The sequence below is a fragment of the Triticum urartu genome, chromosome 5A (genome assembly GCF_056163025.1).
Source record: "Triticum urartu cultivar PI428250 chromosome 5A, HENAU_Tu73, whole genome shotgun sequence".
Lineage (NCBI taxonomy): Eukaryota > Viridiplantae > Streptophyta > Magnoliopsida > Poales > Poaceae > Triticum > Triticum urartu.
The window spans coordinates 607,050,232-607,122,320 of record NC_141877.1 but is presented as its reverse complement, the minus strand read 5'-3'; the positions used below and the strand labels follow the sequence as shown (position 1 = coordinate 607,122,320).

Below are 72,089 nucleotides of genomic sequence, written 5' to 3'. Positions count from 1 at the left end.
GCTCAGAGATCTACTGCAGTGCCTGTACCAGACACTATAGTCACTTCATCTGCACCAGCTACAGCTCCAGCACCTACCCCAGCAGCTCCATCTACTTCAACTGAAGCCTTCGTCCTTGGTGTTCTCCAGACACCACCACCTGAAGACCAAGCCTGAGAGACGTTTTAGTGCTATACATTTTCTATGAACTTTTTGGTAACTTGTTGCCAAAGGGGGAGAAAAATGTATAGATGATAGGCTTCGAGAGAGAGCGTTGCTTTTTATTCTCTCTTGCTTTGGTGGTTGAACTTTGTTTATCTTTTGATTGCTTGAGATGCTACGCTATTATCTGTGCGACATTGATGATCATGTGGTTGATCATAAGTTACACTTATGCTTGTTAGATGATATTATCTTACTTATCCTTATATGATCATTCACTTTGCTTGGTGATGAGTGCATGTATTTAATTCTTATCATTTTGAGCGCTCCACCAAGATGTATGTGACATGGAAGAGTAACCCATGATCCTAACTCATTGTGCATTTGCAGTCCAAAGCAAATCTTAAGATATGCACAAACTTAGGGGGAGCTCTTGCTTTTCACATACTTCTCAAAGTGACAATATCTTTCACTCTTATTATCATTTGTCAAAGCTTTGATCTATATGTTGTCATCAATTACCAAAAAGGGGGAGATTGGAAGTGCAACTATCCTTGGGTGGTTTTGGTAATTCCTAACAACATATAGCTCATTGAGCTAACATTATTCCAAGATTAATATTTCAGGAAAAGCTCAATGAATGGCATGGCATGGATGAGGAAAGTGGATCCCTCAAAATTCTAAGGACAAAAAGTTTGGCTCAAGCTTCAAGATCAAGACTCTACATTTTATATTTTAGTGATCCAAGATCACATTGAGTCTATAGGAAAAGCCAATACTATCAAGGAGGGATGAGGTGTTGCTTAATGGCTTGCTTGCTCAAAGTGCTTAGTGATATGCTCCAAAACCCTCAACTACCTTCCCACATCCACATTTGACCTAAACCAAAAGTCAAACTCGGCCCCACCGATTCTTTCTATCCGATGCCACCGAGTTTCAAATATCATAGTCACTGCCACAAACCCTAGGCAAATCGGTCTCACCGATAGGGATCTCGGTCTCACCGAGATGGGATTGTAATCTCTATGTTTCCCTTCATAACGTTTCGGTCTTACCGAGATGAGCGATCGGTCCCACCGAGATTGCAACGTAAACTCTCTGTTTCCCTTTTGTAACATTTCGGTCTCACCGAGATGAGCGAATCGGTCCCACCGAGTTTACATGACCAACTCTCTGGTTAGCTTATTACCAAAATCGGTCCCACCGAGTTTGTGTAATCGGTCACACCGAGATTACATTATGCCCTAACCCTAACCATATCGGTCCTACCAAGTTGCATCTCAGTCCCACCGAAAATCCTAACGGTCACTAGGTTTGCTGAATCGGTCCGACCGAGTTTAACCATTCGGTCCCAGCGAGTTTGGCAAATTGTGTGTAACGGTTAGATTCTGTGTGGAGGCTATATATACCCCTCCACCCACTCTTCATTCGTGGAGAGAGCCATCAGAACATACCTACACTTCCAATACACATTTTCTGAGGGAGCCATCAGAACCACCTACACTTGTGTTGAGGTCAAGATATTCCATTCCAACCATATGAATCTTGATCTCTAGCCTTCCCCAAGTTGCTTTCCACTCAAATCTTCTTTCCATCAAATCCAAATCCTGTGTGAGAGAGAGTTGAGTGTTGGGGAGACTATCATTTGAAGCACAAGAGCAAGGAGTTCATCATCAACACACCATTTGTTACTTCTTGGAGAGTGGTGTCTCCTAGATTGGCTAGGTGTCACTTGGGAGCCTCCGACAAGATTGTGGAGTTTAACCAAGGAGTTTGTAAGGGCAAGGAGATCGCCTACTTCGTGAAGATCTACCGCTAGTGAGGCAAGTCCTTCGTGGGCGACGGCCATGATGGAATAGACAAGGTTGTTTCTTCGTGGACCCTTCATGGGTGGAGCCCTCCATGGACTCCCGCAACCGTTACCCTCCGTGGGTTGAAGTCTCCATCAACGTGGATGTACGATAGCACCACCTATCGGAACCACGACAAAAACATCCGGGTCTCCAATTGCGTTTGAGTCCTCCAAACCCTTCCCTTTACATTCTTGCAAGTTGCATGCTTTACTTTCCGCTGCTCATATACTCTTTTGCATGCTTGCTTGAATTGTGTGGTGATTGCTTGACTTGTGCTAAGATAGCTAAAATCTGCCAAGAACTAAAATTGGGAAAAAGCTAGATTTTTATTTGGTCAAGTAGTCTGATCACCCCCCCTCTAGACATACTCTTGATTCTACATAAACGAGTCTGGTCTACCCCGTAGAATGACAGTCTGGCTCATCTAGAGTTGGATTAGCAATTCGGCCTCTGCCAAAACCCTAGCCTGACAACGGCATACGTACCGCGCGTACATAACTATGCGTTAAAAATACCATGGGCAAGGACGGAGGCATGCTAAACATAGTTTTTGGCTAAGGTAGTAAAGGGAGAACTACTGCGATTGTGTTTCTGGCTGGCCCGATTAAGCACCTCAGTAGAGTAGGCCGAAAACTGACTGTCGTGATGCGGGGAGAGCTGGTCAGCAACTCGGTGACTTATTAAAATCTTTAGCGATTTCTTCTGTATTACACGAAGGGCTGACTTTTTATCAGTCACGCGTTTTAAGGCACCTAAGTTTGATAGCCACATACGCACCAAGGGCTATCTTACACCCCCATCTATCCAACTCCTATGGCTAAGTGAGAGTGGTAAAGCCACATAGTCCGATTGCCTCGTTCACAGCACCGACACCTCCTTTACGGACCAAGACGTTGGATCAAGTGTGCCTATGTGCTACCCCGAACACCCCCGTAGGATCTACGTGGGGGCTGAAGCTGATGACTGGAAAACTCTCAAAGATAAGAACAACCACACATGAGAAACAATAATTTAAATATATTACAAAGGCCTCCATTTATAATACAATGTCTGGGTAGCTCGGATATAGTTGCTCGGATATAGTTACTCGAACATAATATCCTTTGAGCATTAGCCCTCTATCAAACGGGCCCCCTCAAGGACATCGTCGAAGTAGCGCTCCGGCTTGCGGTGAGCCTTGTCTCCGGGCGGACCTTCAACGGCCACGCTGGTAGCCTTCATCTTGGTGCAGTGCATTTTGACACGGGAAAAGGCCATCAGCGCACCCTCAATGCATGCCGAGCGCTTCACTGCCTCTATTCGGGGTAAGGCGTCGCCGAGTCGCTTGACCAGGACAAAGTAGCTGCCCGGAATGGGTCCGGCTAGCCACAGCCGGACTATAATGTCCTTCATGACCAAGCCGGACATCTTGTGCAGCTCCGCCAGCTGCATCATCTGATTGTTGAGTAACGTTGGTCGCTCCGGCGCTAGATATTGCGACCAAAAGAGCTTCTCCGTCGCATTCTCGTTTTGGGCCCGGAAATATTGGGCGGCATCAGCAGCACTCCTCGGGAGATCCGTGAAAGCGTCTGGAGCACTCCACAGTCGATTTAGCAAAGCATATCTTCGACCGTCGAATATACTCTGTAAAAGAAAAGGCTTACCAGCCGCTATCTATCCGGCTTGCTTGATCCCCTCGCAAGCAGCCCGGAATTTGGACCGCGCCTCTTTCGCAGCTTGAAGAGTTGGTGAGATTGGTCGCTTGGGCCTTGTTACTCTCTTCCAAGGACTCACACTTGGTGGTGCCCTCCTGGAGTGCTTGCTCTACTTCGGTCACCCTCGCCTCATACTTAAGGCGGGCGGCCTTTTCGGCCTCCGCATCGGCAGCCGCCTTCTTTGCGGTTGCCTTGCTTACCCTCGCCTCCTCCTTGGCTTCGGCAAGGGCACTCTTGAGGGATTCGACCTCAGTCGTGTTGCCCATAATCTTAATAGTTGCACCAGAGATTAAAACTTTGAGTTTGTATTATAATTCAGGCTTTTAAGGGGTCTTTTAGAATCATACCTTGGGCCTCATCGAACCGCTTGTTAATACGGCCGATCTCATCATCGGCCAGCTTTAGTTTCTGCTGGAGTTCGGAAACTTTCGCGTTCTTGGCCGATGTTGCTAGCAGCGAAGCCTGTTCACCAAAATAGACAAGTATGTTACCTCTGGCATATTCGGTCCTCTATCCGGCCCTTTCTTCAAAAAGCCGAACAGAGTCTCGGGGCTACTATCTATACACATGTGTATGATTATACAGGCAAAAGCAGCCAAAGATATTACACAACATACCTCAAAGCTTGTAAGTAGGCTAGTGAACGCTTCATTCAGTCCGCTTTGGGCGGACTGGACCTTTTCAACCACCGTACCCATCAGGGCACGGTGTTCGTCCACGATGGAAGCACAGTGAAGTGTTTCCCTCAATATATCCGGCGCCTCCGGATTGATGGAGGTCGTCCGTGGAGTTGGCACTCCCCCCTCTTTCGTAGGGGGCTGCTCGCTCGGGTACGGAGCGGTATCTGGCTGGGGGCCGGACTGGTCAAGGCCCCCGCCGTCAGTTTCCATGGGGATTACGCCCGCCATGTTTCCAGCTGTCGAGGCGTTGCCCTCTGGCGCCGTTTTAGCGACCTTCCGCACCTCTCCCTGGCCCGGAGAGGTCCTTTGGGATAACACTTCGGTGTCATCTATGGCATGTGGCGGGAGGCTTGTGGAGGCGACTCGCTCTCCATCATCTCTGGTGCCAATGAATTCCTCGAAGACAATGATTGTTGGGGGAGGTTACGGGCTGGACTGACAACATAGATGATATGTCATCCTACAATTCATAAAAGCCAGATATATACATTATCTTTGAATACTTACGATTTGGCCAGGGGCTTTGACCTAGGGTTCCACTCAGGGATGGCTTCGGCGTCCGATTTCGAATCGTTTGGAAGGAAGGGTTTCCCCTTCTTGGACGCCTCTGCCTCTAAGTTTGCGGAGGCCCCCCTTTTCTTCTTTTCAACCTTAGGGGGAGAATTGTTCTCCTCCTCTTCCTCTTCGTCTTCGTCTCCCTCGTGGGAGGAGGGAGCTTCGTTATCTTCGGACTTTATGTCTGAAGTACCTTTATGGCAAAGGCCACTTTTGGCCTCCTTCCCCTTCTTCTTGGCCTTCTTCTTCGGCGCCTGGTATAGCGCCGAAACCAGCATCTTCGTCAGAAGAGGGATAGCTGGGTCTTCAGGCAGTGGAGCCGGACACTGGATCCACTCCGCCTTCTTGGTCCAGCCCTGAAGAATAAGGGGAAGGCTTAGTATGCTCTTTGGATCTACAAGTTGAGGATATATTTGAAAAATCTAAAAAAACTTACTGGAGTGGTCTGGTGAGCACGGTCGAGGCCGAGGTCTTCGGTCGTTTTCGGCTACAACTTCTGGGCCTTGAAAAGCAGCTTCCATATATCTTCATGCGTTGTGCCGAAGAACCGCTGCAGGGTTTGGGGACTGGCCGGATCGAAGTCCCACATATGGAGAGTCCGGCAATGGCAGGGGAGGATCCGGCGAAAAAGCATCACTTGGATCACATTGGCAAGGTTGGTGTTCTTCTCTGTCATGCTTTGGACCTGCTTCTGCAGTGTCATCACCTCGTCGGACGACGCCCAGTCCAGGTCCATGATGTAAGCCGCATTGGAGGACCAGATTTGAATTCAGGAGTGGCGGCCCATGTGGTGTCACGGGGTTCGGTGATGTAGAACCACTCCTGTTGCCATCCCTTCACGGTCTCTACGAAGGTCCCCTTGGGACAGGTGACGTTGGGGAGCTTTCTCACCATGGCGCCGCCACACTCCGCGTGTTGACCCTCGACCACTTTGGGCTTCATATTGAAGACCTTGAGCCACAAGCCGAAGTGGGGGGGGGATGCGGAGGAATGCCTCGCACACGACGATGAATGCCAAGATGTTGAGGAATGAATTCGGGGCTAGATCATGGAAATCTAGTCCGTAGTAGAACATGAGCCCACGGACGAAAGGGTGGAGTGGAAACCCTAGCCCGCGAAGAAAGTGGGGGATAAATACTACCCTCCCATTGGGCTCCGGGGTGGGGATGATCTGCTTCTTGGCAGGGAGCCGATGGGCGATTTCTTTGGCTAAGTACCCCACTTCCCGGAGTTCCTTGATGTTCTCCTCCGTGACGGAGGAGGCCATCCACTTGCCCTACGCTCCAGATCCGGACATGGCTAGAGTGTCAGATGGGGACGGAAGGGGTTGAAGTTGGGGCACTAGAGCTCGAGGACAGATGGGCTGAGGAGGAAGAAGGCATGGGGTAAAAAGGTGGATGCTTATCTCCTTATAAAGGCAGTGAATATCGAGCGTCCGCCTCACGAGCCTTAAAACTTGCCTATTCCCTAGGATTCGTGCGAACGGCATGGTTGGATTACCCAAACTCATATTGACGAGAATCCCGCAATAAGGGGACACGATCTCTGCTTTGACGAGACGTGTCAATGAAGACCGCGTCTCGAAACGCGAAGCGGGAGGCTAAAAAACGGTTCAAAATGATAATAAGGCTGGAACACGATGTCTCACCGAAAAAGCCGTAAGAAGACATGATCTGTTTTTGTATAAGTATTTACCCTTGTGGTTTAGGCTTGTAACTATTGTACAGAGCCGGATATAGTCCTTTTTATCAGCTACTTTGGATTATTCGAAGGAGGAACCCGCCTTGCAATGCCGAAGACAATCTGCGCGCTGGACACATCGTCATTGAAGCCTGGTTCAGGGGCTACTGAGGGAGTCCTAGATTAGGGGGTCCCGGGGCATCCGGGCTATGTGACATTGGCCGGACTGGTGGGCCGTGAAGATACAAGATAGAAGACTTCCCCCGTGTCCAGATGGGACTCTCCTTGGCGTGGAAGGCAAGCTTGGCGTTCGGATATGAAGATTTCTTTCTCTGTAAACCAACTATGTACAACCCTAGGCCCCTCCGGTGTCTATATAAACCAGAGGGTTTAGTCCGTAGAGGCGATCATGATCATACAGGCTAGACATCTAGGGTTTAACCATTACGATCTCGTGGTAGATCAACTCTTTTAACCCATATACTCATCAAAGTCAATCAAGCAAGAAGTAGGGTATTACCTCCATCAAGAGGGCCTGAACCTGGGTAAACATCGTGTCCCCTGCCTCCTGTTACCTTCGATCCTCAGACGCACAGTTCGGGGCCCCCTACTCGAGATCGGACGGTTTTGACACCGACAGCCATGGGCCTCCTTTTATAGATCAAGGGGTTACCACAATGGCAAATCGGTCATTATGCACCAATTAGATAGCAAACAGTGCTATCATACCTAACTCTGCAGACGGACAAAGCGCATTAAATGCGCCACCTAGTGTCACATCACAGCGTGCCTGATAAGCCTTGCCGGGCTATTTTGCCAGCTCCGCGCCTCCTTGCTTGACACGTCTCAGGACGGGTGTCATTTGGAGATGATTCCTGTAGTAAGTGACTGCCATGTGGCAAGAAACAACCACTTAGTCACTTGGGGGCTTGACACCGCACTGATTGGCGACCTGCATCGCTGTGAGGTGGAGCGGTGAAGCCTTGGCAGGGTAGTTCGCCTCCGCTGTGCCCGGCAGGCCTGTCGGGGCGGTCTGGTGGCTTGTCTTCAGGGCAACCTCGCCATTGCCAGGCTCGCCTGCCCGGCAAGGGAGTCTTTTCCCTTAGTGATATCTCGCTCCCCAGGCTTGACTTGGTCCTTTTGATCTGCACTCTGATTCTTCAAAGAACTAATCTCTTGTGCTTGGTCTGGTCTTGGATGTTGATCATAGGCATGTGCACGGTATGGGCAATGGACCCAGGTTTGTTGCACCGACAGGAGCCCCCGGGCCTGGCCCGAATGCGCTGTCGGGTGTCGTCGGGTGTGACGCCCGGATATTTAAGCTACAGTAATTCCCGGTTAATCATGCCGTGTCACCTTAGCTACCGTTGCTAATCTCGCGTTAGTTCAAAACCAATTCAAAATTCAAATTCAAAATCAAGTCAAACAATTAAAGTTTTTCAAAAGTCAAAACTAAAATGTTCTTATTGTGACAGATAATTCATAAGATATATTGGTGGAGGAACCAATCTTTATAAAATGTTTAAATGCACTGAACTAATTAAATCAGTAGCTAAAACTGTAAATAAAATGCCTTTTATATTTTGTATAATACTAAACTATATTGTTTTAGGATGAAACTTTTGTGGTTGTGACATAGTTTGTAACATCAATTTAGGAGCCACTTTGGTATTTTATTAAAACTAAAATAATTGGGAACTAAAAGAAAACAGAAAAGTAAAACAAAACAAAACAAACAAAAAAAGGAGGAAAGGAACCCCCCTGCTGGGCCGTGACCTAGCTGCCACCTGGCCAGGCCCAACCGGCCACCCACCTCCCATAACCCCCTCACTACCCCGTGACCTAACCCACGTCGCCCCACTCCCCTCCCCCGCACGATCCCCTCGCTCCTTCCCCCCAATCAGATCTAGATCGGGCAGTGGGCCCCCGACGCCATCGCCTCTCTTCTCCCCCCTCGATCCTCATCAGGACCGCCTAGGTGCAGCCCCGCCCGCCGCTCGCCACCGTCATTGTCACCGGACCGCCCCGCCGCCACATCGATGTCGCCACCCCCGAATCACCTCGCTGTCGTTCGCCGGGTCGCCCGCGACCTTGCTGGTGCCGCCTCCCCGCCGGACTGCGTCGTCCTCGCCCCCGCCGCGCCGGACTGCCTCGTCCCCCCTCTCCTTCGCCGGTCCTCCTCGCGCCCCGCCGCCCTCTTCTCTTCAACGGGGGTGAGCTCCCCATCGGGCCCCGTCCGTCTCCCCCCTCCGAATTCTGCGCCTCCACGCCGTCCCGTCGCCACGCCTGCCTCTGCGTGGCGGCGCCACGTCGCGGCTTCCGCACGCCCGCGCGTGCCCAGGGCGCGCCTCGCCCCTCTTCGCCCGCCGCATGGGCCGGCTCCCACCAGCTGCTGCTCCGCCGCTATGCTGCTACTGCTGCTTTCGCCGTCGCCGCACGACTCGTCTTGGCCATCGTCTCCGGGCCCCCACGACCCCCACGGGCTTCTCTAGATGCGAGCGAGCAAGGGCAACCATCTGGTGCCCCTGACTCATCCCACTGCTGCCTCCAGCACTGCTCCGGCGAGCCTCCACCGCACATGGTGGCCGTTGCCGTTTAGCCGCCGGCTAATCCACTGATTAGCCACAAATAGCACTGCTAATTACCCCCTGTGCCTATGACTAATGGAGCCCACGGTTAATTAATTTGGACGTTCATAGATAAATAAAACTGGTTTATAAACTACAGTCAATGCCGTGTGGGGCCGCCCCCTGAGAACGTTTAAAAAATATATAATAGAAAATTAATTAATTAATTAATTAAAATGCTAATTAACTTAAATAACCTGTGTTAGTTAATCTAATAACCTAATTAGTCTATTTAATCTATTAGGTTAGTAAAACAATGTATGACAAGGGGGCCCCAACCCTGTTGACCAGTCAAAGTTTGACTGGTCAACTGGGACCCCTTGGACCCACATGTCAGCCTCTCTGGTACATTTATGTGTACCTAGAGCTGGGTGCACCTAGCAATTCACATTTATTTCGAATTAAAATAATCTGATAATTCTAGTAAATGATTTAAAACTTTAAAAATTAATATAAAATAAACCGTAGCTCGGATGGAAAAACTTTGTACATGAAAGTTGCTCAGAACGATGAGACAAATCCGGATACGTAGCCCGTTCGTCCGCCACGCATCCCTAGCATAGCAAACATGCAACTTTCCCCCTCTGATTCATCTATCCGAAAATGCGAAACACCGGGGATATTTTCCCGGATGTCTCCCCCCTTCACCGGTATCACCTCATACCGTGTTAGGGCACACCTAGCACTGCTACTTGTCATGTCATGCATCGATATGCATCTGTTTGCATTGTATTCATTGTTGCTTCCTCCTCTTCTCTCCGGTAGACTACGAGACTGACGCCGCTGCTGGTGCCCCGATCGACTACGCTGTTGACGACCCCTACTTGCCAGAGCAACCAGGCAAGCCCCCCCTTGATCACCAGATATCGCCTATTCTTCTCTCTACTACTTGCATTAGAGTAGAGTAGCATGTTACTGTTTTCCGTTAATCCTATCCTGATGCATATCCTGTCATTGTTGCTACAGTTATTGATACCTTACCTGCAATCCTAAATGCTTAGTATAGGATGCTAGTTTATCATCAGTGGCCCTACATTCTTGTGTGTCTGCCATGCTATACTATCAGGCCGTGATTACTCGGGGGGTGATCACGGGCATATACTTATATACATATTATATGATACTTGTGGTGACTAAAGTTGGGTCGGCTCGTAGAGTACCCGCAAGTGATTCACGGATTGGGTCCGAAAGGACGTTTGTCCCGACGGCCCTCTGAGTGAATCTTTGTGGCGGAGCGACATGGCAGGTTGAGACCACCTAGGAGAGAGGTGGGCCTGGCCCTGGTCGGCGTCCGTGGTTATTTCAAAATAACACGCTTAACGAGATCTAGGTATTTGATCTGAGTCTGGCCACTGGCCTATACACACTAACGAACTACGCGGTAACAGTTACGGGCACTCAACGTCGTGGTATCAGCCGAAGCCTTCTTGATGTCAGCGACTGAGCGGCACGCGCCGGGTTGGACTGGAACGCCTGCTCTTGTATAAGGGAGGCTAGGTCTGCTCGTCGGCCACGTTCGCAACGTGTAGGTGTGCAATGGGAGATGGGCCTAGACCCCTGCGCCATAGGATTTAGACTGGCGTGCTGACCTCTCTGTTGTGCCTAGGTAGGGCTGCAACGTGTTGATCTTCCGTGGCCGGTCATGACCCTGAAAAGTGTGTCCGGACAAAGGGGATCGAGCGTGTTGGGAAATGTGGTGCACCCCTACAGGGAAGTTGATATATTCGAATAGCCGTGTCCCTCGGTAAAAGGATGACACGGAGTTGTACCTTGACCTTATGACAACTAGAACCGGATACTTAATAAAACACACCCTTCCAAGTGCTAGATACAACCCAGTGATCGTTCTCTAACAGGGCGACGAGGAGAGGATCGCCGGGTAGGATTATGCTGTGCGATGATACTTGGTTAACTTACCATCTACTCTCTTATACTGCTTCAAGATGGAGGCTTCCAGAAGCGTAGTCTTCGATAGGACTAGCTACCCCCCTCTTATTTTGGCATTATGCAGTGCAGTCCACCTATACTACCCCTTTTCCATTCGATACCAATGCATGCATATGTAGTGTAGCTCCTTGCTTGCCAGTACTTTGGATGAGTACTCACGGTTGCTTTGCTCCCCCTTTTCCCCCTTTCAATACCCGATTGTCGTGACCAGACGATGGAGTCCGGGAGCCAGACGCCACCGTCGACGATGACTCCTACTACACTGGAGGTGCCTACTACTACGTGCAGGCCGCTGACGACGACCAGGAGTAGTTTAGGAGGATCCCAGGCAGGAGGCCTGCGCCTCTTTCGATATGTATCCTAGTTTGTGCTAGCCTTCTTAAGGCAAACTTGTTTAACTTATGTCTGTACTCAGGTATTATTGCTTCCGCTGAATCTTGTGCATTCGAGCTTATGTATTCGAGCCCTCGAGGCCCCTGGCTTGTAATATAAAGCTTGTATTATTTTATTTTGTGTCTAGAGTTGTGTTGTGATATCTTCCCATGAGTCCTTGATCTTGATCGTACACATTTGCGTGTATGATTAGTGTACGGTCAAATCGGGGGCGTCACATTAGGGTAGGCCCTAACCGGTGCACAGGCGAGAGGGAAGCAGCTGCTTGTCCTTTGAAATTTCCTTTGCTTCTTCATTAACCTGAGCCCAGGTCAGTTTTTGGTTCTCCCATGCGTTGCGTAACGCAAACTGCGGTGGGGGAAATAATGGGCCACAACTTGCGGGGTACCCACGTCCCATGTTCACGAGGTGGTAAGTGCCACCCCACTATCCTTCCTGCTCCAAGCGCTCCTGCCACGTGTATCACATGCATTGCGCGGGGTTGGTGGCGGATGCGGAGGGTACGGGAATGGGTGCCATGGCAGAAAGCCAGGCGCCGTGGATTGGAGCATAGGGTCAGCCTTGATTCTTCAAGCCGTTAATGGGGAGGAGGAGCCGGACTGGTCGAACGGGGTGGCAACTTCCAAAGAAAAATCTGACCCACCTCCCCCGCTCGCCTATAAAAGGGGACGCAGGGTGAGATGTTTTCCTGCACCTCCTCCTCCCTCCATTCTTGTTGTAGTCTTTGCCTATCATGGTGAGAGGCTAGGGGTCGGGTGTTGCTCCAGTGGTGACAAGAACTTCCACTCGACAGCGCCTCCCTCCTCCCTCCGAAGATGCGGGGGCGAAGCCCATTGAGAGAGGAGGCGGGAGGGGGCGCGACCGAGGTTGTCGTGGTGTACGGGTCTGAGGAGTACGGGGCGGTGCCCCGATCGCGCCCCCACCAGACGTTCCTCCCCTGATGGAAGGCCATGTTGGAGACCAACCCTTGGAGTTTGTCATTAGGCTATACAAGCCTCCGCACGGCCGCCTCCGTCTTCCCACCCCGTCCGCAAAGGAGATGGAGCTCGAATAGCCACGGGTGTTGAAACTGCACATGAGGGGATGTGGGAATGACAGCATACAGGTGGATGTAGATTTCCTTGCCCCTCATGTCATGTACTTCCGTCGTGGCTGGAAGACCTTCGCCCGCGCCCATAGCTTGTCAGAAGGTCACGTCCTTCATTTTAAGTTAATGGGGGCCGATTTCCTTTCCGTCAAGGTTTTGGGGACCTCGGTGCTCACTTAGGGTGCCGTGCGGAGAGCTCGACTGACGACGAAAACTCCTCCTCGAGTGATAGCGACGAGGAGGACAGTGAAGGCGATGACGACGGTGTCGGTCGGGAGGGCGATGACTCTGACTCCGACTGAGCACCAGTCGCACCATCACCGTCAGGCGGTGGCACCACCATCTGCACCTGCATGTCTTCTCCGGCAAGGTGATTTGCCAGGGAGTTGGGTGCAGGGGTGGGGATGGTGCCTTCGGGCTCCTCCAGCAGCCTTCCAGCTGGGACCCGGCAGGCTTCCTCGCGGGCTGCAGCTTCGTTCGCCTTGCTGCGCCCTGGTGGTGGCGGTTGACGGGTCGCCTTCGCCAATCTCTTCACCATCACCTTCGCCCGTGCCTTCTTGGCCTTGTCTAGCTACCTCTCCTGGAGCCCGACAGGGTCAGGCTGGGCTTCTGCCTAGGCGCCCCTTTTGCCCTCTTCACCTCCTTCCGCAGTGCCTAGGAGGAGAGGGACAAGAAAGGGCATCATGGGGCACTTATCTTTTTTTCAATCTAAAATCTATAGGCACTTGCCAAACTTTAGTTCAAATTATGTTATCTCTTTTATACATGTTTGTGTTATGTAAGATTTGTACTTGTTGATCAACATGTTAATGAAAAAGATAAACCTTGTCGGGCAGTTGTGCATGTAATGAGTCCATGCAGAAGTATAGCACTGTATTCAAACTAGTCTTAAACTGTAAAGAATCTTATAAAGTGTTTTACATGACAAAGTTCTGCATAGTGCATATATATCCAATGGTGTATGATATGCTCCTCCAAACAGACAATTGAAACATATTCTTGAAAACAGTTTCCATGAAGTTCACAAGTTTTCACTACTCAGTTTCTAGATCTCTCTGATGTAGTTCAAAAGTGATTGTAGAATAGTTAGTATACAATTGGTTGTAAAATTGATGAGATGTACATATGTACATCCTTATATTACTTTCTTGTTGCTAGAACTTCACTGGTAATGTATAGTCATTCATTTTATAATGTGATTTCTGAATTGTGGCAGTTCCAGATGATGAAGAGTCTCTTGACAAAGAAGGATGAATCATGCTATCAAACTACTTCATTCTCATATACTTTGTGAAAAAATATTTTTCAAGCAAGAAAAGGAAGGTGTTGGTTTTTTTAACGATATACATTTTATTTTATCTCACGCTCCTAGCTGACATAGTCAGTCTTTTACTATGCATGGTCCAAATGTGAATGTGACAACAAAATGATCAGGTAGTATGATATATATTTAGAGACTTTAAACTCAACTGGTCTAGGAACAGATTCTACATATGGAAATGCAAGAATTTAGAGAAGTATATGATAGTCATGTTTATCACCTCAAAGGTATTGCTGATATGGATACATAACCAAAAAGCATATTTTCTAGGAAACCTGACAATATTAGTTATGAATTTTAAATGACATTAATGATGAACTAAATTTAATCAACGGACAATTTCTGGGCAAACCATCAAGGAATCTCGTGACATTGTTTCTTTTTGTCAAAGTTACCAACCGTGTTTATGAAGAATGGGGACAATAAAGTTGCGAAACAAATATAGAGATTATTAAAATGTTCATATTAAGTTTTGATCATATATTTTGACGGAACACAACCTTTTCAAAATATAAGGCTCTATTTGATAGCAAGGTATTGCAAAAACTAAAGTATTGAAAAACGGTAGCATTTTAGCTGGTAGGTGCAAGATACCATAGTTTTAACGTTCTTTTACCTAATACCTTTAGTAGTACATGTACATAAATTTGATATGTGATTTGGTGTGATTTTACTTTGTATTTTCATCATCCACTTGAGTAACACTTATCTATGAATTCTCAAGGGATTAAATGTGGCAAGTGATGTGCAATGTCAAATGTAATATTAACAGTATGAATTAAGATAGTCAATCACATTTGGTATAATCAGCTAAGGGAAGATGGACGAATAAGGATTTATGTCCATAATAAATGCATTATAGTTTTTGCCATGCTAGTACGTGTTGGTGAAATCAACACCAATGGAACTAGAGACATTATGTATGTGGTCTATACTCAAAGGCATAGTTCTAGTTATTTTGAAATTATTTATGTCATGCTAAGTGTTAAGATAATTAATTTTCATTTGGCACATACATCTATTGGCATATTTGTACACTAAAACACCTACTAGAGGCAAAATCATCTAGGATTTTACTAAGACACAACTCATTCTGAAAGGTCCAATGACATTAGCATATGATCTTATACCAATTAGTATAGACACTAGGAGAGAAACATGATGTGTTGGGGGCCTGAGAAAACATAAAGGTGAGACATAGCATCTTGGTTTGGAATGATACAATCATTGTACTATAGTGACTTCAAGAATTCTCAGTTATCTTAATGTGTGATTTGTCATGGGACCTTTCTCACTAAAAGTTGATAGATAAACTTATCTAGTTGCTTGGTAGTAATGGTTTGGAACACAACAATGCCGTATCACAAAATAAGTACGTTTCTATGAAGAACTCTACCATGGAGATCTATTAGTTCATATGTCAAGTAATCAACCTTGACCAATCACATGCTATGTAGAACTCATTAGTTTGTATGACTTAGGCGACTAATTCATCATATCCAAGATCCTCTAGTGTGGACATCCATAGAGGTCCCACTTCCCACTAGAAAGTTAATGTGAATTATGTTGCACATGTGAATAATAGGTGTAACTTTGTGAGTGAAAACAAATAGAATGTTTATGCACCCTACTCTATATTAAGGTATATTGTACCCCCCCCCCTCTAAATTTTGTACCAACAGGTTTTCTTGGGAAGTGTTCTTTAAGTATGAAACAATTGTAATTGTAATTTATGTGGTAGTTTTTGAATTGGAATGAACCAATGTACTAATTTATTTTTCTAATATGTGGCACTAGAAAGTACTCAAGACTCGATGTTTCTGGACTAAATTTAAACAATGGGTCATTAACAAATAGTAAAACTGGGAAACCTACGAGCCTCTCATAATGCTTTTATGTTGCTAGTAGAATGATTGCCTCAATCAAATGCCGCGAGGATGTATTCATATGTCTCTTGGGTCACTTCTCCGCGGAAATATCTAGGCCTCTATGGTTGATTAGACTGTGACTGTTTATTGGATCCTTGGGCTGGCTTCATCGGATAAAGTCCAAAATAAATACCCCGAGAATGTACGTAGATGTAGTGATGTGACAGGCACAGGCAACACTAGCCATGGCTTGGGGCGTGAACACAAATTCCTTTGTTGACTGTAGTAGATTTAGACACTGTTCACCACTATTTGTTACTGTAGCTATAGGTTGACCCAGGGCATGGATGGATCTTGCCTACGCCACCGGATAGATGTATGTGTTCCCATCATGATGTGCTTTCACCCATGCTGCCTCGGCAAGTCCTACGTGCGCGTGGGAGGAGTGAATTGCAAAAAAATCACCACATTTGAAGTTCACTTTTGGAATTGCCACCACATTTCTTGGGCGCCCCAAGAATCTACCAGCTTCCTTACAGATTCTCTCAATAGACACTAATGACTGTTTTGAACGATTTAATCCAATTTTTGACCAGTTGGACCCACATGTAAGCATTGACGTGGCACAAAAAGTCAAATAGAACAATGTTGATTGTTACTCGTCAGGATCCCCTCCACCCCCATGATCCCCATCTCTCTGGACCGGTCCCTGCGTACTGTACCTGATGGTAGGCACCGCCAACCACCTCTCTTGTCGTGCTCCGCCCCCTTCCACCATCCGCCACCTCTTCTCCTTCCCAACGCCGACGAGATCTACCGCCCCGCGCAGGCCCACACTGGATCCTGCAATGCTGCCCCCTGCCTCGACGAGCTCCGTCCTCTTCCTCTATGTCGTGCAACGAGCCGACCTCCGGCTCATGCCCATGAGCTCGCTGCCGGTCTCCGACTCACACCCACGAGCTCGCTCTCTGGCTTGGCGTGCATAGGTCCAGTGCTAGTGGAGCGGCCGACCAAGTAGGTGGGGGCGGGTTTAAGCTTGCGTGTGGTGGGGGCGTGCATAGAGATCTCTGATACGTCCATTTTGCATCATGTGTTCCTATTGTTATTTATGAAGTTTTTATGCATAATAATACTTTTGGAGTAATTCCAATGCCTTTTCTCTCATAATATGCAAGGTACACACAAAGAGAGAGAATTCCGGCAGCTGGAAATCTGGACATAGAAAAGCTACGTCAGACTACCTATTCTACACAACTCCAAACAAGTTGAAATTTACGGAGATTTTGTATGGAATATATGAGGAATATTGGAGCCAATAAGTACCAGAGGGGGCCCACCAGGTGGGCACAACCCACCTGGGCGCACCAGGGAGCCCAGGCGCGCCCTGGTGGGTTGTGCTCGCCCAGGCCCACCTCCAGTTCCCATCTTCTAGTATATAAGTCATTTTAACCTAGAAAAAAATAAGGAGAGTACTTTCGGGATGGAGCGCCACCGTCTCGAGGCGGAACATGGGTAGGAGCACTTTTGCCCTACGGCGGAGCGATTCCGTCGGGGGAACTTCCCTCCCGGAGGGGGAAATCATCGTCACCAACAACTCTCCCATCTTGGGGAGGGCAATCTCCATCAACATCTTCAACAACACCATCTCATCTCAAACCCTAGTTCATCTCTTGTGTTCAATCTTTGTACTGGAACTTGATATGTGTTCGATATTTTGATAGTATGTATGTTGTGATTCCCATAGTGGTGTCATGTGAATGTAGACTACATGACACTTCACCATATTTGGGCCTAAGGGAATGCATTGTGGAGTAGTTATTAGATGATGGGTTGCGAGAGTGACAGAAGCTTAAACCCTAGTTTATGCGCTATTCCGTAAGGGACCGATTGGATCCAAAAGTTTAATGCTATGGTTAGGATTTATCCTTAATACTTTTCTCGTAGTTGCGGATGCTTGCGAGGGGGTTAATCATCAGTAGGAGGTTTTTTCAAGTAAGAACAACACCTAAGCACCTGTCCACCCACATATCAAATTATGAAAGTAGCGAACACGAATCGAATCAACATGATGAAAGTGACTAGATGAAATTCCCGTGTACCCTCAAGAACGCTTTGCTTACTATAAGAGACCATTTTGGCCTGTCCTTTGCCTCAAAAGGATTGGGCTACCTTGCTGCACTTTTGTTAATGTTATCATTACTTGCTCGTTACAAAATATCTTGCTATCAAACTACTCTGTTACTTACAATTTCAGCACTTGCAGATATTACCTTGCTGAAAACCACTTGTCATTTCCTTCTACTCCTCGTTGGGTTCGACACTCTTACTTATCGAAAAGAGCTACAATTGATCCCCTATAATTTTGGGTCATCGAGGCTATTTTCTGGCGCCGTTGCCGGGGAGTGAAGCGCCTTTGGTAAGTGGAAATTGGTAAGGAAACATTTATATAGTGTGCTGAAATTTACTGTCACTTGTTACTATGGAAAACAATCCTTTGAGGGGTTTGTTCGGGGTATCTTCACCTCGACCGGAACCACAATTAGCTACCCCTCAACCCACTGCACCTACTGAAAATATTGAATATGAAATTCCTTCGGGTATGATAGAACAACTGCTAGCTAATCCTTATGCAGGAGATGGAACCGAACATCCTGATACGCACTTAATATATGTGGAACAAATTTGTGGATTGTTTAAGCTCGCAGGTTTACCCGAAGAAGAAGTTAAGAATAAGCTTTTCCTTTATCTTTTAAGGGAAAATCATTGGCATGGTATAGGCTATGCGATGATATTGGTTCTTGGAATTGGAATTTCACCAAAAAAATTATCCTATGCATCTAGTTCATCGTGATCGGAACTACATATATAATTTTTTTGGCCTCGTGATGGAGAAAGTATCGCTCTAGCTTGGGGGAGGCTTAAGTTAATGTTATATTCATGCCCCAATCATGAGCTCTCAAGAGAAATTATTATTCAGAATTTTTATGCTCATCTTTCTCGTGATGATCAATCCATGCTCGATACTTCTTGTACTGGTTCTTTTATGAAGAAGACTATTGAATTCCGGTGGGATCTTTTGGAAAGAATTAAATGCAACTCTGAAGACTGGGAGCTCGAAGAAGGTAAAGAGTCAGGTATTAAGCTTAAATATGAGTGTGTTAAATCTTTTATGAATACCGATGCTTTTCAAAAGTTTAGCACTAAATAAGGACTTGACTCTGAGATAGTAGCCTCCTTTTGTGAATCATTTGCTACTCATGTTGATATCCCTAAGTAGAAGTGGTTTAAATATCACCCACCTATTAAAGAATAAATTAAAGAACCGGAACTAGCTAAAGAAGAAACTATACTTTATAATGTTGATCCTGTTGTTCCTACTGCTTATATTGAGAAACCACCTTTCCCGGTTAGGATAAAGGAACATGCTAAAGTTTCAACTATGGTTAACAAAAGTTATATTAGAACACCTAAACCTGATGAACAAATGAAAGTAGAGCCTAGTGTTGCTATGGTTAAGGATCTCCTAGAAGAAAATATAGATGGGCATGTTATTTACTTCTGTAATGGAGCTACTAGAATTGCCAAACCTAATAAAGAGGAAAAAAATAGACCCGTTGTTGGCATGCATGTTGTCTTAGTTAAAATAGGAGATCACTCTTATCATGGTTTATGTGACATAGGTGCTAGCATGAGTGCTATTCCCTTTACTTTATATCAAGAAATTATGAATGACATAGCACCCGCTGAAATAGGAGAAATAGATGCCACTATTAAACTTGCTAATAGAGACACCATCACACCACCTGGGATTGGTAGAGATGTTGAAGTCTTGTGTGGGAATATAAAATACCCTACTGGTTTTCTTGTTCTTGGTTCCCCACAAGATGATTTTTGTCCTATTATCTTTGGTGGACCTTTCTTGAACACCATTAATGCTAAAAATAGATTGTGAGAAACAAACTGTTGGTGTTAGCTTTGGTGATGAGTCTCATGAGTTTAATTTTTCCAAGTTTAGTAGAAAGCTTCATGAAAAAGAATTGCCTAGTAAGGATGCAATAATTGGTCTTGCTTCTATTGTTGTGCCTCCTACTGATCCTCCAGAACAATATCTGCTAGACCATGAAAACGATTTACATATGCATGAAAGAAATGGAATAGATAAGATTTTCTTTGAACAACGTTCTCTGCTTAAACACAATTTGCCTATTGAAACTCTAGGAGGTCCTCCTCCACCTAAAGGTGATCTTGTGTTTGAATTAAAACAATTGCCAGACACTTTGAAATATGCTTATCTTGATGAAAATAAGATATATATCCTGTTATTATTAGTGCTAACCTTTCAGAACAGGAAGAAAGATTATTGAAAGTTCTGAGGAAGCATCAAGCTACTATTGGACATACTCTTGATGATTTAAAGGGCATTAGTCCCACTCTATGTCAGCACAAGATTAATATGGAACCTGATGCTAAACCGTTGTTGATCACCAATGTCAGTTAAATCCGAAGATGAAGGAAGTGGTAAGAACGGAAATATTGAAACTTATGGAAGCAGGTATAATCTATCCTATATCTGATAGTAGGTGGGTAAGTCATGTTCATTATGTCCCTAAGAAGGGAGGTATCACTGTTGTTCCTAATGATAAGAATGAACTTATTCCACAAAGAATTGTTACAGGCTATAGAATGATAATTGATTTTAGAAAATTAAACAAAGCAACTAGAAAAGATCATTACCCTCTGCCTTTTATTGATCAAATGCTAGAGAGATTATCTAAGCACACACATTTTGCTTCCTTGATGGACACTCTGTTTTTTCACAAATACTTGTTTCTCAACCTGATCAAGAAAAAAACCACTTTTACTTGTCCCTTTGGAACTTATGCTTATAGACGTATGCCTTTTGGTTTATGCATGCACCTGCTACCTTTCAAAGATGTATGTCTGCTATATTCTCTGACTTTTGTGAAAAGATTGTTGAGGTTTTCATGGATGACTTTTTCATTTATGGGAAGTCTTTTGATGATTGTTTAAGCAATCTTGATCGAGTTTTGCAGAGATGTGAACAAACAAATCTTATCTTGAATTGGGAGAAGTGCCACTTTATGGTTAATGAAGGTATTGTCTTGGGTCATAAAATTTCTGAAAGAGGTATTGAAGTGGACAAATCTAAGGTTGATGCAATTGAGAAAATGCCATGTCCTAAAGATATCAAAGGTATTCTTAGTTTCTTAGGTCATGCTAGTTTTTATAGGAGATTTATCAAAGACTTTTCTAAAATTTCTAGGCCTCTAACAGATATTTTGCAAAAGGATATTCATTTTGTTTTTGATGATGATTGTTTAGAAGCCTTTGAAACACTCAAGAAAGCCTTAAATTTTGCACCTATTTTCCAACCACCTGATTGGAACTTGCCTTTTAAAATTATGTGTGATGCTAGTGACTATGCTGTTGGTGCTGTTCTAGGACAAAGAGTTGATAAGAAACTAAATGTTATTCATTATGCTAGTAAAACTATAGACAATGCTCAAAGAAATTATGCTACTACTGAAAAATAATTTCTAGCAGTGGTGTTTGCTTGTGATAAATTTAGATCTTACATTTTTGATTCAAAAGTAATTGTTCACACCGATCATGCTGCTATTAAATATCTTATGGAAAATAAAGATGCTAAACCTAGACTTATTCGATGAGTTCTCTTGCTACAAGAATTTGATTTACATATCACTGATAGGAAAGGAGCAGAGAACTCTGTAGCTGATAATTTTTCTAGGCTTGAAAATGTGCTTGATGACCCACTACCTATTGATGATAGTTTTCCTGATGAGCAGTTAGCTGCAGTAAATGTTTCTCATAACACTCCTTGGTATGCTGACTATGCTAATTACATTGGTGCTAAATATTTACCACCTAGATTTACATACCAACAAAAGAAAAAATTCTTCTATGATCTAAGACACTACTTTTGGGATGACCCACATCTTTATCAAGAAGGAATATATGGTATTATTAGACGGTGCGTGCCTGAGCATGAACGGGGACAAATCCTACGAAAATGTCACTCAGAAGCTTATGGAGGGCATCATGCGGGAGACAGAACTACTCACAAGGTATTGCAGTCTGGATTTTATTGGCCTACTCTTTTCAAGGATGCCTGTAAGTTCGTCTTATCTTGTGATGAATGTCAAAGAATAGGTAATATCGGTAAGCATCAAGAAATGCCTATGAATTATTCACTTGTTGTTGAACCATTTGATGTTTGGGGTTTTGATTACATGGGACCTTTTCCTTCCTCTAATGGGTATACACATACTTTGGTTGATGTTGATTATGTTACTAAGTGGATAGAAGCTATTCCAACTACTAGTGCTGATCACAACACCTCTATTAAAATGCTTATGGAAGTTATTTTCCCAAGGTTTGGAGTCCCTAGATATTTAATGACTGATGGTGGTTCACACTTTATTCATGGTATTTTCCGTAAAATGCTTGCCAAGTATGATGTTAACAATAGAATTGCATCACCTTATCATCCTCAATCTAGTGGTCAAGTTGAACTTAGCAATAGAGAAATAAAATTAATTTTGCAAAAGACTGTCAATAGGTCCAGGAATAATTGGTCTAAGAAATTAGATGATGCACTTTGGGCTTATAGAACAACATATAAAAATCCTATGGGTATGTCTCCTTATAAAATGGTTTATGGAAAAGCTTGTCATTTGCCTCTTGAGTTAGAACATAAAGCATATTGGGCAATTAAAGAAATCAACTATGATTTTAAACTTGCCGGTGAAAATAGGTTGTTTGACATTAGATCTTTGGATGAATGGAGAACCCAAGATTATGAAAATGCCAAGTTATTTAAATAAAAAGTTAAAAGATGGGATGATAAAAGAATCCAAAAGCGTGAGTTCAAAGTTGGAGAATATGTTCTTTTGTACAACTCTCATCTCAGATTCTTTGTAGGAAAATCCCTCTCCAAATGGGAAGGACCCTATGTTATCGAGGAAGTTTATTGGTCTGGAGCTATCAAAATAAATAATGTCGAAGGTACTAACCCGAAGATTGTTAATGGGCAACGAATAAAACATTATATCTTAGGTACGCCCATTAATGTTGAAAGTAATATTATCCAAACTATGACACCGGAAGAACACATAAAGAGTCCTTCCGGAACACTCCAGAATCGTTAAAAAGAGGAGGTACGTGATACGGTAAGTAAACGGACTCCGAAAATTCCGCAAAAATATTTGCTGTCAGTTTTGGAATATAACAAAAATTAGGAAAATAAGAAACTTCCAGGAAGTGCACCCTGGTGGGCACAAGACACTAGGGTGCGCCTGGCTTTCCAGGCGAACCCAGGTAGGTTGTGCCCACCTCGGGTACCTTCCGGACTCCGTTTTCTACAGCTTGGTTGTTCCCCCAGATAAAAAAATCTTTATATACCCCTCGAACCTATTGACCACCGTATCACGGAGAAATCTTCTGTTCTCTTTTCTTGTTGTTTTCGGTCAGATCTGTTAGGCCAGCATCATGTCTTCCTCACCTTCTGGCAATGAAGGAGAAGATCCAGAGTTGGTTCAAGAGGATATAAGGAGAGAGGAAGCTGAAGAGGTTGCCATGGAGGAAGGAGAAGAAAATTCTTTTGGGGTTCACCCTCGGGCTTCCGAGAGAGGCACCTTGGCTGGCATCTCCACTCATCCTAATCCTCATCAAGCTATGGGATCATCAAACACTCGAGAGAGCCCCGGAGTGCATGAAGAACTCCCACCAAGGAGGCCTTTACATAAGTTACGTCATAACATTTTTCACAATTTGATTCACAATTATGGGTTCGAGAATACTCCTCGTGTGCACATACCGTCCAATTGGGACATAGTTCATCCAAGAGAAAGCGATGCAGGAACAAACCCCTGGGGTCTAGAAAATAAATACATAATGGCTGAAGTGAAGGAAAATACCGAGTTACTTCATCGGGCTCTTCGGGAGATTCAAGGCCCGAGGGAGCTCCCCATGGTTATATTGGACAAGACCTCTACTTCATCACCACCACCTTCTTCATCACCAAAATAAAATTGAGTATCGGGTATGGGCACTCCCCTTGGCTTTTGGCAAGCTTGGGGGAGGTGCCCCGGTATCGTATCACCCCACTATCTTTTGCCTTTACTTATCTTAGTTCGATCCATAGTTATCTTTTGCCTTAGATGAATAAAATTTTAGTTCGATCCTTTCTTTTCGAGAGTTTGCTTAGTGATCTATCCTTGTAATCATGTGCGAGATATATAATAAATTTTTAGTTTGAGTTTTTTCTTTTTCTTTACTTTCATGTTCCAATAAAAATAAAGGAAATAACTGAAAAATATCATATGCTAATCTTATGGTAGGTGATGACACCACATAAGGAAAATTATAAGTAGGAAATTTTATTAGAGATTGAAAAACATAGCATTGGTCAATGATGCAACTCATGAAAGAATTAATAAGGGAAGAGAAGATTCACATATAAATATACTATCCTGGAAATCTTTTGTGATTGTGAGCCCCCATCAAAGTATTACATGCCAAAATTCTTGACGTTGGACAAGGAAGACAACTTAATGATTTATGTTTGTTCATATTCACATAGAAGTTATATTGTCATAGATCCTTCGACATGTGGTGCTTGCCCCCCATATTTGCTAGCCAAAAACTCCGCACTAAGTAGAGATACTACTTGTGCATCCAAAAGCCCTTAAACCCAAATCTTATTTTTCAAGTGTCCACCATACCTACCTAAGGATTGAGTCAGATCCTTCAAGTAAGTTGCCATCGGTGCAATAAGGCAATAAAATTTGCTTCTAGAAGTGTGAGATCATTTAGTGTAAGAGAAAATTGAGCGTTGTACAAACTTGTGATGGTGAAGAATAAAAGCGACAGACTGCATAATAAAGGTTGCCATCACAAGGGCCAATACAACGTGACGTTCTTTTGCACTAAGGGGTTGAGCATACAAACAAATAAGCGCATGGAAACCTCTACCTCCCTCTGCGAAGGGCCTATCTTTTGCTTTTATGTAAGAGTCAAAGTTTTTCTCTCTATTCCTTTTATTTTTCTCCTTTGGCAGGCATCATGTGGTGAGGAAAGATCTAGACACATATGTCCAGTTGAATATGGGTGGCATAAGTTATTATTGTTGACACCACCCTTGAGGTGAATACGTTGCGAGGCGAAACTATAAGCCCCTATCTTTCTATGTGTCCGGTTGAAACGTTTTTCTCATGTGTATGCGGTGAGTGTTAGCAATCATAGAAGACTATATGATGGTTGAGTATGTGGACTTGCCTAAAGGCTCCGATACGTGACCCTTCCTGAAAAGATGATGAATTGTAGTTGCAAAGTTGACTGAGAACATAGTTTGTTGGTTTCTAATAGATTTTATGCTTTATAATTTGATAGTGTGATGAATTGTTACTTATTCATGAGATGTCTATGATAAAAGTTCTATGGTAAAAGTTTTATGTCAAAGTTTGTTGTTGTTATAATAATTCACATGATGCTTCTATGTTTGTATTTTGTTTTTATCGACACCTCTCTCTCTCTAAGCATGTGGACATGTTTTTCAATTTCAGTTTTCGCTTGAGGACAAGTGAGGTCTAAGCTTGGGGGAGTTGATACGTCCATTTTGCATCATGTTTTCCTACTATTATTTATGATGTTTTTATGCATAATAATGCTTTTTGGAGTAATTCTAATGCCCTTTCTCTCATAATATGCAAGGTACACACAAAGATGGAGAATTCCGACAGCTAGAAATCTGGACCTGGAAAAGCTACGTCAGGCTACCTATTCTGCACAACTCCAAACAAGATGAAACTTTACAAAGATTTTTTATGGAATATATGAGGAATATTGGAGCCAATAAGTACCAAAGGGGGCCCACCAGGTGGGCACAACCCACCTGGGCGCGCCAGGGAGCCTAGGCACGCCCTGGTGGGTTATGCTCACCCAGGCCCACCTCCGGTGCCCATATTTTGGTATATAAGTCATTTTGACCTAGAAAAAAAATAAGGAGAGGACTTTAGGATGCAGCGCCACCGTCTTGAGGCGGAACTTGGGCAGGAGCACTTTTGCCCTCCGGCGGAGCGATTCCATCGGGGGAACTTCCTTCCCGGAGGGGGAAATGATCGTCATCATCATCACCAACAACTCTCCCATCTTGGGGAGGGCAATCTCCATCAACATCTTCAACAACACCATCTCATCTCAAACCATAGTTCATCTCTTGTGTTCAATCTTTGTACCAGAACTATAGATTGGTGCTTGGTGGGTGACTAGTAGTGTTGATTACATCTTGTAGTTGATTACTATATGGTTTATTTGGTGGAAGGTTATATGTTCAGATCCATTATGCTATTTAATAACCCTCTGATCTTGAGCATGTTTATCACTTGTGAGTAGTTACTTTTGTTCTTGAGGTCACGGGAGAAATCATGTTGCAAGTAATCATGTGAACTTGATATGTGTTCGATATTTTGATAGTATGTATGTTGTGATTCCCTTTGTGGTGTCATGTGAACGTCGATTACATGACACTTCACCATATTTGGGCCTAAGGGAAAGCATTGTGGAGTAGTTATTAGATGATGGGTTGCGAGAGTGATAGAAGCTTAAACCCTAGTTTATGCGCTATTCTGTAATGGGCCGATTGGATCCAAAAGTTTAATGCTATGGTTAGGATTTATCCTTAATACTTTTCTCATAGTTGCGGATGCTTGCGAGGGGGTTAATCATAAGTAGGGGGTTTGTTCAAGTAAGAACATCACCTAAGCACCGGTCCACCCACATATCAAATTATCAAAGTAGCGAACATGAATCGAATCAACATGATGAAAGTGACTAGATGAAATTCCCGTGTACCCTCAAGAACGCTTTGGTTACTATAAGAGACCGTTTTGGCCTGTCCTTTGCCTCAAAAGGATTGGGCTACCTTGCTGCACTTTTGTTACTATTATCATTACTTGCTCATTACAAAATATCTTGCTATCAAACTACTCTGTTACTTACAATTTCAGCACTTGCAGATATTACCTTGTTGAAAACCACTTGTCATTTCCTTCTACTCCTCGTTGGGTTCAACACTCTTACTTATTGAAAAGAGCTACAATTGATCCCCTATACTTGTGGGTCATCAATCTCCCGCCTGCGGAGGCGCTACGGCTCCAGATCGAGGCCCGAGTGCCCGTCGAGGAGCTACCGCGCGTGTTGCGACCACCACAACCCGGGCCACTGCGACTAGGAGCTTGCCCTGGTGCGCCGACGTCCGGAGAGTTGCGTGTACTGCCGCCGCTCTCCTCGTCAAATGCGGCGGACGTGGTCGCCAAAGCCGTCTTTCCAAGCCCCTCCGTCGTCGCCCGTCTCCCCTCCGGTGATGACATCCTCCCAGGGGTCCAATTGTAATCTATTTTTGTCTCTAGGGTGCTTTGTGCAATTTTTCAGGGATCCTTTTGTAAGTTGAGCTGATGATTGGTGGGCCCCATGTCTAACTTAACATTCAACAAACGGTATTGAGAAATTTATGCCACACCGGCACTTACAAGTGGGTTCAACTGGTCAAAAATTGGATTAGATCGCTCAAATCTGTCATTAGTGTTTATTGAGAAAATCTGTAAGGAAACTGGTAGTTTTTTTGGGTGCCCAGAAAATGTGGTGGCGATTCCATAACTGAACTCCAAATGTGGTGGCTTTTTGCAATTCACTCATGTGGGAGTGATGATGAGGTCCTGCCAGCATGGTAATCAAGAGGTGCTAAATGATTGAACCAGTCATGGCAGGATGATAGATACGGCCAGGAACTCTCGAGGTGGTGGCTCATTGCAACATGGCTTCATCCTTCGTTACACAAGAATCGAACCACCTTGCTTCTTCTATGCAAAACTAGGTTATAATCTGTAGTAAACTCATTGATCCCTTTTTTATGCAAGTATTGGCAAAATTATGATCTCTTGAAATTGAACAACTAAAAGATTGTAAGTGCTTACTATTACAGAATAAAACAATCTCTTGCCCTATTCATAGTAACTTATGTAGGCTAGGGATGATATATGCGCTTGGCATGTTAGTGAGTCATCATAGTGAGAGCATCCCAAGTTTAGATGGCGATCTTATGAGCGTTAACCTCAACCATATTTAATATTTCTTTCACTAGTTCTTGATCAATGAGCCTTCTTTATTATACAACAACTATCATTATTTCTTCTTCTCTTGTGGCTGGGTGAAATTGCACAACAACTTATCTAGAGTTTTGTTCCATCAAAGAAACTTGTCTTGTCATTATTGACTCTCGGGTATATTTTTGGAACCCCTTTTACTTATTCATGTTTTTCTTTCACCTCGTTGGTGTTTTCCAATAAGCTGCTTGAATTAATATGTTTCACGGACATCTTTCATTTAATAATCTAAGCAGTCCCCTATCACCTAGCTAATTCTAATCCCCATGACAAGAATTATTTGTTGCCGTATTATTTTTATATCATTATATAATATATGGGTTAGTTCATGCCAATTTAATATATGTATTTTAAGTTTATGAGATATTCGATCATTTATTGGAGAAATGGGTGCGCATAGCAACGTGCACCATCATGGTCTAGTTTCTCCTAGAAAACACATGTGGTCCTACTCAATTAAGACACTAAAGTCTAATTAGATACATCTCTATGGTTCCCCTGTAACATTACATACTCCCTCCATTCTAACGAATAAGGCGCACACGCTTCCCAAAATCCAATTTTGACTGTAAATGCAATCAATAACATGTATATTTGTGACTTCAAAATTATACCACGAATTCAACTATGTAATTTGTATCACATATAATCCATATTTGGATTGTCTAATTTATGGTCAAAGTTTTGGGAAGCGTGCATGCCATATTCATTGGAATGGAGGGAGTAGGAAAAAAGTCAAGCTATTTGCACGCATCTCCAAATATTGAATGAACTGGAAATGATGCAACAAGGACTATCTCTATATTTCCTTTATAGTCTGTATCTACTTTATTTTATCGATCTCATGTGTGTGCTTGCATCCAGTGGTTCATTACAGGTTCAACAATGACTCACACGACAATTTTTAATAAGCGTATAATGATCTTTTAATATATTAGCTCAAAACCAAGCACTATGTTAGTTTTAAAACATTAGTAATGACGCAATCAAAATATATGAAATTACTGTTAAGAAATACCATGTTCAAAATGTCAGTAATGAAGAATCAGAAATATGTGAAATTCTAGTCAAGAAATACCGACTTAAGTTTTTGTACATACCTTGTATCCATTCATTCCCGTAAGACTTGAAGCACTATCAGTGTGATACCATTGCCCATGTTTTGATTCAAGAAAAGGGTATAGCAATCCCCAAGATATGATTCCTCCAAAGAGTAATGCAAAATTTACCACATGTGGACAAATCATTCCAACACCAACAAATGTGGGGGAAAAGTCAAATTTGAATCTGCATGCACAACATCATATCTGAGTTGCTGAAGTAACGATTCATATGAAAATATTATTCGTTCAACCAATGATTCGTATACATCTTTTTAGAAATTATTTATCAAAATACACATTTAATTAAGAATCCACCAGTGTATGTAATCCAAAAGGAAAGTCATTGTGCTGCATACATGTGCATGCACATGCATCGATGTGACCCAAATGCAATTTCATAATATCGTAAACTTATTGCACACGCTAATATGTGTTGAGGCACCAATGACATCTTAATACACCAAGTGATTGCTTAAACCAGAAAAGTGTATCTGTGAAAGCAATACCATGATGCACATGAAGTTAGCCTCTTGTACGCATTGAGCAATCAAAGGAACAAGACATATGCGTCGGTGACACAATATTAATTATCAAATAGACAGAGTACTCTAAATCATTGTAACAATATATTTTTACACATTTATACACCATGTTGTTGTAGAAGAATTGAGTATGTGCACTATACGGAAGGGAAAAAGCAAATAGAAAACAATCTACTGCAGGTGCAGGAGATTCCACGCTATGTAAAGAACATTAATTAAAGGATCGAGTCAAATCAATGCTAAGATAATCTTGGTAGCAAATTTACTTTGTTGATGATTTGGTGCCTATACATAGTTTGCAGGATTCAAGGTGTTTATGTTCGTTTTGGAGGATGAAATTTCATGCTAAATATAGAGAAAATAAAAAATGTGTTGCTTATATTCTTGGGGTTAGTTTATCTATAACCTTATAGATTAGATTAAGACAAAATAATAGATCTGTAATGTTTACCTTGCTGGATCATATTATAATGGTCTAAATGAGCTTATTCTGAACAAATGAAAGAAATGTTTGCAAAGCTTATTCACTTTACAAAAATAAAATATTTGAACAAGCCGAAGCGGAAATGCAACAAGTTGTGCAAAAGCTTCACATGTGCAGTAATGTTACTTATGTTGTTATATAATAGTGATTTATCCGTGGCAACTTTATGTTGTTGGCGCAATCTTCATCTTCAATTCATCAATAGAAGCAAAATTGACTGCTAGTAAAATGACATGGTTAGGGCTTTTCATTTGGTAAATATCCTTTTCTCTTTGAGGTTATTAGATATAGGGATTTTGGCCCTTGATGGTCCAACTGGGTCGCTTCTACCTCGTCGACTGCCTCCTCCTCGAGGCATTCCAAGCCCTCATTCCACCATATTGCGTCCAGGACATATGCGTTTATATTTTTTATGTTTTTAGAAACATCAAGTACAGCATAGGCGCATGCACACGCGCACGCGCGCGCGCACACACACACACACCCCATCACCACCACCAAAACGTAGGCACTCACACAACGCTTATTGGAAAAACTCACCAGAAGTGACTCACTATTGACATGGAGTTGTAATCCCACTGAAATAATATTCCATCTTAATGATACAAATAGAACATCGGACTTAGGTGAGCCTCGTTTGGGTGGGGGGTACAAAACTCTCCTCGTCATTAAACACAACACTATCCTCCTTCTATTTTCACCATTTCAGTGGACAATCTATACTTCATGGTGCATAGAGTAAGTTTTGGGCCATTATTATTTATTTATTTTGGCATTGGATGTGAGAAAGGTAAGACACCCGACGGGGCACCAAATTATATCCAACTCCTTTCAGATGAGTTCAGTCGAACTAAAATAAAAGGATTTGAGCCAATATTGGGGTCGCGGTTGAAAAGGCGGACCAGAGTAAGTTGATCAATAGGGACATGAGTGGACTACGAGGAAAACAACTGGGATAAATTAAACATCCCTTCTTTACTGGTGTAGAAATAGCTTTCCTGCAATTGATAGTGTATGCATGGATGATTCTTCTATATTTTACCTTGGAAGCACCATACTAGAGAAAACCATGAGATGTTCTTTCTCTATGTCTAGTTTGAAAAACTTCTAAAGGATAACCATTTCTGCTAACAAAGTTTTTATGTTCCTCAAACCAATCTTCATACATCAAATCCATCTTGCTCAATTTTATTGTGACATGTGATTTTTTTATTATTATATTTTCAGTAGCACCTTCTCACCTTGACACTTCGATGAGGATGACAAATCCCTCACCAACATATATTTTGTAGTGAGAAACCCCTCCTGGTCTGGTCTAGTATCTAGGCATTCCCCTTTATATCATGATACCTTTGAAGGAGGACTTCAATTAGGTATACAAATTGAGGGCTTGTCTGGCGAGATGGAAGATAGAGCTACTCAACCATGTGAGTCAGCTCACTCTCTTGTGTTTTATTTACCACTCCCATCCCCCAACTAATGAATCTAAATCCACCGGTGTGGCATTTATTATGTGTTCTTTCTTATGGATGAGAACATAAGTTATCTAGTTAATTAGGCAACCTCATGTAGGCCAAAGAACAAAGGAGTTATCAACAGTCTGATTTAAATTCTACAAGATTGCCCCTCAAAATCTGGTGGTTATGCCTACAACAAGACACAATATACCCTTCCTCTTTGTGGCCTTAAATTTCCATATATTTACATCATGTTATCCATCTTCAAGGAAGTGGCACATGTGCATACTATATATCAATAGACAAACACCATGCTTTGGAGGGATCGATGGTTAAACAGAGTTTAACCTTGCGATCATGGCACTTGAGATTTTTGGGTTAGTTCCTCAGTGAACCCGAGCCAAATGCATATTCATGGAGGCCCTCCTTGGAGACGGATTGATCTATGAATTCAGGAGATAGGAAGGGAAGGCTACATGAGTTTATATTGATCATTGACACATGCCAAAGTATAAATTTATTGCCCGCCCTTCTCCACTAGTTCAAACTTTTGGATTAACTAACTAGTTTGGGATTCTGTAGAATATGTGTATGAGTTGATTTGCATTTGCACTTGTAATTAACAGGGGTTAGGTGTTTGATCCGAACACATGTAACTCATGCCTAATATGAGACCAGGCACGGACATAGCCTATGATGTTGAGGCAGCAATAATGCACCATGCGTGGGCTCTTACCATTGGGCCCAAAGTGTGTGCACTAAGGCACCAAAGAATAAAGCGTAAGAATGCGAAGATGTAGTTGGATGGGTTAGAGGCCATGCATATGGCTTTCCTTACAAGATTTGTCTCTGAAGGAAGTCATGCGGAGAGACCATCATGGTCATGTTTCCACAAAAGGTTTTCTATTTGGGTAGGTCATGTTTGTGGAGAGGTATCGAAGTTTAGGTGATGAGGATGGTGATATGTGCATAGGGCTTAGATAGTCTGGCAGATCAACATGAGTTTGGTCAAAAGAAAAGAAAACAAGATTATGAGATAGGCTACTACGACATAATGGTGTAATGATGATGATGGTCTTCACCTTTTGTGCCATGGCTACACATGAAACCAACCTAAGTTATGGCTATAATTGGGTATTTTCTACCTTAATTAATCTTAATATTTGTGTTACTTACTAAGGATACTATTATAAGAACATGTGAGACCATGGTTTGGCAGCATGCTAGCTTAGGCTCCTGCTTAAAATCACACTTATTGAGGGAATCGCAAAGTCCATCTTACAGTGTAGTGCCTTGTCTACCACACAGTGAGATAACTTCCAGGGGTCACTAAAGGTAATCACTTAAGTTTAGAGATAACTTTCAAAGTTGTATGAAGGGAAATTTCCTAGGTGGGCACTGAGACGCATCTTCACGTAGTTATTATACATGTTCCCAAGATAAGAATACCAACCATGAATATAAAAAAATAGCCAATTGTCAGGAACATTTGCTCTCATTGGATACCACTAGATTCATCACAACCACCACACACCCAAGGTCTATTTTCATTATTGTAATCTTTTATTTGCAGGCCCTAACATTTATGTTTACCTTGTTAAGTTTAGCCATCCCCTTGCATTCTATCCTAATTGTAGAGATTTTAGGGGTACTAAACATTAAGTGCATGGAAGTTGTGTAAGTGACATACATAACTTGAGAGAATAGTAAACCTACCATTAGCTCCTACGGGGATCAACACTTATACTTGCACATCCATAATGGAAGTTCTACAATAACTCCCTGCACTTGGGGATTATCATGGTGGTGGTTTTGACGGGAAGCGCCGGTAATCTTCAACGTGGTGTATAGGCTGAAAGTAGGCATAAAGGAGTGAATCCCCTTCTATGGTGAGGACTTTTGGTGCTCAACCACCTTGGTGGATGGTATTTTGTTATGTTAGACTTATAGGGGTAGGTGGTGTTGGACCAGTATTGGTTTACAATCCATTTGGCCTTTTCTACGTTTCATAGTGTTTTCCTTAGATGTTAAATACTTTAATGGAAAGATTTTTCTGTGGTTGGTGGCACTTCTCCTTAATGTACAGCCTGATTATGGTCTTAGTGGGGCCCATTGATATGTCGTTGAGTTGCCATCCCATAGGTAATTACACTTATCATCGACAAGTGAATGTTTTTCGAATCTCATCAACAATTATGGTGTCATTGTTGTAATTTTCCGTACTCGTGCGATCAACATGTGACTCGGAGTTTCAAACACTAGTAGATGCAATGTAAATAGAACTGGAGCCCGATTTCGGTCCCTGTTTACACCCAAGACTCGCATGAGGTTGAGTGTTGAAGTATAGACGCATTGCCCATCCTTCACCATTTAGAAAATTTGAGTGAATTGTTTAGTACATGTAATCATATAACACAAGGTACACGACTAGGCCTATGATCTTCCTTAACTTCATAAAACGACATATATGCTAGACACTTGCCACCTAGATCAACTTTTTGGCTTACATATACTATTTTGGTGAGTCAAACTAGTCACACACATATATACCATGACACTATTCTAAGCATGAGGGTAGATTAGTAGTAAAACTACATACAAAATCTAGTAGAACTATATACAAAAAGTAATCATTCTTAAATAATTTTTTTGTATCAGAGTTGTTGTTTTACTACAGCGTTGTAAGATTACTATACTATGTACACTATTAATTATTATTTTTCACTTTTATTAGGGGCGTAGCTTAAACTAATTTTATGTACTTCTACAAGTATAAACTCAACATTATTGTGATATTTTTTTTCATGCCCCTTGTATTGAGGTACATTAGAATAATTAATAATATATATTGAGAATGATAAAGAGGTATAATATATATATATATATGTGCAAATAATTTGAAATGCATGGTCTCAAATGGAATATTTCATGTATAGAACTCACTCTGAGGTATGTAGTATATGGGGAGCGGAAGTACATACTCGGTGGAGTACATAATCATTACAATGACATGAACAAATAAGTGGATCAGATTCCTACCTGTGCTTGTATAGTTCTAGTCCAAACAATGGGAAGTTAGAAAATCCACAGTCGTTGCCTGCTGTATAGAGCCATGAAAATATAGTCCAAGAAAAGCTACCCAGGAAAAATTTGAATATAGTTGCAACCTGCAACCTAAATAAATGAATAATATTAGTTTAAAGAAGAACTAAAATGAGTGTATGTGTTCTGTAGTTACAAATTTTACATGGAGGAGAGACGGACTTTGTCTTACTTTGCTACATGAGCTCCTTGAGGGGTGTGGAAGCTATTAACAAGGTGAGCTTGAACAGTTCCTGTTGGGAATAGTAACATGTAGTCAACGATCATGACCTATAGCAAGACGAAACATATTAGTGGAGACGTATTATGCTTTAGAGGAATAAGAATTTTTATTATTTGTACTTATTATTGTAGGTGTATATTTTGCATTTCATATTTCTTAAGAAACTAAAGAAACATATAATTTGCTACCAGGGTCCAAGAACACAAGAGCACATGTGATCTTTCATAGATATACATCTACAAGGTATTGACAATACATCGACAAAGTGCCCTTTGCACATGTTTTCTGTAATTATTTACATGGAAATATAAGTGAACCATTAAATTACCATAACATGATTTTTTTTCACGAAAACATATGAAGATTGTTTTCCTCCAAAATAGAGGACAGGAGCCGAGAGAGAAACTCAGATGAGTCCTCATGTCTAGGAATGTAGAAGTGTAAGAGGCATAAGATAAGACTCATGGATGACACCATCAAGAATTTAAATATACCATATTCATATGTATTATTTATGTATGATATAACAAAGCGAATAGCGACAAAAAGAACACCACGATGAGTTATCTCCCTATAAATACAATGTCCCTATCTCCTTGTAGACACTCTGGTTAAAACCCCACATAAATAATAATAATAATAATAATAATAATAATAATAATAATAGGTGTGTGTGTGTTGTCTCTCGGAAAGCTTTGCTGGTTTGTGCGATGCACCTTATGTTATCTTTGAAAAACTTTTCCATTTTATTGGGATAGGAACAATTACACTTTATTCATCAAACACCAATGCATTATTTGTCAATAGAGCCATAGAGGCCGTACCCGATGCTCATCCAGCCAATAGGTTGTCTGAGCAAACTTGGCCCTTTTAGCTAATTCATGAGCCACACAATTGGCTTCTCTATGGCAGAAACCGGTACAAGATCATGAGCTATAGTCTCCTACACTCATCAAAGATAGCCATTGTTGGCCCATAGGAGATATCATTACTAGTAATAAAACCGATACAAGATCATGAGCTAGTCTCCTACTCTCTTCAAAGACAATCGTAACCAGCCCATAGGAGATATCATCACTACTCACTAGTAAGAAAATCGATGCAACATCATGAACTAGTCTCGCAGAGGCCGTTTCCACCAAAAAGATTTCAGCAGAGCTACCACTAATAGCCTAAGGGAGGTGGTTTATTTGTGTTAGTGAACGCATGATAGTAGTTAAAGAAGCAAAACCACCTCTAATAATTAGTAGAGGCGGTCCAGAACTCTTGACTGCCTCAATAATTCAAGTCCATACACAGTTTTCCAAAGGACCGCCTCAAATACTCGTGGCTAATACCCTCTTACCCCTGAATCCTAGCTGCTGCTCCAAACAAAACTGTAGCACAACCTGCTCCGCTCTCCTCTCTTGTCAATTTTGGCGCATTTGCCCACTTCGCTTCCCTCCTCTGCCATCTTACACTCTCGATGCATTCTGCCCCATCCCCCAATCCTGTCACCGTACTGCCCGCATCCCTTCTTGTCTCCGCACCATATCTCACTGCCCCTATGGTGCACCCCTCCAAACATTTTTGGCATGCCTTTCATGGTGGAGGCTCCGGTCGGCCTCCATCGACGAGCGCCCCTACACCTCGTCCCCTTGTTGTCCTACCCCCGCCGATGGGTAGCTCCTCCTTCGCCAAGAACTCCAAGGCACCGGAGTTGGACATGGGTGACGACCCAGAGGACGCGACATCGGAGGAGGCACAGAGTGAGGACGAGGTGGACTAACACGTGCTCCTGGACTCCATCCTCTATGCACAAGCTGGCGACGAGGCGAGTGTTGCTTGCATGGCGAAGAAAGTGATGAGGGAGTTGCACGCATGGCCAGAAGCCATTGCAATGAACTCGTCCGGTGATGATTATGTTGTCGAGGCCACGAGATCCGACATTGTCAAGGACGTCATTGACATCTCCTTTGATGATGCCAAGGATTAGGTTTCTTAATTAAGCTCATGATATAGTTTAATTAAGTTCTATGAGATGTTTTGGGCACCAAAATTTGCTTATGTTTTTGCATTGGTGTATGTTACAAATGAATACCGTAGCTTAGAGATAGTAGGTAACTGAATGTATGTCGAGAAAATACAACACTTACAAAGTTTTATTCTCGTGATAATTGTTTTGAAAGAATAATTTCAAGCCAAATTATAGAACATATAGGTGGATAGTTGCACCTGCCCTTGTTATGTGATACGTCTCCAACGTATCTATAATTTTTGATTGTTCCATGCTATTATATTATCTATCTTGGATGTTTTATATGCATTTATATGCTATTTCATATGATTTTTAAGACTAACCTATTAACCTAGAGCCCAGTGCCAGTTTCTGCTTTTTCCTTGTTTTTGAGTTTCGTAGAAAAGGAATATCAAACGGAGTCCAAATGAGCTGAAAATTTACAGTGATTTTTTTATGGACCAGAAGAAGCCCCCGAAGCAAAAGAGTTGGGGCAGAAGAGCCACGAGGTCTCCACAAGGGTCGGGCGCGCCCTCCGTCCTTGTCATCGCCTCGTGGACCCCTGACTTGTTCCCGACGCAAAAAATTCCTATAAATATAGAAACCCCCCAAAATAAACCTAGATCGGGAGTTCCGCTGCCGCAAGCCTCTGTAGCCATGAAAAACCAATCGGAACCCTGTTCTGGCACCCTGCCGGAGGGGGGAATCATCACCGGTGGCCATCTTCATCATCCCAGCGCTCTCCATGACGAGGAGGGAGTATTTCACCCTCGGGGCTGAGGGTATGTACCAGTAGCTATGTGTTTGATCTCTCTCTCTCTCTCGTGTTCTTGATTTGGCATGATCTTGATGTACCGCGAGCTTTGCTATTATAGTTGGATCTCATGATGTTTCTCCCCATCTACCTTCTTGTAATGGATTTAGTTTTCCCTTTGAAGTTATCTTATCGGATTGAGTCTTTAAGGATTTGAGAACACTTGATGTATGTCTTGCATGTGCTTATCTGTGGTGACAATGGGATATTCACGTGATCTACTTGATGTATGTTTTGGTGATCAACTTGCGGGTTCTGTGACCTTGTGAACTTATGCATAGGGGTTGGCACACGTTTTCTTCCTGACTCTCCGGTAGAAACTTTTGGGCACTCTGTGAAGTTCTTTGTGTTGGTTTGAATAGATGAATCTGAGATTGTGTGATGCATATTGTATAATCAAACCCGCAGATACTTGTGGTGGCATTGGAGTATCTAGGTGACATTAGGGTTTTGGTTGATGTGTGTCTTAAGGTGTTATTTTAGTATGAACTCTAGGGTTGTTTGTGACACTTATAGGAATAGCCCAATAGATCGATCAGAAAGAATAACTTTGAGGTGGTTTCGTACCCTACAATAATCTCTTCGTTTATTCTCCACTATTAGTGACTTTGGAGTGACTCTTTGTTGCACGTTGAGGGATTGTTATATGATCTAATTATGTTATCATTGTTGAGAGAACTTGCACTAGTGAAAGTATGGACCCTAGGCCTTGTTTCCAAGCATTGCAATACCATTTTCGCTCACTTTTGTTACTAGTTACCTTGCTTTTTTATATTTTCATATTACAAAAATCTATATCCACCATCCATACTGCACTTGTATCACCGTCTCTTCGCCGAACTAGTGCACCTATACAATTTACCATTGTGTTTGGTGTGTTGGGGACACAAGAGACTCTTTGTTATTTGGTTGCAGGGTTGTTTGAGAGAGACCATATTCATCCTATGCCTCCCATGGATTGATAAATCTTAGGTCATCCACTTGAGGGAAATTTGCTACTGTCCTACAAAACTCTGCGCTTGGAGGCCCAACACGAGTCTACAAGAAGAAGGTTTCGTAGTAGACATCAAGCTCTTTTCTGGCGCCGTTGCCGGGGAGGTTAGTGCTTGAAGGTATATCTTATGATCTTGCAATTGAATCTTTTAGTTTCTTGTTTTATCACTAGTTTACTCTATAAAAGAAAACTACAGAAAATGGATTTGAGGTTACCTCATATGCTTCATCTTTTTAATGTCTTTCGTGAAAATAAGGATTCCGATAATTGTGCCAAAGTGTTAGAAGAAGAATGCATTAAAATGTTTGGCACTAAATCTTTTTATGATGAGCATAATTGCAATGTTGTTAGTATGAATTCTTTGAAAATCCATGATGCTAATGATATGCAAAGCCACAAGCTTGGGGATGCTATGTTTGATGAAGATGGTATTTTTTGTCCCCCAAGTTTTGATGAGAAAAGTTATTATGATGAAAGCATGCCTCATACCTATGATGATTATTGTGATGACATGTATGCTATAAAGAATAATGATAATCATGAAACTTTTCATCGTGATTTTAATTTTCAATTGGATATTGCCTCACATGATAGTTATTTTGTTGAGTTTGCTCCCACTACTATTCATGAGAATAAATTTGCTTATGTGGAGAGTAGTAAAATTTCTATGCTTATGGATCATGAAAGTAATGCTTTATGTGACGGTTATATTGTTGAATTCATTCATGATACCACTGAAAATTATTATGAGAGAGGAACATATGCTTTTACATATCTCAATAATATCAAGTTTCCTCTCTATGTGTTGAAAATCTTGAAGTTATGTTTGTTTTTCCTTCCTATGCAAGTTGATTCTTGTTCCCATAAATTTTTTGCTCACAAAATCCCTATGCATAGGAAGTGGGTTAAACTTAAATGTGCTAGTCATATGCTACATGATGCTCCCATTATGTTTCAATTCTTATCTTTTATGTGAGCACCATCGAAATCACCATGTCTAGCTAGAAAGGCATTAAAGAAAAGCGCTTGTTGGGAACTCCATTGACGTACATAACAACCTTTGGCTGGGCACTCAAAATGCACGCACGCATAGGAGACTTCGGTTGATTTCTTGGGAACCTTTGGCCGGAACCAAGGGTAAACTTGTCTTTTTATGTTTCATTTAACACCGTTAGGTCAAAAAATGGATAAAAGTGTTATATTGGGAACAAAATTTAAAGTTGGTGTTAGATAGGGAAGAAGCATTTTTCCAGTGTTAAATAAGGAAACGAAATTTAAAATAGTGTTATATAAGGAATTCTTTCAACTAATAGAGGAGGTAGAAATTCTTCTATATCTCCCTCATCAAAGTTCCACATACCTTTTTCCCTCTCATCTCTAAATTAATTAATGTATTTCCCCGCATTGATTAAAACTTGATAAAATGTGTTTTTAAAGAGATATTTACCATGTTTTACTGGCACGCCAAAAAATGAGGTTACAGATTTTATGTATCGTGATAGAGCTTTTGTCATAACAAGCATTAATGAAACCAACATAGTCTGTACGGTTTGCCGCCACCTCCCGCTTCTTGGAGATGCCGGGAGAGTCACCATGCTTTGTTTCTTTTCTTGGAGAAGTTGGGAGTGCATTCAAAGATGGAATGACAATGTTTCTAGTGTGTACCAGATCTCTACTCGAGAAATGGTGAACATGATCTGGACAAATTTGGAGTGAAGTTTGTCCTGAACATACGACCACCAAGTTGGGTGTGATCTTTTCAAGTACATGTGAAATTTATCATATAAATCAATATGTATATCACAAGGTTGTCTTATGTTTTAGTTGCACTGCACAAAAAAAGACACCACTGGCATTACAAACTTATCAGAATGGGGTTAGTATAAACAGCTATGGCAGCGCTGGTTGCACTGGTGATTGGAGTTTAGATTGAGCTAGTGTGTGTTAATATCAGTTTATGTTCAACTATTACTTGAGTTTCCCCATATTTGATTTCCAATAAGCTGACCATATTTTCCGCATGTAGATCGATTTTAGTTGCACCAGAACTAGCTCTACTCAACATATGTACATTCATATATGTATGTTCTAAGTGAAATTTACTTTGAAGTGTAAAAATCTCTGATCCCCGTGAAGAAGATATCTCACGGCGATCAGTCCAAAAGTCAACATGATGAGTTGAGATGGGTACACTAATCGAGCCAAAAGGTGAAAGGAAAAGGCAGGATGTGTACACTACTCAAGATGAAAAGGCAACATGAAGAGGTGAGATGGGTAGGCTACTCGAGATGGCGTGGAGTATATAAATCTTTGGATTTTATAACTTTGGTTTGTATGAACCACAAGATGTATATAAATGTATAATGAAATGCAATGGACTTATGCAATGAATGAGAATGTGTATGATTGTGTCTAGTGTGTATGTGGGAATGTTCTCTTTGAATTTCAATTGTAGGGTTGGCTAAAAATAATTAAAATACCATGCATGAATAAGAAATGGGAGTGGTTCTGAACTAAAAACTTCTTCAAATGATAATGTATTCTGGGTGGTTCCACTTCAAATGATAAAGTACTCTGGGCGATTCAGTGACGAAACCACCTACAATGTAAACATTAAAAGTAGTTCTATTTAGGGAATCACCAAGGACCTTAAGGCATTCGAGGTAGTTTTAAAAGCACCTCCCATAGTTTGAGTATTAGCTAGCCTAGTGGCAAAATGCAAAACTGCCTCAGCTCAATGGACGAAAACAGTCTCCAAAGCCCGTTACGTACTTGTGCATCCTACCGCGGTGTAGAGATTTCTACCATATATACAATCAAAGTTAACAATGATCCTATTGCAGTTACAAGGATAAGACCATGAAGAAAGCATATGCTTCAGTCGTACCAACATCATATACTTGACCGATTAATTGGGTTGTTATGACAATAAAAAATCCATGGCCATCAAGAAGGATAGCTCTAGAAGTTCCATGACTCATGTCCTCATCAAAAGACGCATCCACATTAAGTTTGACATAACATTTTAGCGGTCTTACCCAGCCATGATGTCGGATGCTACAAGATCTAGTTGAAGCTCTCTCATTGCTCAAATCAAGACAATGATGGCCTTGCCGAATGACTTGGGATTTGAACGCGTTGCCTAGTGATAGATTGTCGCCTTTCCCACCACACGTACCAAGGAGCAACCATGATCATGATGTTAAGATCAGCATGACCAATCATTTCATTGGGGAACGATTTCATTCAGACATAGGAGACACTCCAGTCATGAATCCGAGGTAAGCCCACATGTTACGACTGTGGGAGGGCTCGATCCACCATGCATGCTTCAAGGATACATCTTGGAGTCCTAAATCTTTCCACGCTGATTATTCATGAACTAAAGTGAGCAAGGCAAGCTTAATATCATCTGCCCATGCGAGACAAAAATAGCATTGAGCACTCACCTTGACATGGTGGTTAAATATAATTGACCTACACGTTAGCGTGTTGCACATAGCTTTCCACATTATTATTTTTATTATTTTCGATATTTTTATATCCCACAACTTTGACTAGACTGGGTTGATGACATAGTTCTGTGTGTCCATGTTCCTTCACAACTTCTTCCTGTGGTGATGCTCCACTCAGCATAATATGCCAACTGTACAGAAAAGGTCCCCATCTTTGTAAACTTCCATGCCATAAAATTCTCAAAGTGTCCATAACCACGATATGGAGAATAGTTTGTGCATCGATTGGCCAAAGAATATCATGGATCACCTTCATCCCACCGCTCGGACTGCGAGTTAATGAGATCATTGGCATGTGTCAAAACAACATGTCCTCGCGAACCAACCTGTGGTTGGATGGTTAGAGGGATAGTTGTAACGTGTGTGCGTGCTTGCGTCTGTACTGATGTTCAAAAAAAAAAACATGTCCTCTTCTCATTATCAGACGCTTAGAAGGGCCATCAGGATTCCATATGGATTATCCCAAAATTTAACCTTTGACCCATCATCTATTTGTCAAATGCAATCTCTCATAAAGGTTTGAAAACAATCTGACAGTTCCGCTTCAACATGGGTAGGTAGCCCCAAATATGCATCGGATAGAGATTCTGTGAAAATGTCCAAAGTAATGCAAATTTTCTCCCTCATCTCCACTTCCGTATCCAGGCTAGAGAAAATACATGATTTTTGCACGCTTACAAGCTACCCATGTACTGTAATATTTGGCAGGATTTAAGGTTGCTGGGGGAATTGCATGTCGCTCTACAGATATCCATCATAAAGGATACTGAGGATGTTACCCAGACTTCTTCAGTTGTTTTGGGGGTGGGTCAGTGCGAGTATGTTGATCCCGGAGGTGGTTCACAAATAGGTGACAAGGTGCGTGCGTGCGTGCGTGTGTGTGTGTGTGTGTGTGTGTGTGTGTGTGATCAAGAAAATGTATATCCTTGTCAACGAGAACGGTTAAAGGCGAGGCCAATAAACAATGATTTGCTTGTCGACCAAAACGACAACTTACTAAAGCCGCTGGTTCATGAGGGGAATGGTGGAATCCAATGCCAATCCAGAGAGCTTGTCTCTTCAGGAATATGCTTCAACACACGATCTCAGTTGAAATCATTCATAGGTCACAAGTCAAAACATCTTGATGTCTATAGATCATAACCCTTAGAACAAGATCGGAGACTGAATCGATATTGGCAGTTTTTTAATATGTACAGATACAAAATATTTTTAAAAGATGCTTAGAAAAAGTGTCCAAAATAAAGCTGGAGAGGAAGTAGTGTTCGAGGGGAAAACGTTGGTTTATCTTCTTGCAAGGAGAGGGTGGTTAAAGAGTCACAATGAGTGCCGAGGAGAAAAGCAGCGGGTGAGAGAATCAATTTGCCGCTACTAGCTAATTGTCCATGGGTTGCAATGGGGGATACATATTCTAGTGATCCTATCCCTCAAAAAATATTCTAGTGATCCTCCCGTTCAACGCTCGATGATATTTTCCATAATTAGTGCGTCCTGTCCAAAGAATGATACTCTACGTAAGTAACGTGATTCACCCGTCCAAAGAGTGATACTCTCCATAATTAACGTGTTCCTCCTGTCCAACGCTCAATCATACTTTCCATAATTAATGTGATCCGTCCAAAGAATGATTCTTTATATAAGTAACGTGATCCTTCCGTCCAACCCTCGATGATACTTTTCATAATTAATGTGATCCTTCCGTCCAAAAAATGATACTCTCCATAAGTAACGTGATCCACCCGTCCAAAGAGTGATACTCTCCATAATTAATGTGATCCTCCCGCTCGATCATACTTTTCATAATTAACGTGACTCGTCAAAGAATGGTTCTCTCCATAATTAATGTGATCCTTCCATCCACAGAATAATACTCTCCATAATTAACACGACCACCCCCGTCTAATGCTCGATGATACTTTCCATAATTAGCATGATCCACCCGTTCAAAGAATGATACTCTCCATATCCTCCTGTCCAAAGAATGATACTCTTCATAACTAACATGAAACCAACAAATGTATGAACCAAACCAAACCACGACATAACATCACGACCGCAGCCTCCCCTTCAGTAGTAGAGAGGATGGCACACATTTATGATTTAGTACAATAATTTAATCCTTGTGTTTATCGTTATTTCATGACAATGCACCGCACGTGCATTCAGCTAGTATATGTAAATGGTGGATTACCTGGTTCAGTGGCACGCTAGCTGTTACTCCCACCATACCAATCAGGAAAAGGAACAACATCCATCGTCCAGTCGGTATATTGTCAACAATATCTCTTGGATCTGGATTTTCTCCCAGTGATTTGGCTACACCAGAAGTCATTCCAACTACATAATTTGCAAAGCCACCTGAAGAATAGAGGTGAAGTCAAAATAAATTTGTCAGTGTGATTGCCAATCATGATCACTAGGTTGAAGTGTCTTGGGACAGAGTACTAAAGTTTTTGTTCCTCGGATATATCATATATATGTATCTTTTTTTTGCGGGGGATCATATATATGTATCTGATGGATGAGCTCACTCATATAGTGCACCCGAATTCCTAACTCCACATTTCACTTATCATTGAAGGGGCGGAGTATATGCATGCGTTTTGTTTACATGGTACCCAAAAAAATGCAGCTTTTCCTTGTAAGAGTTAATACCAAGGTGTGTATGATCCTTACCACATATTGCTGTGTTAAGGCAGGTGGTGACGGTGGTGAGGATCAGGACGTTCTCCTGGCGCGAGAAGGGCAGCGTGGTGAAGCCGGCGGCTCGCTGGAGGTTGATGAGCCACTTGAGGAAGAAGAAGCTGAGGACGTTGATGGGCAGGTTGAGCGCCTGTATGATGCCGGCCTTCATCATGATGCGCAGCCCGACGAAGCCGAACACGGTTCCGAGGACCACCGAGATGGCCATGGACCGCAGCGTCACCTGGCCCCATGTCCCCGGCAGCGGCGGCTGGCTCTCGAAGACCCGCTCCACCGACGACGCCACGCTCACATCTCCGATCGTCGCGTCCATGGGTGAGGGGCTGGAGCTCTGGCGAGTTCGATTGGGGGCTTTGGGTGTGGACGGAGGAGTGGTGGTGTGATCTTGGTTAGTTTCTCATTTCTCAACCAGTGGCACATGCAGGTGGAAGTGGTGAAAGGTGGAGAGTGAGTGTAGCGAGGGAGGAGCAAAAAATAGGATGCATGAGAACAGATATCAGTTACACGTTGTACTGCACGTCTTGTGGTTGTGAGCGTACGAGAGCAGTTCACGAATGTGTCGACGGCCGATCGATCCAAATTAGCTAAAGTCCTGTTCTTTTTGGAGGAAAAAATGTGTTGAGATATTAAAATTGCACTTGCACAGTTGGTTGGACTGGAGGAATCAGAATTGGAAGTGAGAATGCTTGGAAGACAAATGTAATGCTACAATTACACTATAATAAATTGCTAGTAGTTTCTACCTATAATAATCTTTCAGGAGTTGGTGCTTGTTTGTCTCCATCCTCCCGATTTTGGTCAAACAATCTGGTGCGCAAAGCAGGATGCGACCTTTTTGGTCAGATCGAAATGATCAAAATGCTACGCGACTTTTGTCAGCGTTTCTTGTAACCAAAAGCATAAAGCTCGACGAAGCAACTATGATCTTAAGAACAACAGATAAATATATAGTTCTAAATTCAATGCCTTCATCACTATAAATTAATCAAAACACCAGTCTGATAAATAAAAATATGTACTCCGAGTGTCCACCTAAAATTCACACGCTTTGCGAAATAACTAGAGAAAAAGGAATATACAACAATGGCACTCCGGTACACAAGTATCCTGTACAGACCTGAGCTTCCCAAAGAGTACAGCTTATTACCACCTGATCAACTGTAGTAAGTAACCCAAACATTGTAGCTAAAGGGTGGGCATGCACCGATTTGAGCATGAGATTCAGAAACCACAACTGTGCAGACATCTCTCGGTCGGAGGCAGCTGAAACCATCAGGTTGTGTTTTCACTCAACACATCACCAAAAAAAAAAGAGCTTGCTTTCTCTCAGACAAAATGGAAACCCCTTGTCGCAATGCCCTACTTGTCTCGAGTTACGAAGCTTTTATCTGTTCATACTTTTCTCCTATGCTTCCACCTTTCTGCTTCTGGAATTCAATGTATCGTAGAGTGCTTGCAAAGAAAGCTTCGGCAGATGGATCAGATGCACTGCTGTCATTTTGCTTCTCTGTCCTGATCAGTTCGATCAAATCTTGGATGACAGTGTTCGTGATTTGTGGAATTCCTTTCTCAAAGAAGTACAGATACCTGAAGATAATACAAGTATGAGAACTACAATTGCAGCAAATTAATCATATAAGCACCAGAAAAGATATCAGGTATAAAGCGTTTACTTGTTCAAAATTTCAATGAATAGAATGACAGATCCGCTGCTTCCCTTTGATACATTGGCCATTTGTTGAGCAGCATTTGCAATTCTCAAGGCACGCTTTAAGCAAAGGAGGACCCTGTAACAAAATTTTGATCAAGCAAAAGAGGTACTTCAGATATGGTTCGACTGCAGGCCCGAAGTTACTGCCTAAACTTGACTATAGCTGGCGCAAAAGGATTAGAGACATAGTAGCCCGAGAGATATCATGCAATTAGGACCGACCACAAATTTGTGATGGCGAATTTTCTTTCATTGTCTCAGGAAGCAATGTCTTGCCACTTTTGAACAAAATGAACAAAAATTAAAATGAGTATCTCAATAGGTTCACCTTTCACCATCCATGATTCCATCTTGGTCATCAGTCCAGAAAAGGTGTGAACATGCATAGACTGCCCGGCATTGATCAGGCTTCTTTAGAAGTTTTGCTGAGTACTGCACAAAACAGAAATGATGTCATTTAAAATGTGTACTAGGAGCAACAGCTTTAGGCCATAACAGATTCCAGGAATGCAACAACGAAGCAAGGAACTATTACCCCTGTTGTCTTATGAGTGAGGGTGTCTCTATTTTCCACCCCAAATATATTCATCCGCTGAAGGGTTCCAATTATTAGGTGAAGTGCAGTAATTTGAGCCTTAGAATCCTGCTTGTGCCACATAGTCGTTAAGGCAAAAAGATAATAACCGAAGTATAAAAGCACTTCAATGTCTTAATAAAAGCATGGCACATGACATTTATGATATGGTCCAGATCAGGCGAGGAGGGGGGGGGGGGGGGGGGTCAGGTGGGGTTTCATACCGCTATTTCTTCTTCATATAAGATGAATGCTTGAGTAAAGAACTCATAAGCAACCGGTTCCAAATCACAATCATTGGCAGCCTGAATAAGAAATGCTGTCACACAATAGGAAGAAGTGTAAAAAGAATCAATCAGTTGTTCCAACAATACCTCTGCGCATTGTAGATATAATCTGAGAGACAATTCTGGACAAGGAATACATTGGAGTGCTTCAATAGTCTGAAAAATGAAAAACTATGAGAACATTGAAGAGTTAATAATGGAAAATTCTGAAGAAGTTAAAATGTATGAGAATAAAAACCTGATGCAAGATCTGAAATATCTTCTTAGGGGTTGCGGGAACTTCCTCCCCAGTGACATCTCCATCTTGACCTTGTAATCGTCTGACCAACTGCAGGCAAGAAAAAACATCCAGTGTAACCCAACTGTTAGAATTGGTAAGCCAAAACAAAGCAAAGCACCTACCCCAGTATTATCATGCCTACTACAAAGCAGCATGTGCAACTATACAGTTCATGTTTTTTGATAACATTGTGTACAAATACATCAAGAAATAAGTAAGCTTCTTATTTCAGGATACTGTTCACTATAACTGAAACAATTAAACATACCTTGAGAGCGGAGAATACTAACGACGGCACAGTGAAAGGTAGACGCTTGGGACCTCCCTGAAGTATATGCTTCTGAACAGTACATAAGATCTGAAAGATTGACAAGCATTTCCTATCAGCATTTTCAAAATGGGAAAATGACAAGACAAGTACCCAGATTAAATGCTGCCAAGTAACCAGAACTCAAGAGCAGGTGCTTGGTTTGTCAATCTAGCATGGAAAAAGATAATTGGCCCTAGTTTCATTCATAATCAGATACTACCAGGGCATGGTTCATTACCTATAGTAGGCTCTACAAATAAGATTTAACAAAATGATGGTTCAGAGTAAGCAGGTCGGTATGAGAATAATGTCTATAGGTGCTAACTTAGAACATCAATTTCCTATAAACTGAAGTTCAATTGCTTATTATGTAACCTTATTAGGAGGGCAAAACACCAGCTCAGAACTTCACCTGCCCATAGCTAGTGTAAATGGACATATAACACAGACATATGATGGAGGCTGTAACAAGAACTGAAGTAAAGGAGGAGGAAAATGTAACAGAGACTAAAAAAAGTTCGCAAGCTCTCAGCAAATTCAGTGAATCAACAAATGTACCTTCAACATCTCGTCGTGATCATCATTGTGCAACATGTGAATAAGGCGTGCTACAGAATTCTGCTCCTCCTTAAAATCCTCTTCATCAAGCTAATGCAACAAAATTTAACATGTTAACAGTGCGGGTAAGCTTGATGAGGAACTAGAATATTCCATGACTGATCAAACAGCAGCATAAAGAAGCATACAAACAAGTTGAAGAGAGTTGAAAAATGAAGTGTATGATCTTACCTCATCATCTTGAGCCCCATCCATATCTTTTATAAGGCCCTTAATTAAATCAAAAAGAGCCTCGATCTGCAAGAAATAGCGACAGGATCTCATGGTGTGACTTAAATAGTAGTAATAGATACAGAAACAGTGTAATGTGAAATATTACCTTGTCGGAAGTAGATATGCAGGTTGTGTTCTTCATTATGCTTTGAATTATTACCAGAGCCATCACTTTTGTTGTAGCATTATCCAGATAATCCATTACCCGGGGATAATTTGAAAGCTCCAATGCAGTAACAATATTACTATATTTCTCCAGGGGAGCACTAAGAAGTGCAACAATTTGCTTCGTTGCTCTGCTATCTTCAAGTTTTTCCTTGCCAGAAAGTTTCTTCACGCATGCACCCTGTACAATATTAGACATAACGTGAGCTAGAACGTACATCTACATCAACTATCGAACTAAAAGGGTAATAGCATATCTCTTTGTCAAAGTAAGACTTACCAGCACTTGGTCAACATAATCAAGCCGATCTGGATGCACGCGGAGAGTAAATGTAAGGAGTGATACATATAAAGTTACTGCTCCAACAACCGGCATGTCAACTTGAGCTTCTATCACCTGTCAACAAATCAGGTGTCAGTTGTTTCAGTTTTACCTGTACAATAGCACCGAACAGCTAGGTAACTAGAAAAAGGAAGAAATAAAAGGTGCATGTATTTCTATGGTTATTCCCATGCACATTGGTACACTTATGTACATAGTAACCATGGAAACTGTCGTTTAGATCAAATGCATATTCATGGTATCGCCAATTGATGGTTATACAAAAAAAATGGGGGGGGGGGGGGGGGGGGGGATAAGAACACAGTGGACATGTATGACCTGTGTGATTGCATATTTCTAATTAGTGATAAGCAGCAATTTAAGTGTTACCTTTCCAATAGCATTGCTGAACTTCGCAAAAGCTTCGACTTGCAAAAACTCTGGCAGTACCTGCACAATTCATTAATGTAAAAGCATATACGGATTACATCTGATAAAGTGGTCTGGGGCATGCTCACTTCAGGACTTGTGGCAGCATAGTTTGACAATCTGTCCATGAGTTGAGATAGCACCGTTTTGATATCAACACTTGGCTGCAAGAGAATTTATGTGATGACTTGCTTCATAGTAAAATAAAACAGAAACTGCATATCAGTTAATAAGATCCGAGCGAGATTCATAGTGCTAGAACTTTGTACTTCATTGTACTTGCATTGTCAAGCTTTACCATGTTATACCCTGAATATACGAAAGTATAGGTTCATCATCTAACTATGGCACCACAATAAAATAACACACCATAACTATGTATATAATAGTGTGCTTTGCCCTCAAAAGTCCCTTAGCTTTCAATCAGGTGAAGACAAAAAAAGTGCGCCTGAACCTATATGTTAATCCTTTCTTTAAGTGGTGAAGCACAGGAGAAAATAACACTATTTAGTTTTCTAGATAATAAACATCAGGTAAACCAACCAAGTCGATCAAAGGCATGAGGATCACTTGCAAGTTGAGCCTTTGATTGACAGAATTAACCTCTGTTATGCAATTATCAGCATGGAACAGCATAAACTGCGAAACTACAGCAGGGAAGCAAAGCTAGAAAAGGTGAGGTTGCCAACCTGTAGCTGGGGAAAGGCACTCAACAATGTTTCCAATGTCTGTAGATGGTATTCGTCTGGAAAGACTTGGATTATGCAGTCCATCAGGTAGAACTGTGCAAGATCGTCCTTACAATTAACTACCTGCCAATATATTTCAGATTCAGTTTCCACGACATCATGGATGTACATTGTCATTTTATATCAATATATCTAACTTCAAACCTGTTCTGATATCCTTGGAAGAACATTCTCTTTGTACATTTCAAGGTCAACGCCTTCGATTTGGCTTAGAACGTGAAGGTTTTTGCCTACCTGGAAAGTTCAGAAGAACTTGTGTCATTAAAATGACTCCAAATAACAGTCAAGTAGAATCTGTAGATGATAATTAATTTACCAGATCACGCAGTTCATTTCTTTCCTTCCCCCGCTTGTCCTTCTCCCGAACAGGCCCCTGCAGACCAGGGTCATCATTTTCGGGTTTCAGCTCAGGATCATCTAAACATGTCAATGTCTTATAATCACTAAGTTCTGTAAATGTCCAGAACTAAGATTCCGAATGACTGCATATGTGATAAATGATCTTTTTCTGTGCAACATATGTGACTTGGTATGGATGTATAGCAGCCTAACATGGTAAATGCATGATAATAAAGGAAAGGAAATAAATAAAGTTGTGTCCTAAGGTTAAATGGCTAGCAAACAAACCTGATGCTGCATCCGAACCCAGAGTTTGTTCATTTCTATGAAATTCTGAAGAACAAATTCAACTGCATCATTAATGCTATCAGCATCCCTGCGTGATAAAAGTTGAAAAAAAGAACAAAAGATGGAATATAAGGAAATTGTTGAAGAAAAATAATTACAAAGGAAATGGCAAAACACTATCTGGACAACTCACTTCCAATGTCCCAAACAACCAACTATAATGAGCTAAGCTAATTACAGATCATTTCAACATGAACCAAAATCAAGTGAGGTCACCGGTAACAGTTAGGATTTGTAGTGTATATTAATACAATTGCATGCGACTAAGATTGATTAAATCCTACTCCCTCCGTTCCCAAATATAAGTCTTTTTAGTGATTCCAACAAGTGACTACATATGGAGCAAAATGAGTGAATCTATACTCTAAAATATGTCTATATACATCCGTATGTTGTAGTCCATTTAAAATGTCTAAAAAGACTTACATTTAGGAACGGAGGGAGTATATTAGTTAATGACAAAGCAGGGTTGATGACCAGGTACCAGCAAATAATGAATATCAAGTCCCGGCACCCAAGTGATTATTAATATTGCAGGAGCTGTACAAAATGAAGAGAAAAGGGAACTAGTAACACTAGTGTTACTAGCGAATCATGTAAAGTTGTAAAAATACCGTCTAGGTTGCTAACCAAGACATCATGTTTACATGAAAGATTAACTTGTTTCTGTTTCAGTACTAGGTATCCCGTTATACAGAGTCAATGACTCAATGTAACATGATTATTTTGTAATTATAGCACATGCTACATTTTCACAAGAAATTTGTAGTACATACTTATGTAACAGAATTGGAGAATAAGCTAATTCTTAGTGTCCTAAGGTTAGTGTGTTATTTGTGAGCTCGAAATTGCCATTGGTACACGCATATTAATGAAAGCAAAGCAAACTGAAAATAGCTAAAGTTTTGAATGGTGCACAGTACCCTTCATACTCTGAACCAATATCAGGTAGCTTGTCTCGGCTTATCTGAGAGAGGTAACTTCTTAGGAAAAGTCCACGAAGAGGATGTTGAATGCCCCGACACATTTCAACAAGATCTTTCAGAACATCTTTAGCGGGAGCCTCTTTTGATTTAATGTACACAGATCCTACTGTGCAGAGCAGATAACTAGCACATGAACAACATAAGATCAGATAATACTATTCATAAGTTCTTTAAATTGAAAGAAATTACAGTGTTGACAGATGGCATGATAAACAACTAGCTTGGTTTTTACATATATTAATTTTACATGGGTCAGTTACAATAAAATAGATAATAAAAGAACAGAATAATTATGGGACCTGGCAGTCGGGATCTAAGCAGAACTCGGGACTTGATCATGGACGCACCGTCTTATTTATACAACGTTCCAAGCTAATAAACAATTATCATGTTCTAAAAACACAGTAATAAGCAGTAACATATAAATTGATGGCTGAGCGCCAGGGCCAAACATACAGGCAAGTGTTCAGTGAAGTTGAAACTTAACCTAAATCCAAACGACGACAGTTTAAAGTTACATAAAATTTATAGGGGGGTTCAGAAACTGCTTTATGTGAGTCAAAGTTCTATCATGCAAGGCTTGAACATCCATGTAATTTTGCATTTTTCCCTAGTTCAAAGACAAGTCCATGCCAGAATATAAGCAGCTGCAATATCCCTGATAATAAACACATTATGAGTTATGTGGACAAGAACTCAAATTAATTGGGTATAAAAGCTGAAAGAAGCAGCAGGTCTGGCTAAAAGGTGGATCGCAATTATGTTAAGTTTTGATTAAATGACCTTTAGACTTCATTTACAACATAAGTTCCACAAAGATGAAATAATGCCTAGACTTAGTTCATGATTTATGTACAAATAAGTTTAGACAGAGTCTAGTCCTGACATATCATTCCACACTTTTTGCAAGCAACTGAGATGTGGTAAAGAATAAAGTTTCCTCGATTGTGTTTGAACTTAACAGACACAGCTAAAAGAATTGAGTGGTCCCACCACCAAGCAAACTCTGAATACGATACTTGTTATAATTTTCCCAATGGTATTTGCAGGTGCAGTTGAGTTGATACAACCATACAAATCAGTACAGTAACTTCTAACTGATATGGTACTTCACGAATGACAGTACAATATGATATAGCACGTGTTGAATGGCATGAAATGTCTTAGTGAACCATAACAAATAATGAACTGTATCCATTTTGCATATTGGGAGCTAATCTACAATACAACGAGGAATAACTCGTGGCAGAATGGGATTACATATCACTGTCTACTGTTCAAATGTGTGGAACTGCAGATACAATAAGTCTTCCATTCCTATATGTCTCCATAGAATTTGCACTTCATTCAAACTAGTCTAATCAACACGACTCTCATAGTTGTTAATGTGGACATGGCATGGCATTTACTGACAATATCCCACCTATTGGAGTCATAGCCACTGGCAATCTCTTCCAAGCAAGTAAAATTGAACTAGCATCAATCTCTGTAAGAGTTAAAGGGGGGGCATGAGCCTTACAGTCTCGGCAACACGTTGCCAGCATGCTGAACAAGCTCGTAGAGGTCAACCACGGAGCAGCTGCCCCGGCGGGTCTCCTCCCTGAAGAACATCTCCAGCTTCCGCATCTCATCAAACGCCCTCATGTCTGCAGCAGCCCAGCAAAGTGAAATCCTGTCAAACCCCAGCCGAACCCACACACACTCACGGAATTCGACGGCGCCCGGAGAACGCCCAACTCACATAGCTCGTAGTACTTGTGCGGGGAGAGCCTGGAGGTGCGCAGCTCCGAGAGCATCTGCGCCGAGTACTTGAGCGCGTCCTTGAGGTTGTTCGAGTCCTGCAATCCACCCACGAAATCGCCGATCGAGGCGGGGGTAAGCTAGCGGCCGGGGGGGCTAGGGTTCCGCGGGAGGAGGAGGGGAGGGTAGGGGGCGGGGCGGGGCTTACGAGGGCGCGGTGCATGTAGAAGGCGTTCTGCTGGACGCCGGCGATGCCCTCGGCGAGCCAGCGCTCCTCGTCGTCGCCGCCGCCGTCGGGCAGCATCCTGGCGGCCGCCGTGTTGGCCGCCTACGGGGGGGCGGCGGATCTGGTCGGCGGCGGCGGCTCTGGCTCGGGGGGTTGGGGATCTCGTCGCGCGTGGCTCTGCGCCCTCGGGTTTGGCTGCGTGCGGGTGTCTGTGTTCTTCGCGTGTTTGTTTATGTTCAGTTTATCTCTGTGCTTCGATTGATGCCTTTTCCCGGATCCCGAATGGTTTCGATCGGAACCGATGCATACAGTTGACCGGCTGGTCTGGCAGGGGCTGACTTACCCATGAAGAAGATCTCACCGGCTGGTCTGGTAGTATTCTTTTTCTTATTCTCAGAAAAAAATGTTCTTTTTTATAACATAACATGAGTTCTGTTTTTTTAGAATAATTCTTGTATTACTCATCACGCTTAACAGCATCTGGATGACATCAGATCCTGACCCAAGCCAAACAACAGTCCGGCCTTGAGTCCTCCTAAAATTTGTTAAAACATGACTAGACAAATTACCACTTCGACGGACATGAGTAATACTCTCTTCGTTCCTAAATATAGGTTTTTCTAGATATTTCAACAGCTGACTATATACTGAGCAAAATGAGTGAATTTATACTCTAAAATATATTTATATTCATTCATATGTAGTAGTTTATTTGAAATCTCTAAAAAGAATTATATTTAAAAACAGAGGAAGTACAAGAATTACGTCCGGACATAGTTTCTTTTATCTCTCTAATCAAAAATGCGTACTTTGATCTGTTTGTCTCTCCACTTTTCACCATGTTCATTGCCTCCAAACTGTCGCTTTCAACATAGATCGATAGGTTGCTCTACTGTAGTGTCAACATGAGTCCTTCCCGAATTGCTAAGAGCATCTCTAGCAGGCCCTTAAAGCCGCGACCCTTGAACCACAGTTAAGGGCCAAGAAAAACGCAGTTTAAAGACCGAAATCGGTTGCGGCCGAACAGAGCTCGCAAACCATAAAAACACACAATGCAATTGATCGCAATTTTGACAAATAAAACACAAATTTCGAGAATTCAAACATAGATTTGGCGACATTTGAACATAGTTTTCGCGCCACAACCCAAAAGACATCGCATCCATCATCATCATCACAAGACGAAATCTTCACCGCTACCATTGCCACCACCGCTTGCCAAACCACCTTGCTCACCGAACCTTGGCACCGCATGGCCTCTTTCGGCTAGCCTCCTCCTCTCCAAGATCTCCAACCTTTACCGCGCCCCGCAAAAAAATTTAAGGGCCGCAGTCCGATATGATTTCTGTTCGGGCCACTTTTTTCATGTAAAACTGTAAACCAACGGTTATTTTGCGGGTCGGTGTGATATAAGGGGTCTGCTGGAAATGCTCTAAAATCTCATACTCCAACACATCATCACATGTGAAAATATGCCTACATGAGCTGGAAATAATAGCACCGGAGTGGTCGCATAGCAGCATACCCGTTCCTCCAACTCCGCCCAGGATAGATCCATCGGTGTTAAGTACCGCCGCGAGCACAAATGCATCAGTCCTGAACAGTAAATTCAAAACAAATGATAAAGAATAAAAAACTGATTTATTTGTGGCAAACATTGTTAAATGTTCCGAGTGGTTGCAAAGTTTCATTATAAAAAATAGATTTTTTTTGAATTATTTACCATTTGTTTTGAATTTACTATTCATGCGGGTCCATATCCCACAAATGTCATCCCATCATGAAATTTTGCAAGCACTCGAAACATTGAACAATCCTGCCAAAAAATCAAAAATCTTTGAACTTTTTACCATTTGTTTTGAATTTACTATTCATGCGGGGCCATGTGTACTCGCGAGTAGATACTCCACATCCCTTAAATAAGATCATCTCTAGTCATTCTGCTCCTTAAACCACTTTCTCAAACTAAACTCACTATAAAAAATGGCATGTTCCTTCCATCGCTTTGCACAACCATTTAAAACATGTATATAGCATTTTAACAACAATCTAAATGCACTACATCCAACAATTCAACGACAAGTATAAAATATAGTTCATCCAAAAACCACCGCCCGCAACATAGTTCATCAAAAGCCTGGCACATACACCATGTTTTTCATCCATCGTACTCGCATTCATGAACATGATTTGGCGCTCATCGTCCTTCCTCTTGGTCATTTGCTCCATGAACTCCATTGCAAGGTGTTGTTCCTCGATTGCAACTTCTTCTTTCCAGCCATGGTCTTTGCTCTCAACCTCTCATCCTCCATCATTTTGAGCTCCATCCACCTCACCATCTTCTCTTCCTTGCATACAGAAACCAACACTTTCTTTGTCTTAATCATTGCAATGAGCTCTTCTTTGTAAGCGTCAACTCTACCATTCTTCATCGTATCCTTTAGTATCAATTTTCCCATCCAGCTGAGAGAGATGCTCAATCTTGACTTCCTCCATGTTGTCACACACTTTCTTCTAGCCCGCTTCTCATTTACTTAGAGCACCTTGTAACAAGTGGTGTGAAGTGAATTGTTTGTTCCCACCCCTTATGTTCCGTTGCTTGCTTAGCTCTTGGGTGATAGGCACATACTCTATTGTTGGCACTCCACTTGATGGTGTAATGTTCACTTGGTCAACGTGATAGACACCCCAAAGGCGAGCAAGAGATTCTTGTGTGCGGTTGGAGGGAACTGGAACATTGAGTGTATAATTATCCTCAATCCTACTCCAAAATGTTTCAATGGTTTGATCGGCTCCAACTGACTCATCAAGAGTTATTCATCCAAGCATCATGCAAAGTTATCTCCTATCCTTCCTTATAGTTCACCGCCCTTGATAGCTTCTTCGTCATAGCTTGTGCATCGATCTCTTCCTTTGGGCTACCTCTCCCTCTCCTTAGCTTTCATCAGCCATAGACAAGACAATGTCCTTGAGGTCGATGGTGTTAATTGAGTCAAGTTGAGACATTAAAATTTCCATCTCATTCGGCTCATTTTGCACACTACAATGCCAAAAACCATCAACAATTTTTAGCATCACATGAGTCCAACACTACATTTGCACTACATCACCAAGCATTTGAGGGGAAAAGAGGATTTTATAAGTTTACCTCTGTGACATTGTGTCGAGCTCGTCGTCATGATCTTCCTCGCCAACATCATGACCATAGGGGGCGATAGAGGAGTGCTACCTCTTGAGCACTGCGTTGGTTTTCCTTTGAAGAGGAAAGGGTGATGCAACAAAGTAGCGTAAGTATTTCCCTTAGTTTTTGAGAACCAAGGTATCAATCTAGTAGGAGGCCACGCACGAGTCCCTCGCACCTACACAAACAAATAAAATCCTCGCAACCAATGCAATAATGGGGTTATCAATCCCTTCACGGTCACTTACGAAAGTGAGATCTGATAGATATGATAAGATAATATTTTTGGTAGTTTTATGATAAAGATGCAAAGTAAATAAAGTGAAATAAAAATGGCACCAGAAATAGCTTGTTGACGGGAGATTAATATGATGGAAAATAGACCCGGGGGCCATAGGTTTCACTAGTGGCTTCTCTCAAGAGCATAAGTATTACGGTGGGTAAACAAATTACTGTTGAGCAATTGACAGAATTGAGCATAGTTATGAGAATACCTAGGTATGATCATGTATATAGGCATCACGTCCGAGACAAGTAGACCGACTCCTACCTGCATCTACTACTATTACTCCACACATTGACCGCTATCCAGCATGCATCTAGAGTATTAAGTTCAAGGGAACAGAGTAACGCTTTAAGTAAGATGACATGATGTAGAGGGATAAACTCATGCAATATGATATAAACCCCATCTTGTTATCCTCGATGGCAACAATACAATACGTGCCTTGCTGCCCCTACTGTCACTGGAAAAGGACACCGCAAGATTGAACCCAAAGCTAAGCACTTCTCCCATTGCAAGAAAGATCAATCTAGTAGGCCACACCAAATTGATAATTTGAAGAGACTTGCAAAGATAACCAATCATACATAAAAGAATTCAGAGAAGATTCAAATATTGTTCATAGATAAACTTGATCATAAACCCACAATTCATCGATCTCAACAAACACACCGCAAAAGGATATTACATCGAATAGATCTCCACGAGAATCGTGGAGAACTTTGTATTGAGATCGAAAGAGAGATAAGAAGCCATCTAGCTAATAACTATGGACCCGAAGGTCTGAGGTAAACTACTCACACATCATCGGAGAGGCTATGGTGTTGATGTAGAAGCCCTCCGTGATCGATGCTATAACACCCACGATGCGGCTATATCTCCCACGTGTCGGAGCACGACTTAGAGGCATAACCGCATTGTAGGCATGTCGCAAGAGGGGTAATCTTTACACATCCCATGTACTGAATAAGAAAGAGGTACAGAGTTGGCTTACAATCGCCACTTCACTCAATACATAAGTATAGCATTACATCAACCAGATACAATCAAGGCCCAACTACGGAACCAAAATAAAAGAAGACTACCCCTAATGCAGAAGATCCCCGATCGCCCCAACTGGGCTCCACTACTGATCAACTGACACAAAAACAACACAATGAATGAGATCTTCATCAAGCTCCTCCTTGAGCTCGGTTGCGTCACCTACACGAGTATCATCGGCATCTGCAACTAGTTTTGGAAGTAATCTGTGAGTCACGGGGACTCAGCAATCTCACACCCTCGCGATCAAGACTATTTAAGCTTCTGGGTAGGAAAAAGGTAGTGAGGTGGAGCTGCAGCAAGCACTAGCATATGTGGTGACTAACATACGCAAATGAGAGCGAGAAGAGAAGCGAAGCAACGGTCGTGAACTAGAAGTGATCAAGAAGTGATCCTGAAACTACTTACGTTCAAGCATAACACAAGAACCGTGTTCACTTCCCGGACTCCTCCGAGAAGAGACCATCACGGCTACACACGTGATTGATGTATCTTAATTAAGTTAAGTTTCAAGTTCTCTACAACCGGACATTAACAAATTCCCATCTGCCCATAACCGCGGGCACGGCGTTCGAAAGTTCAAAACCCTGCACGGGTGTCCCAACTTAGCCCATCATAAGCTCTCATGGTCAACGAAGGATATTCCTTCTCCCAGGAAGACCCGGTCAGACTCGAAATCCCGGTTACAAGACATCTCGACAATGGTAAAATAAGACCAGCAAAGCCACCCGATGTGCCGACAAATCCCGATAGGAGTCGCATGTACCTCGTTCTCAGGGAAACACCGGATGAGACTATCTACGAGTAAAACGAACCCTCAAGTTTCCCCGAGGTGGCCCCACAGGCAGCTCAGTTCGGACCAACACTCAAAGGACCACTGGCCCGGGGGGGTTAAAATAAAGATGACCCTCGGGCTCCGGAAACCCAAGGGAAAAAGGCTAGGTTGTTAGTGCAAATGTAAAACCAAGGTTGGGCCTTGCTGGAGGAGTTTTATTCAAGGCGAACTGTCAAGGGGTTCCCATTATAACCCAACCGTGTAAGGAACGCAAAATCAAGGAACATGACACCGGTATGACGGAAACTAGGGCAACAAGAGTGGAACAAAAGATCAGGCATAAGGCCGAGCCTTCCACCCTTTACCAAGTATATAGATGCATTAATTAAATAAGAGATATTGTGATATCCCAACAAATCCATGTTCCAACATGGAACAAACTTCAACTTCACCTGCAACTAGCAACGCTATAAGAGGGGGCTGAGCAAAGCGGTAACATAGCCAAACAACGGTTTGCTAGGACAAGGTGGGTTAGAGGCTTGACATGGCAATATAGGAGGCATGATATAGCAAGTGGTAGGTATCGCGGCATAGGCAGCATCAATAGAGCAAGCAACTAGCAAGCAAAGATAGAAGTGATTTCGAGGGTATGGTCATCTTGCCTGAGATCCCGCAAGGAAGAAGAACGAGTCCATGAAGAAGACAAATGGACGAAGTCGAATGGATCCTCACAACTCCGGAACGGAACCGCAGCGAACGAGGGAAACAACCCGAAAAGAAACAAACAACATAGTAAACAACCATCACATAACATGGCATGATGCACAACCAAGTATGATGCATGTCCGGTTTAAATATGCATGGCATGGCAAAGGGCACAAACAAAACTACAAGTTAAGTGGGGCTCAATATGCAACGAGTTGCATATTGACGAAACACCACGTCAAATATTTAGTTCCTCTCGTTTAGGTACTCAACAATATTAAATGTTGGTTAACATGGCAAGAGGTGAAGCAAAAGCAAACTACACAATCTAAGCAATTTAAATGGGGCCCGCACTACTAGGAAAAGGGCTAAAGATGGAATTGACACTAATGGCGCATCAGAGAAGTGGTGCGCCACTACTATATACTAATGGCGCACCATGTGGGGATGCGCCATTAGTGTGGAAGACACTAATGGCGCACCAGGCACACGATGCGCCACTAGTAACAAAATGTTTTTTTTCATTTTTCAAACATACTAATGGCGCACCGTTGCGCCACCAGGCACACGATGCGCCACTAGTTAGAACTACTAATGGCGCACCAGCCGTAGAGTGTGCCACTACTGTATTTTTTTTACTTTTTTGCAAAACTACTAATGGCGCACCGTTGCATAGTGCGCCATTACTAGTTTAAACTAGTAACGGCGCACTGTGCCACGGTGCGCCATTAGTATAATTTTTTTTTTACTTTTTTGCAAAACTACTAATGGCCCATGTTTGTGTGGTGCGCCATTAGTATGTTGGGTTACTAATGGCGCATGTCTGTGTCACTAGTAGAAAAAGGGTCAAACGTGAAGCACATTAGTGCCGGTTTGAATTTGAGCCGGCACTAATGTGGCCATTAGTGCCGGTTCTAACGGCTAGGCGGGCGGGCATCATTAGTACCGGTTCATGGGTAACCTTTAGTACCGGTTCATGCCACGAACCGGTACTAATGAGGCTGTGTCAGGCTATGGTCGGTCTGGGGCCCCCACGAAGACCTTTAGTACCGGTTCATGCCATGAACCGGTAGTAGAGTTTCTTTGTAAGCTGATTTTTAGTCCCACCTCGCCAAGAGAGAGGCAGTATGAGCGGTTTATAAGCCGTGAGTGCACAGACAATGACGAAGAGTTGCAATGCTCACCTACATGTTGATTAGCTTCAAGCCTTGCGGAATAGCATAGATTGCACTGAGCTATGTGTAGTGCAGTTTACACTATTCCGAATGGCTTGAAGCAAATTAACCCCATTGCACCTCTTTTTTATTTTTAATAACTTATTTAAACTCCGGACTTCTTTTGTGTTTAGTATGCAGCATTCAAAGCGACGTCATCAATTTCCAACATGTTCTGACATCATTTGTTGTTTTTCGGTCATTTACCTAATTGTTTAGAGAGCTAAATGACCGTGAAATTAAAAATCACTACAAAATGAATCCTGAAAATGTTGAAACTTGGCATGGTATCATCATATCACCCGCATAGCATGCGCGAAAGAGTAGAGAGGGTCACGGCAAAAACTGGACGCACTTCGTGTACAAACTGGACATACTCTTTCGGAGTATCAGGGTTTCGGACGAGAACTCATCTGTTACATGGCCACTTTAATGTTTTTTAAACTTATTTGAACTCCAGACTTCTTTTGTGTTCAGTATGCAACATTTAAAGCGAAGTCATCAATTTCCAACATGTTCTGACATCATTTGTTGTTTTTCGGTCATTTACCTAATTGTTCAGTATGCAGCATTCAATTTCCAGAAGAAAATAAATAGAAGAAAATAAATAATGCAGAAAATAAAAAAACTATACAAAAAATTACTCAAAAATAAATAGAAGAAAATAAATAATGCAGAAAAAAAACTATATAAAAAACTACTCAAAATAAATAGAAGAAAATAAGTAATGCAGAAAAGAAAAAACTATATAAAAAATTTGTTGGCGCGCTGCCCAGTGGGCCTGCCAGACCTAGGGTGTGCAAATGCAGGCCCAGAAGGGCCAGCAGACTAGAGGGCAGCGCGCCCTAATTAATTAGGCCCAGAAGCCTGCTATATAGAGGAGTTCGAAGAGGTAGCCGCGGCTGGGTTTATAAACCAGTGCGGCTGCCCTTCGCCGGGCGAGGTGGGACTAAACTTTGGGGTGGCAGCGCAAGGCCTTTAGTACCGGTTGGTGGCATGGTATCATAATTTCAAATGAACTCAGAAAAGGTTGAAAGTTGGCATGGTATCATAATTTCACCCACATAGCATGTGCAAAAAAGTAGAGAGGGTTACCGCAAAAACTGGATGCACTTCGTGTACAAAATGGACAATCTGTTTCGAAGTATCAGGGTTTCGGACGAAAACTCATCCATTACAAAGGCATTTCATTTTTTAAATAACCTAAGCATTACCAAATTGAATATAATGATAAAACACACTAATATTAAACATAAGAAAAAAGAATCACTAAAAAATCTATTTTCAAAGTTAAGTTATTCACAAAAATAAATAAAGCAAAAAAAATAAGAAAAAAAAGCCCACCTACTGGGCCACAGCGGCCTGCATACGACTAGAAACCCAAATTCAAGTTGAGCCAGGATGCAGGCCCGCTAGCCCAGTAGGCCCAACAGGGCATCGCAGAAGAGGTAAGCCCAGAAGGCCTGCTTAAGAGAGGAGCTCGAGACAGCAGCGACGGCGGGGCTTATAAGCAGGTGCGAGTGCCCCTCGGCTAGCGAGGTGGGACTAAACTTTTGTGCCCCTCGCCTGGCAGCGCACACCCTTTAGTACCGGGTCCTGGCACCAACCGGTACTAAAGGGGTGGCCTTTAGTACCGGTTGGAGCCACCAACCGGTACTAAAGGCCTGCTCTTCCCGCCTCTGGCCTGACCAAATTTGGCCTTTAGTACCGGTTGGTGGCTCCAACCGGTACTAAAGGCCTCTCCTATATATACAGCACTTACGAAAATTTCAGTTACATCTCCCCACTTCTTCGCGTCTCCAACCTCTCGCGCGCTGCTCCCGTCGTCGCCGCCCGTCGCCCGTCGTCGTCGTCGTCCCCGCCGCCGCCCCGAACGCCGCGCGCCGCCGTCCGTCGTCGTCCCGCGCCGCGGTCCCGTATACGTACGTATCTCGCTCTCCTCGCGTACCCGCCGCGCCGCGCGCCGTCCGTCGTCTCGTCGCGCGCACCCGGCCGGCCGGCCCGTACGCCGGCGCCCCCGCCCCCGCTCGTACGTACGGGGCGGCGGCGTACGGGGCGCACACAAACACACATACCACACACGCATACACACATACGTACACACATAATATACGTATACACACACACACACACACATTTTTTTACTTATTTTCTGTTTTTTAGAAAAGTTAATTAGATGATCGAATGTTAGATTAATGTCGAATGTTAGATGAATTAGCTAGCTAGATAGAAAAATTGTCGAACTAGAGATTAGAACTATAGTTGAATAATTAATATAACTAGTTTATTTTTAGTTAGAAAATTGTCGAACTAGTTTATTTAGGTATATGAGATTTGAACTAGTTCAATAATTAATATAACTAGTTTATTTTTAGTAAGAAAATTTAGGTATCTGAGATTTGATGATCTAAAATATTATTTATTAATGAGTTTTTCTGTTTATTTAATTTTTTTATATATTTTGAGTTTATATAAATGTTAGATTAATGTTGAATGTTAGATGAATTAGATAGAAAAGTTAAATATATAGTAATGTCAATTGTTAGAGATGAATATAGTTAGATATATTAATGTCAAATGTTAGATGAATATATATTTGGCTAGATATAGGTGTTTAATGTTTCACCTATATGAACATAGAAAATGTCATCTGACGACGAAAAAGATTTCATTATGTGCGAACACTGTGAAGACCAGCGCGGCCTGTGCGACAAAAATTTCCTTGTTGATGGTAGGCGCTTCAGCATCAAGCTGGATGAGACATTCGAAGTTGATACAGTAAGTCACTTTGTCAATTATTATTTGAATGCAAAACTTATGCTTCATTTGCTTCAACTTATAATTTTAAATTTTCACTATTCTACTAGCGCATCCCCTGCCATGCAAGAATTTTTGTCTTGGATAAGATAGGTTTTAGTGCTATAGATGATATGGAGGTAAAGAGAGTTTACTTGAAGACGGAGCATGGGTATACTTTCAACGTCAAATTATATAATGGAGACACATACACCCATTTTGAATGCAAAACTTGGCAAGTACTATGCAAGGCTTATGCATTTGAGCCTGATATGGTTATCACCTTTGATATTCGTCCGGAAGATGATATTGAAGGTAATATAGACATCTGGGTCGATGTGCAAACGCCTCCAGTTCTACCATTTGGTGAGTTTTTCTCAACCATGCATGCATATGTTTATGTCTTTGATACAGTTTATTCAAAAATAGTTGACAACTAATTTGTATTGTCAGCTTATTTCGGTTCAAGCAAACATGTCCGGCGCTTGGTAGACAGGACCTACTACTGCCCCGGGGCTCAACTAAACTGCGAGGAGATAAGTCATTATGTTTCATGGCTTGAGGATCTTAATACTGTCAAGACAAATTTTTTTCCTGAACTTAGAAATGTTAGTACTCAAAACGTGCGACCAATGGTGATCGTATTGAACTACGGTCACATCTATAATCGAAAGATGGTAAGATTTTAAATATTTGTCCTTAATTAGTGCATCTTTTGCATACATTATTTTTGAAGCTAAACTTTCATTGCTTAGTATATTAATTACTATACGATGTTCTTCAACAAAGACTTCCGATGACAGTTGTGCCTCAGTGGATCGAGACAAAAGGTCGCATGTCAATGGTTAGCTTATGACCAAGATTTCCTACATTGCACATGAGTGCATTCAGGATTTCTGAAAGCGAAGAATGCTTAATAGCGAAAGATTGGAGCAAAATTGTTAACGATCGCAGAGAAGTACTAGGGGGCAGCAAGGAGAAGCGCAACCCAAGATTAGGAGATAGATTCATCTGCATGCTCCAGTATGATGAATCAGGAGAGCTATACATGTTCTATACTATACTACCTGAGAGGGAGCAGCAGGATCAGTAGCTACTAGTTCATGCTCTTAATTAGTACTTGTCTCATGTCCGTGTCCTGAACTTCGATGTTGGTGATGATTATGTTGAACTTGATGATATCTTTGCTTCTGGTAATTAGACGGTAATGACTATGATGATTAAATAGTGGTAATTAGACGACTATGATGATTTTTAGCTAGCTAGAGTTTATTTATTTATTAATATGCGATGATGATGATGATGATGATGATGATGATGACGACTACAACTCATTATAACGTAAAACAATCCTAAATTAAATTGATAACACAAATTTAATTGAAAAATACGAAATAAAACAAAATCCCACAACCATTTAGTACCGGTTGGTGTTACCAACCGGTACTAAAGGGCTCCCGGCCCCCGGAGCTGGCTCGTGCCACGTGGTTTCCCTTTAGCACCGGTTCGTGCTGAACCGGTACTAAGGGGGGGGGGGCTTTAGTGCCCAAACCCTAGTGCCGGTTCCTAAACCGGCACTAAAGGGCCTTACGAACCGGTGCTATTGCCCGGTTCTGCACTAGTGTGTGGTGCGCCATTAGTAATCTGGGACCAGCTAGATATTTTTGGACAGCCACACCTACACACTCACTTTCCCCACTTCATTCCCCCACCTCCTTCTCTAAGCTTGTCGGCTGCCTCCTCCTCCTCACCTCATTTGCACCATAGATTCATCAAAATTAAGTGTTGAAATTACCTTTTTTTGATAGGTAAGTAAGGGGAAAGCTATCTTCATGTTGTAGATCTACTTTTTTTCTCCCTAGCTCGCTCCAACAACGTGCACATGCACTTTTTGTGGCCTATCTAGATATATGTATGTTTGTGGTGTTGCATATGTTTGTGGTGTTGCATATATGTTTGTGTTTGCAGGTACCGGTATTTGAAATGCGATAGTTGCCAATATTTTGCCGGAATGTTGATTCATTTCCGTTTCAGCGAGAATTTTGGCACTATGCATTCTTTTTGGTCCTATTTTTAGGGAAAGTCATGCCAAATTTTTTCTTGGTTCTAAAATATCGTTTTGCTCTACCCCGCAGGAGACCATGGTCCGCACGATGACTGAAGGCATCGTGAATAGGTTTTTGAGCTCTGTGAAGGCCGAGATGCTTCAAAAGAACGAGACGGAGATAAGATGTCCGTGTCGAAGATGCAAGCTGAAGAGCCTTATTGCGGACCCGGATTCCGGGCAGGTGCGGGACCACCTGCTCTTGCGTGGTTTCATGGATGGCTATCGGTGGCAAGGTGATGAAGATGACTATGAAGTCGTCCATGGGGGCCGGGCAAGAAATGAGGAAGGGCAGCAAGACAACCACCGCAGCTCGGGCGGGCGAGAAGACGAAGAATCTCTAGGACATGATCACGACGGTGATGCTGTACACAGTCATCATGTAGAAGATGCCGCACATGATGATGAGGAAGATGCCGGAGCAGACGAAGGGCATGATCATGAAGATCTAGATGCCGGAGGAGCAGACGACGATGGACCGTCGATGGGCTGGGTGCAGGACCCTCATATTCAAGAGCTGCTTCTCAAGCAGACGGATAACGCAAGAGCTGCCGCCCGAGAGAAAGCCAAGCTGGATCAACTGGAGATAGACGCGGTTACTCCATTGTATGAAGGATGCAGACCCGAGGATACCCGCCTGAAAGTAACGCTCATGGCTTTGGAGATGAAGGTAAAACACAAAATGACCGACGCATGCTTCGACGAGAACATGTCATTCTGGCACGAACGTCTTCCCAAGGGGAACAAGTGCCCGACCAGTTTCGAGGAGGCGAAGAAAGTCATGTGTCCTCTGGATTTACCGCACGTGAAATACCATGTGTGCATGAACAATTGCATCATTTATCAGGGCGAGCACGCGGAGTCTACCATATGTCCGGTGTGCGGCGTCACTCGATACAAGAAGAGGAAGAAAGCTCCTCGAAAAGTGGTGTGGTACTTTCCGATCACTCCTCCTCTGCAGCGGTATTTCGCGGACCCTAAGGTAGCAAAGCTCCTGTGTTGGCACGCGGATAGGGAGGAGAAGAAGTGAGAAGATGACGCAAATGATCCAGAGATAAATAAAAAAGACAAGATGCTGAGTCACCCTAAGGATGGGAGCCAGTGGCAAGCGTTGAACTTCGAACACCCAGAATTTGGGAAGGATCCAAGGAACATCGTGCTGGGCACGAGCACCAATGGAGTCAATCCGTTTGGCAGCCAGAGAAGCACACATAGCACCTGGCCTATGTTTGTGTGGATGTACAACCTTCCCCCCTGGTTGTGCATGAAGAGGAAGTACATTCACATGAGTATGCTAATTGAAGGGCCGAAACAACCAGGGAACCACATCAATCTGTATCTGGGGCTGCTGAAAGAGGAGCTAGACACGCTGTGGAAAACGCCAGCCAATACGTGGGACGCCGTAGAGAAAGAATATTTCCCTATGAGAGCCGCACTGCTCACGATGGTGCACGACTATCTCGGTTACGGATATCTCGCGGGGCAGGTGGTCCACGGATTTTCTGGATGCGTCAGGTGCATGGATGACACAACGTATCGCCAGCTAGATAGAGATCCCGGGTCTTCGAAAACCGTGTTCATGGGACATCGAAGGTGGCTTCGCGACGATGACCCATGGAGGAAACACAAGGATCTGTTCGATGGTGAAACCGAACTCCGAAGACGCCCGCGTACGAGGAGCGGCGAGGAAATAGACGGGGTGTTGAAAAATTGGAAAGATTGCCCACTGTCGGGAAAGAAGCAAAAGGCACCAGAGCCGGGAAAGAAGCGAAAGGCGCCAGAGCCGCTGCTGAAGGTATGGAAAACGAGGTCTGTTTTCTGGGACTTGCCATACTGGAAGATCCACCGTGTGCCTCACAGCCTTGATGCCATGCATATCACGAAGAACGTGTGCGAGAGTCTGCTTGGTACCCTGCTCAACATGCCAGAGAGGACCAAAGATGGGCCGAAGGCAAGGGTAGACTTGAAATCAATGGGCATCAGGCAGGAGCTTCACGCTAATGATGATGATGAGGCGAAGCAGGACACAGAAAGTCGTCGCAAAGGCAAAAAGGCCAAGAAGACCGGAAATGACTACCCTCCCGCGTGCTTCACTCTAAGTCAGGAGGAGATCGAGCAGTTTTTCACCTGCCTCGTAGGAGTAAAACTTCCTTATGGTTACGCGGGGAAGATAAGCAGATACCTAGACCCAGCGAAGCAGAAGTTCAGCGGGATGAAGTCTCACGACTGTCATGTGCTGATGACGCAGATACTTCCAGTTGCAATCCGTGGGATCATGGACGTGCACGTCCGTGAAACGCTATTTGGCCTATGCAACTTTTTCGACGTCATCTCTTGGAAGTCGGTTGGCGTGAGGCAACTCAGAAGGCTACAGGAAGAGATCGTGGTGATACTATGCGAGCTTGAGATGTACTTCCCACCCGCATTCTTCGATGTTATGGTGCATCTGCTGGTCCATATCGTGGAGGATATCATCCAACTCGGGCCGACGTTCCTGCACAGCATGATACCGTTCGAAAGGATGAATGGTGTCATCAAAGGATACGTTCGCAACATGTCACGTCCAAAGGGAAGTATAGCCAGGGGCTTTCTGACCGAAGAGTGCATCTCCTACTGCACGAATTATCTATGCATCGAGAACCCCATTGGTTTGCCCGTCAACAGGCACCTCGGCAGGCTCGCTGGATGGGGTCACCATGAGGGTCGCCGCGAAATGCATGTCGACTTCGAGGGTCGACTCGCCGACTTTGAAAGAGCAAACCTAGTCGCGCTACAACACATAGACGTGGTCGATCCTTGGGTGGTAGAGCACAAAACCTTTATTGAGAAGACGTACAATGACCGAGGCCAACAGAGGACGGACGGAGATATAATCAAAGAGCACAACTCATGTTTCACGCGTTGGTTCAAGCAGAAGCTTCTGTCGTACCCTTTACATGAGGATTCTTCCACGAAAGAACAACTCATATTCGCCTTGTCACAGGGCGCCGAGCACAACCTGATGACCTATGAGGCGTACGATATCAACGGCTACACATTCTACACCGAGGACAAGGACATGAAGAGCGATGGTTATCAGAACTCTAGGGTAACAATGGAATCCTACACCGGTAACGACAAGGACATATACTACGGAAGGATCGAGGAGATCTGGGAGCTGAGCTACGCTGGAGAGAAGGTCCCGATGTTCCGTGTCAGATGGGCCAAGAGCGTCCTAAAAGAAGACCGGTATTTCACCACCATGGTTATACCCGAAGCCAAATCCAAGACCGCGGGCGCAAACGTCACCGCGAAAAATGAGCCATGGGTACTGGCTTCCCAAGTGGACCAATGCTTCTTCATTACCGACCCGTCAAAGCCCAGTCGTGTTGTCGTGAGGAGAGGCAAAAGGAAGATTATCGGAATGGATGGAGTAGCCAATGAGCAAGACTTCGACAAGTACGGCGACCCGAAGATCGAACATGACGACGACGATGAAGTAGCAGCATACACCACAAGAAGAAGCAGGACCACCCTACCTAAAGGACGTCCGTTCCACAGAAGAACTCCATTTGCGAAAAAGAAGGGCAAGAAGATTATGAACAGATAGCTAGCTAAGATCGACTGTATTTAAATCGTAGTCTTCATTTCTCGGTTGTATTTCATGGGCACTTTTTGATATCATGAATATTTTTAAATTTCATGGGCACTTTTTGAATTCATGAAAAAATATTGAATATTCATGAGGACACTCGATCTCGACCCCCTCCATCTCGATCGCTATCGCCCCCTCGCCAGATCCCCCCTCGCCAGATCCCCCTTGCTAGATCCCCCTTGCCGCCGAGCACCCCCCGCACCCTCCCCCGCTCCACCACCGCCAACGACCCCCGCACCCTCCCCCGCTCCATCGTCACAAATGAATGCAACTAAAAATCCAAAAAAACAAATTTGATTATATTTTCAAAAAAAAATTTGATTATATTTTCAAATAACAAATTTGATGATATTTTTTATATTCATAAATATTTTCAAATAACAAATCTGATGATATTTTTATAAAAATTATTACTGTTTTTATAAAAATTTATTACTGTTTCATATTCATATTCATATTCATATTAATTTTCTATTAAATTATTAGATGCAACAAAATAATAATAAAAAAATCTTACTTATGGCGCACGGCTGGCTGGTGCGCCATTGCTATCTAAAAAAAAGAATACTAATGGCGCACCGTCTCGGGGGTGCGCCATTGCTATAAAAAAACATACTAATGGCGCACCGCCAGGGGGTGCGCCATTAGTAATCTTCCCCCCTAGTCGCCCGATCCCTTCGTCCCTCCCGCTCGCCAGATTCACTCCCCCCTCACCAGATTCATTCCCCCCTAGTCGCCCGACGACCCCTGCGCCCCGCCTCGCCGTCTCGGTCCTCGCCGCCGACGGCCTGCCCCGCTCCTTCCCTCCACTCCTCAATCGCCCTCTCGGTCCTCGCCGCCGACGGCCTGCCCCGCTCCTTCCCTCCACCCCGAGCGCCGCCGCCGCGCGTCACCGCAGCCATCGACCGCCCCGTCCTCCGTCGTCGTGCCTAGGAGCTGCGCCAGGAGCAACACCATCATCACCTTCATCGCCTACGTCCACGAATTGGAGCCGGGTCATCAAGGATCGAGCGCATCGACCTCTTCTTCCTCATCACCGACCACTGCTGCTCGACGTCGATCCGCGCTGCCCCGACCATCCTCGGCCTCGCCGTCTCCTTCCCCAGCTCCGCGGTGAGCGTCTCCATCGATTCCCCTGTTTTTCTCCTTGTTTAGTCACCGTTTGTGCATGCGGGCTCATGCTCACCGCGCCGGCCGCCCCTCGCTGTAAACTCAATGTAAAATTCAATCTAAAACTCAATGTAAAATTCAGTTAAAGTGATCTGAATATAAAAACTCTTGGAGTAAAAATTCAGTCTAAAAGTCAGTTAAAGTTTCAGTTTTAGAGTAATTTTCAGTTTGTAAAACTGAGAAGTGTATTTTTTATTTTGAAACTTAGTGTAACTATTTTCAATTTTGATGGAAAATCAGTCTAAAAGTCAGGAGGGGGATCTCTGTAGATTGCATATATAGATTTCTTGAACAGTGCTATTAATTACAAATAGAGCAATGTTGAAAATGAAACAAAAGGAATTGGAAAACCAGAAAGATAGGCATTCTGTTGTAAGTAAGCTAAGATAAAAAAATTGTTTACTTTAAGTAATTATTTACAACAAGCATTGTGTAGGAAAATGTCATGCAGGCTATAACTTGAACTTGAAGAACTCCTTAGATAGTTTTTTAGTCTCCTTATACAAAGCAAGCTGAAGTTTGAAACCTATTTCTCCTAAGCAGACACTGAAAAATTGCAGATAAGTAGACACTAAAAATTGCAGCCATGTCAAAGTGCCATTTCATTTGGGAGCAGTAACGAAAACTGTATGTGCTGCCATAGGTGCTGTGCTGTCAAAAACTGTATGTGCAATCTCCAGAACAATTATGCTTATGTGAAAACTGTATGTGCAATCTCCAAATGTATCATCATAATGTAGGTGCTGTGTTGTGTGATTCTTCATGCTGAGAACTTCAGCTTTTTCAACTTGCTGGACTATATGTTCATTGGTACTACTTGTGATGCTGCTGCTGTACTACTTGGGAATTTTGTCAACTTGTGATGCTGCTGCTGTACCCCGAGAGGCCCTTGAGTTTGCCGGAATGT

General features: G+C 42.7%; 2 protein-coding genes across 4 annotated transcripts; both read right to left on the bottom strand.

Annotated features, from left to right (window-relative positions):
• Window positions 1-43,587: 43,587 nt before the first annotated feature.
• On the bottom strand, window positions 43,588-45,783 carry LOC125510988 (putative metal-nicotianamine transporter YSL3). 2 transcript variants are annotated; one of them, XM_087522017.1, is made up of 3 exons: window positions 44,956-45,783; window positions 44,471-44,637; window positions 43,588-44,249 (listed from the first exon to the last, which is right to left on the bottom strand). In XM_087522017.1, exons 1-3 carry the CDS (start codon window positions 45,293-45,295, stop codon window positions 44,223-44,225), a joined length of 534 nt encoding a protein of 177 aa, XP_087378143.1. In that variant the 5' UTR covers window positions 45,296-45,783; the 3' UTR covers window positions 43,588-44,222. The 2 variants fall into 2 exon arrangements, with proteins under 2 accessions (XP_087378143.1, XP_048532230.2); XM_048676273.2 differs by lacking the exon at window positions 43,588-44,249 and having other exon boundaries at window positions 44,268-44,637.
• A 145-nt stretch (window positions 45,784-45,928) lies between these two features.
• On the bottom strand, window positions 45,929-54,562 carry VPS35B (VPS35 homolog B). Of its 2 annotated transcripts, XM_048676272.2 has the most exons (22): window positions 54,262-54,562; window positions 54,055-54,151; window positions 53,833-53,959; window positions 52,251-52,436; window positions 51,268-51,355; window positions 50,957-51,013; window positions 50,785-50,874; window positions 50,581-50,703; window positions 49,981-50,055; window positions 49,853-49,912; window positions 49,421-49,537; window positions 49,082-49,321; window positions 48,934-48,999; window positions 48,703-48,792; window positions 48,103-48,192; window positions 47,793-47,882; window positions 47,642-47,710; window positions 47,492-47,572; window positions 47,229-47,336; window positions 47,022-47,125; window positions 46,656-46,769; window positions 45,929-46,569 (listed from the first exon to the last, which is right to left on the bottom strand). In XM_048676272.2, the coding sequence occupies exons 1-22, from the start codon at window positions 54,355-54,357 to the stop codon at window positions 46,356-46,358; spliced, it is 2,382 nt and encodes a 793-aa protein (XP_048532229.1). In that variant the 5' UTR covers window positions 54,358-54,562; the 3' UTR covers window positions 45,929-46,355. The 2 variants fall into 2 exon arrangements, with proteins under 2 accessions (XP_048532229.1, XP_087378142.1); XM_087522016.1 differs by having other exon boundaries at window positions 47,492-47,710.
• Window positions 54,563-72,089: the final 17,527 nt, after the last annotated feature.

Bases quoted from the DNA above. Each gene is read 5' to 3' on its own strand.
- VPS35B (XM_087522016.1), bottom strand. From the start codon at position 54,357: ATGCTGCCCGACGGCGGCGGCGACGACGAGGAGCGCTGGCTCGCCGAG. The intron at 49,000-49,081 runs GTAATATTTCAC...TATTTCTTGCAG, and splicing joins GCATATCTACTTCCGACAAG to ATCGAGGCTCTTTTTGATTT. The intron at 46,770-47,021 runs GTGAACCTATTG...ATTTTGTTACAG, and splicing joins GGAATCATGGATGGTGAAAG to GGTCCTCCTTTGCTTAAAGC.
- LOC125510988 (XM_048676273.2), bottom strand. From the start codon at position 45,295: ATGGACGCGACGATCGGAGATGTGAGCGTGGCGTCGTCGGTGGAGCGG. The intron at 44,638-44,955 runs GTAAGGATCATA...TCTATTCTTCAG, and splicing joins CCTTAACACAGCAATATGTG to GTGGCTTTGCAAATTATGTA.